Genomic DNA, 72,089 nt, shown 5'->3' with positions numbered 1-72,089 from the left:
GCAACCAATTATTAGACTACCACCTCCATTTCCACGGAGGCTGAAGAAGAAAGCTCAGGATAGTAAGTTCTTGAAATTCATATCTATGCTTCGTCAACTTTCAGTAAATATATCTTTGGTGGAAGCTTCAGAGTAGATGCCCGGTTATGCCAGACTAGGCTAAGTTCACATAAGACTTGGTCAGTTTCGAGCCGGCAGATAATTTGCATCATTGTAGCGCTATTGCTACAAGATCTTTGGTTCAGAAGAAAGAAGACACAGGGACGTTCACTATTCACTGCACAATTGATGCATTTCATTTTGCAAGGGCGTTGTGTGATATGTGGGCAGTATAAACCTCATGTCACTTTCCATATACAAGTAGTTGGACTTGGAAGCCCCCAAACGGACCACTATGAGGTTATTAATGCCATACCAGTCAATCAAGAGGCTTATGGGTATTCTCTACGATGTCTTGGTAAAAGTGGAAAATTTCATCTTTCGTGCCGATTTTGTTATTCTAGATTCGGAAAAGGGTCTAAAATACCCTTGAACTATTGGAAATGGTACAAAACTATCCTTCATCCATCTATTGGATCCCAAATACCCTTGGCATACACCTATTGGCTCCAAAATGCCCCTAACATCCATCTTTGGGTCCAATATTGACCATTTTTATAACAAATTATCATTTAAATAATTTTTTAAATACGTGGCGGTCATCTATTGGATACAATTTAATTACTTAAATTAATTTATAAACTCACCCATTATTAATTATATCCAACTCAAATTAACCACACCCGACCCAAATAAATTAATTACACCCGCCCCAAATTACATTTACCCCACCAATTAAAATAAATACACCCTTCATTCCCAACACTTCACTTCATCTTCAAACCTTCTTTCCCAATATATTCGTCTACAATCTCGAAAAATACTACCTAAATACACATGTATCACCAAAGCACTCATGATTTTTTATGGTAATACGTGAGTGTATTTAGGTAGCGTTTTTCGAGATTGTAAGTGAATATATTGGGGAAGTAAGGTTGGAAGAAAAAGTGAAATGTTGGAAATGAAGGGTGTATTTGGGGCGGGTGTAGTTAATATGGGTTGGGTATAGTTAATATGGGTCGGGTATAGTTAACTTGAGTCGAGTGTAGTCAATTTGGATTAGGTATAATTAGTAATGGGTGAGTTTGTATATTAATTTAAGTAATTAAATTGTAACCAATAGATGGTCGCCACGTATTTAAAAAATTATTTAAATGATAATCCACTATAAAAGTGGTCAATATTGGACCCAAACGTGGATGGAAGGGTATTTGGGAGCCAATAGGTGGATGTCAGGGGTATTTGAGAGCCAATAGGTGGATGGAGGATAGTTTTGTACCATTTCCAATAATTTGAGGGTATTTTAGGCCCTTTTCCGTTCTAGATTTTGAGATGGACTTTGAGGTTCCTATAATTTTGGGGAGGCCATGTTTGGCCATAAGTAGAGCACTAGTGGACATGGAGAGTGGTGAGCTCAAGTTCAGGTTGAACAAGGAAGAGGTAAAATTCAATATGTGCCAGTCGATGAAGCAGCCACGAGATATGAGTGTTGTATATGTGATTGATGTAGCTGAAGAAGAAATGATTGAGGTGTATGTTGAGGAGAGGCTCATTGTTGAGACCTTAGTTGTAGTAATTATGAATTTTGATGGCGAGTGTATCGAAGGTATAGTGTATCGAAGGTATGAGGAGACAAAAAATGCCTTGCAGGGTATGGGATCATATCCTTATGCCCCAAAGATGTTGAACATAGACTTGAAGAATAGCCCAACTCCTCCGATTAAACCATTTATTGAGGAGCCACCAATGTTGGAGTTGAAGAGTTGCTCGGCCATCTCAGGTATGTGTTTTTAGGTGAAAGAAATACTTTATCAATTATTGTGGCTACATATTAAAGTGTGGATCATATTCAACCATTGTGATAGTGTTGAGAAGGTTTAAGAGGGAAATTGGTTGGACCATTGCTGATATAATCGGTATATCTTTTGAAATCTACACACACAAAATTCATTTGGAGAATGATTGTAACTCGAGCAAAGAGCACAAGAGGTGGTTGAACCCACCTATACAAGAGGTGGTGAAAAAGGAGATCATAAAGTGGCTAGATGCAGGTGTGGTGTACCCAATGTCCGATAGTGGTTGGGTTAGTCCAGTGGACTTTGAGAAGCTGAACAAATGGACCTTGAAAGACCATTTCTCAATGCCTTTCATGGATCAAATACTAGACAGATTGGTAGGTAGAGGTTGGTACAGCTTCTTAGATGGTTGATTTGGCTATACCAATCTCTATTATGCTAGAGGACCAAGAGAAGACTACTTATAAATCTCCTTATGACACTTTTGTGTTCAAGCACATGTTGTTTAGATGGTGGAAAATACACTGGAGGAATTCATGGACGATTTTTCTGTAGTGGGAGATTCCTTTGATGAATGTTTGTTAAATCTTAGCAGGGCACTATAGATATGTAAAGAAACTAATTTTGTCCTATATTGGGAAAAGTAACACTTCATGGTGAATGAGGGCATTGTGCTAGGCCACGAAATTGTTGAAAAGGGGATTGGAGGTGGATAAAGTCAAGATTGAGGCTATTGAAAAATTGCCTCCGGTTCAGAATTTTTTTGGGGCATACGGGGGTTCTACAAGTGATTTATCATCAACTTTTCAAAGATTACACACCCTTTATGCAAACCATTGGAGAAAGAGACGAAGTTCGCTTTTGATGAGGCTTGCCTGGAAGCTTTTGATTGTCTGAAGGAGAAGTTGATTTCGGCTCCAATTTTCATTGCTCATCATTGCTCCAGATTGGTCTGAATTGTTTGAGGTAATGTGTGATGCTAGTGATGTAGTGTTAGGTGTTGTGCTGGGGGGAAAGCACAACAAAGTCCTTCACCACATTCTATTATGTAAGCAAGGCGTTGAATGGGGCACAGAAAGCTTTGAGGTAAAAAAAAATCTTTAAAATGTGGGCTATGGGGTTAGGTATTTTTTAGGGATATGATAAGTTATTCATCTTTTAAGGTTTGAATTTTAAATTAATTATTTAGGCATTTCAATAATATACATTTTCATATAAATACAATGTTAAAAATAAAGTAAAAAAAGTGACCGAAGATAGAGTTAAGATATTCTTTTTTATTTGTGTATGCGTGTAAAATTGTGTTTATGCGTATTTCTTAGTTAGTTCTATAATAAGGGACGGGGCGTGCATAGATTAATTTTACTTCTTAAAAAAAATCTTGCATTTTTGTGTTTCTTTTGTTATTCTTTTCTAAAGATTAAGAAAATACAAAAAAAAAAAAAAAGTAGTAGTTATTGTTCTTAATAATTGTGTATTATTCAAAAATAATTGTAATAATTTATCTTATAATTTAGGGATAATGCAGAAGTACCCTCTGAACTAGGGGTGTACAAAATTGAACCGAAAATCGAACCAAACCGCAAACCGAGTCAAATCGGAAAAAGAACTCGACTAGTGGTTTGGTTTGACTTGGTTTGGTATTGAAAAATAAAACCTGACTATATTTGGGTTGGTTTGGTTTTTACTAAAAAAAACCAACCAGACATTATATATATAATTTTAAAATTTTATTTTATACATAAAAATATTTACTTTGATATAATTTTTAAATATTTCTTATATGTTTTCATAGTTTATATCTTTTAATATATTATTTCAAGTTTGAAACTTAGAATTCTGAATGGTTTAATAAAGATTATAGTCAACAAATGTTGGTAATTATAATAAAGCTTAAATCAAAATGAAATTAATACTAATGCAAAAAGAAAATCAATTCAACACTAAGAATGACAATAATATTGAATATTTGTTCTTTAGTTTTACATTAGTTTAGACAATTAAAATACATAATTTAATTTTAATTTCTTTTAATATTTAGTTATCTAACTAATACTTATTAAATTTATTTTAGCATGATTTAGTACTTTTAAATTATGATCATTTTCATTATGACTTGTTAATTTGCAATATTTGTTTTACGCGATTTCATTATTATTATTTTTTTGTTGGATATTTTAGTGTCATTAATCATATCATATTTTGTGTTATTTTCTTAAGAAATACCTTAGATAGTTGTATTTTGGTAGGACTAAAGAAATATTTGAAGTACAAGTAAATTATATGTTTGTATGAATACTTTACCTGTCATGACCCAGACCATCGTGATTGGCACCCACACTAACCCTCCGATGGGAGAACCACTACTACAACCCAAACCAAGCAACTAAACCAAACGCTAAGCATTTAAGGATACAAAATAAGTTAAATTCTAAAGAACGAAATAGGGAGTTCCCATAAACTCCAAATAAAAGTCTATCAACTAAACAAATGCGGAAGTAATACCTAGAACCTGAAAGTCAATGTACCAAAACATCTAACAATGAACCAAAGTCTAAACAAAAAGGGTCACAACCCCAAACTAACGCACTAATAACTAACTAGAAAGTCTAAGTCCGAAGTGTGGACATAGACGAAAGAGAACCCATGGTAGCCTGGAAGAATTGGCTCACCTTTGAATTCGAATGATCACTAATCTTCTAAGCGAGGTCTGTCAATAGCCGCCGGAAGATGCCCTGTACTCAACAAAAATAAGAGCAAGTGCAGTATCAGTACACAACCACAATGTATTGGTATGACCATGCGGCTATCCCACTAAGTGTAACATAAGCAAGTCAATACAACATTATAAACACATGCACATATCGAACATATACAATATTATCAACATTTACGAACAACGAACAACTTCACATTTCTCAAAATACACAATTATGACAAGTCATTGGTCCTTTCATGGAACCCAAACCCAAACAGTTAGCATACCAGAACGTGGTACCCGATCCAATGATTATGCCGGAACATGGTAACTGATCCCATAATTATGCCGGAACGTGGCAACCGATCCAAGTTATTTATGTCGGAACGTAGCAACCGATTCATTCAACACACCACAATCACAATCACAAGCATATCCTCAAGATTATACATTTAAGTCATGATTTCATGGTAACCATCATTCATCTATCTCATTTACAACAGGTGTGATCAATAATCCAGCATTCATACACATACATGTATCATAATGAAGTAAGAACAAACATACATCACACAATCATAGAATCAATACCATCACCTACCTCGAAACAAGCTTGAAATCCAAAGAAACTTGAGCCTTACCTTTCCGGATTCGTTCCGGTTGTTCTTGGTCTACAAATAATCAATATAATACGAGAATCAATAAACAATCACTAATTACCCAGATTACTAACAATTCTAACAACCCTAGATCATACCAATGATCCCAAGTATCCAAACTAGGGCTTTTCCCACCATGGTTTCCAATTCAAACCCCCCCCCCATCGATAATTATCCATTCTACTACGTTCTACGGATCGAAAAATGGATTCGGGGAGTGAAAATGTTACTTTAGCCTCAAGAATGGTGGAAAACTGGCAAGAGTCGTCTAGGGTTCGTTCCTTAGCTCTAAAAATCATAAAGTGCAAAATAAAGTCGTTTAGGGGTTTATTTACAACTTTAAGTCTCGTCTGGCCTGCCACGGCGGCCCTCACCCCGCTATAGCGACCCCGCCAGAGCGACAAAACCCAGCGCCAAAGCGACTTGCACTAAACAGTGAGCTATTTTAATAATTCCAAGACCCTCATTTACTTTTTATAAATTTTTTGGGATCTCTTTTCTGTGACAAATTGAAATCATTTAAAATTTTCATAAATGATTTATCCTCAATCCATTGATATATTTCATCGAGGTTCTTAGCATTGAAATTTAGATATTGACTTTCTATTAAAGAAGAAATTAAGATAACATAAGAAGAAATTGAGACAACAAAGAAATGTGCAATTAACTATGAACTTTGCTTCACACAGAAAATTTATGTATATAGTGTACTGCAGGGATTTTCGTTTCTCTTTTCTTGTTTTCGTTCTTTAATAAATTTCTTTTGTGTTTTAATTCGAGAGAGAATTTAATAATTAGTGTTCACATAATGAGTGAACAGTGACGAATGCACACATTGTAGATTATTTTTCTAATAAATTAGTAGATCAAGTTGTGGGAGAGACAATAATAATAAACAAATATGACAAAAAGGCACATGATTGGGTAAGATATTTCTTTTTTATTTTTTATTCTTTTACCCTCAAAAGAATGAGTTTCTTCCTAATTTAACTAAAACAACTAGCATCAATGTAGTCCATTAAATTATTAGTTTTGATTTTAAGTTCATTATTTCAAAAATAAATTTTCACTTTAACTTTTAATATGATATTAATTATATTTTAATAGATATGTTAGTACAAACGAACGAAGAAAGTAAAGTATTGGTGGAAATAGATTTCAATCATATGGAAAACTAGAATGAATATAGCATGAACATATATTTTCTTCTTCCTTCTTTATTGCCTATGAAGTGTTCCATATGTTTTTTCTTTTTTTATATTTATATTGAGTATGAAATTTTTAAGTATGAATTTCCTCTTATTTTGTGTTCATTTAATCTAAGAAAATGTTATGTCATAAGATACACTACTTGCTAGCTATATAAAAATAGATATAGTGATTGATCATAAAATGATCTTAAATCAAATTAAAGATTCTATAAATAATACTTTAAATTTTATTCATCTATTATTTTATTTTTTGAAAAAGTTTAATGTTTTATATCACGATACAATTTCTATAAGATAAAAGATTCTTTCATTAGACAACATATGTATGCGGCAAAAAAAAAAAGAGAACACTACAATTCCGCAACAATAAAGTAGAAACTTAAAGAAATGAAATATTTTTCACCATAGATGATGTTGTTCATATATTAACATTAAATTATGCTACTGATGTATATATATCTAAAACAAAGAATTGGTCAAGCTAAATATTTGACATGCACTCAAACCTCTATTAAACCATCATTCGTTATTACAACATTTCACTATAATGATATAATTATCTTTACAACTAATTTTTGATGTTATATTTTTTGTCTTTATAACATTCTACTTATAACATTGATGACATTCACTATAAAAGTACATTTTTTGTAAAATTATCTCTCTATGATAGCATTACTCAAATATTCATTGAGTATTAATATTTTTTAAATATATACTATGTATAAAGATAAACTATTGAAATATTTGTGATAGCCGTTATTAGTGTCATGCACATACTAAATTTTATGTTTGAATATTTAAGAGAAAAATTGTACTTAAATGGTATTCGTCATTTATGGTCATTACCTCATGAAGAAAGGCTATTGGTGACTTTTTTTATGTTGACTTTTTATTTGTTGGTTAAATTTGTTTATAAAATTGAGCGAAGTAAAAAAACTACTACTAATTAAATGTCACTTTCTCTCGATAGTTAAACTTTGAATGTATTTTAAAATGTTTCAATGATATCAGGTCATTTAAATCTCAAAAAACAAGTAACTCTATGACAATTTGTATTAATCATATAAAAGCATTGTCTTATGTTCTTTCAATTAAAATTATTTACTAAAAACCTTTAATTTAGTAATAATAATTCTATTTCACAACATCGTATACTATATGATACGATACACGCGTGCAACGCACATGCCGTGAAACTAGTATCAATAATTATGTGTACTAACTAATTATAAAGTTACCAATTAATAAGGAACACGTGTCCAATTTTTTCACTCATCACTTGCGTTCAAGCAGAGGCGAACTCACACCTATAAATGGGGTGCACGTGCACCCGAAAACTTTGAAAAAACTCATATGTATATATGTCTTGAGAAACTGATAGAAACTATGGTATAATTAACAGTGCACCTATGAGGAACATATAAGTGTCCTAGTGTTGTTGGTACAAGCCAGAGCCTAGAAGAATCACCCTAGAGACGGTGTTTGAATCCAGCTAATGTCCTTTTTTACTGTTTTTATTTTAAGTTTAGCTTAGAGCTCATATTTGAGCTAAGGTAATATTGGTGCACTCGAAACCTTCAAATCCTGGGTTTTGTCTCTACCTTCAAGAGAGTGCACACTTTCTATACCACATTAGCTTTTACGATGTATTTATTCCATTTTTAAATAGTTTAGGAGTGTAATAGGGCCTTAGTTAAGTTAAGGTGTATCGTTGGAATTTCGGTCATAGTTCAGGGGTACTTAAGCATTATTCCTATAATTTAATTTAATTTTTTTTTTGAAATTGTCTTATTTTTAAAATTATTTTAGAATGAATTGAAACGTGCAATAAAATAAAAGAAAAAAAGTTCTATATTTGATTAGAAATCTGTATATTATTAAATTTTAAGTGATATCAAATCTAAATATCATTAGCAAAAACAACTCTATATGTTTCTCTTCCTTCAGAATCCACGTTCGTTAGGTATTTAACTATTGATCTTTTAAAATCTAAAGTAGAAGCAGACATACACACTATAAATTTAAATATGTTCAAAGAATAAATAAAAAGTTTTTTTTCATTATATTTCGTCATAAGATCTAACAATATTTTTTCTGTTCATAATTATTAATCAGAATAATAAATCCTAACCAAGAAAGTTTTTCTCCTTTATTTAAAAAAAATAAATTTAAAATATAAATATCCTCAAAGTATTGATATTTTCAATTTCTCTTGATATATTCTCTTTCCTAATATGATATTATAAATTCTCTCTTATTTAATACTTTATCTATAATTTAAACAAGGAAAAGGGGTTAAAAAAAAAAAAAACCTTAAAAAAATGGCTCAAAAATGCCCTTCTTCCATCTAAAGATTAAAAATGTCCTTCCACCAATGAACCACCTATTTGAATAAAAAAAAATGTCCTTCTGTGTAAATTTATGTCTAAAGTTACCACCCTTTTTAATAGAAGCTGATGTGGCATAAATTATTTTTTAATTAAATATGTGGCATTATTTTTATTAATCCACATCTTATTGTTTAAACTTAACCCATCGATAGCCCCTTAAAGTTGGCACAATGTTTCACTTAGACACCTCAACTGAACGATATTCATTTTAAACACTTTATGTAGAATTCTGTTATGTCATTTTGACACGTTTTACTTACATGGCATAATGAGTGTGATACACTCATTGACTAGGGCGTCACGCGTGAATGGTCCTTTAGTTAATTTTTAATTATTTTTTTCTTCTTCTTTTCCATTTTTCAGCCACCATTTTGCACATGTTAAATTTTATCCACTGTGAATGAAGGTTTCAGCAAAATAACGGAGTAAATTTCTTTAAACTAAGCTAAAAAAATATCTTTATACTAACAAAAATCTCCCATTCTCTATCAATCTAGTTATTAGGAAAAAAAGAAGAGAAAAAGTAATCGTAAACAGTGGTACAAAAACACAACTTTCGTATTTGGAGAAGACAGTCGCGCGCGCGCGGGGGGGGGGGTGGGGGGAGTCCAAAAGGAATATATATTTATATAAAGCTGGATATAAAAAATCTGATGTGGCACCTCTCTATGTTCAGCATTTTTATTTGTCTTTTATCTCTTTTTTTTTGGATTTGTTTTCTATTTTTAAATTGATATTTTTTTTAAACTGAAAGTATTTAAGAATCTTACCCAATTAATAACCTCTACTTAAAAACATCCCATAAATTATTATACATTTAAGTAAATGGAATATGAAATAACAAAAAAAACTTTTCATTTCTTATAACTGTTTATACAATTTGCCTATAAATTAAAAAAAATATTGAGCATCCATAGCCAACAATGAACTCCATGATTTCACTTCTTGTTCTTCTTCCGTTTCTTCACATTTATCAATTCATACAAAAACAAAAAATTTAAGAAAAAAATTGATGTGTACACTTTTGTTAGAAGTGAATGTCAACATTTGATATTACATATATGTTGGCATATATAATTCTATTCCATCCAAAAAGAAAGAGGAAGAGGAAGAGAAAGAGAGAATATATTGGTGTAGGAAGAAAGACTACACAACAAATGATTCTTCTCAAAATAAAAGACTTTTTCAAAGAATGTTACACTATAATTCCTCCTACATGCTGAGAAAATTTTACTTGATTGAGAAATTTATAGGAAAGGTGATAAATGTTCAAATGCCAAGAAGAATTATTTAGAAGAATTATCTATTTATGGAATTCAAATTAAATTAGGATAAAAATAAGATAGAATTATTTAAAGAAAAAATCAATCTATTTATGGAATTCATATCAAATTAGAAAGAGAATAAAAAAATATATAATTTGAAAATGAGCCAAAATTAGTGCTTACATTATTTATTTTAACTTATTATTCTACTAATTTCATTTTTTTTTACACAAATACTTTCCTCATTAATTTTTTATTTATGTGTCTTTAATTAAAGTTTATATCTTTATCATTAAATCTCTTTATATTTATATTTAGAAGAATTATCTATTTATGAAATTCAAATTAAATTAGGAGAAGAATAAGATAGAATAATTTAAAGAAAAATCAATTTCTTTATGGAATTCATATCAAATTAGAAGGAGAATAAAAAAAAATATTTTATAATTTGAAAAGGAGCCAAAATTAGTGCTTACATTATTTATTTTAACTTATTTATTCTACTAATTTCATTTTTTTATCACAAATACTTTCCTTATTTATTTTTATTTATGTGTCTTTAATTAAAATTCTTTAACATTAAATCTCTTTATATTTATATTTTAATATATAGATGAGACATCACCAGATACAAATTTGTTTAGTAATTAATATTCAATGACACAATTGATTTTTATCAAATGTCCAAAAAATATTTTGTTAATGGGATCATTTCATTATTTATGACTATTAAAATAATTAAAATCTTAAATTTATTCATATTATAATAAAATGAAAGCAAAGAACTATCGTAAAATATTTCCAATCATATATATATATACCACTTGACGGTGCAACAATTTTCAAACTATGAATAAGATATTTGTTATTTGTCTTTTTAAAAAAAATAAAAAATGGCCTTTTTTCTAATTTTAGAAGACTAAAAATTTTTCTTTACAATTTTATATTTGAAATAATTATATTTAATTCCTTTCATTATTAATGTTACGGAATTCAAATTAAATTAGGAGAAGAATAAGATAGAATTATTTAAAGAAAAAATCAATATATTTATGGAATTCATATCAAAATAGAAGGAGAATAAAAGAAATATTTTATAATTTGAAAAGGAGCCAAAATTAGTGCTTACATTATTTATTTTAACTTATTTATTCTACTAATTTCGTTTTTTTATCACATATACTTTCCTCATTTATTTTTTTATTTATGTGTCTTTAATTAAAATTTATATATTTAACATTAAATCTCTTTATATTTATATTTAGAAGAATTATCTATTTATGCGATTCAAATTAAATTAAGAGAAGAATAAGATAGAATTATTTAAAGAAAAAATCAATCTATTTATGGAATTCATATAAAATTAGAAGGAGAATAAAAAAAATATTTTATAATTTGAAAAGGAGCCAAAATTAGTGCTTACATTATTTATTTTAGCTTATTTCTTCTACTAATTTCGTTTTTTTTTTATCACAAATACTTTCCTCATTTATTTTTTATTTATGTGTCTTTAATTAAAGTTTATATCTTTAATATTAAATCTCTTTATATTTTAATATATAGATGAGACATCGCCGGATACAAATTTGTTTAGTAATTAATATTCAATGACACAATTGATTTTTATCAAATGTCCAAAAACAAATTTTGTTAATGAGATCATTTCATTATTTATGACTATTAAAATCTTAAATTTATTCGTATTATAATAAAATGAAAGCAAAGAACTATCGTAAAGTATTTCCAATCATATATATAAAAAAAGAAATATATATATAGATACCACTTGACGATGTAACAATTTTCAAACTATAAATAAGATATTTGTTATTTGTCCTATTTTTTATATAAAAAATGGCCTTTTTCTAATTTTAGAAGACTAAAAATTTTACTTTACAATTTTATATTTGAAATAATTATATTTAATTCCTTTAATTATTAATGTTATTAATCTCTTTTTCTACATTTCTTAATTTCATCATTAATATTATTTATAACATTTCCTTAAATCACTCGTTTTCCTTTGTTTGTTCTTTTTATTTTCCTTTATTTATGCAACTCGAGGAATTAACTATTATAACTTTAATAGCATTGCATTTTATTTTTTACAAAATTTGATTTGTCGTTTTTTTTGAATTTTTACCTCATTTCTTCTTCTAAAGATCTATATTTATATATAATATTAAAGTTGGACAATAAAAAAAATGAAATGACATGTCTCATTGGAAAGTATCACCATTTATTTATTTCTCATAATTTTGAACTTTTTTCTTATTTTTTATCAAACAAATTATAAAAATTATGAAAAATAAATATAATTTTCTTCATTATTATCATTCATTTCTTTTTCTTAAAATGCCTCTCTTGATCTTTTCTTCTATCTTTTCTTATGCTTTAAATCAAATTATCTTAGCATACTCAACTATTAAATTCCTCATATAATTATGAGTTCTTTAAAAAGGAAAAAATCATGTAATAATAGAGAATATTAAGATTGATTGGGTATAACTAAATCTTTTTCTCAAATTTTTATTTAGAATTTTAATAAAATTTCCTCACTTCATTTCTCTAAACCTAAGTTATTATACAATTGAATATGTTAAATTACATTTAAAATAATTATTTTATATTTTGTCCTTTAATCTATATATCTATATAAAGGAGAATGTTAGACATGCTGATGTAGCTATTTAACTTCTTTTTTTTGTGGATTTTTTGCCATTAAATGCTATTATTTTCCTCAGTATTTCTCATCTTTTTTCTTTAGTATTTTAATTTCTTCCCTAATGATATTTGTATCATTTCTTTAAATCACATTTTCCCCCTTTTTAGTTCCGTTTTACTTTTTTTTTTTAATTTTTTTTTATCCAATTCAAGAAACTTATATTTTTATATAATATAAAGTTTTTTTTATTAAAAAAATTACGATTTTGTTCCCTAAATCTCACCATTTATGACATTTATAACATTTTCTTTAGTCACTTCTCTTCCTTTCCTTATTCTTTTTTCACTTTTTTTATTTATTCAATTCAAAAAATTTATATCTTTATTTAGTATAAAGGTATTTCTTTTATCTTTTTTATTTATTTATTTTCCTTCTTTATTTACTTTTAAAGTTTCACCTCCATAACTTATATCTATTAAACTTCTATTCTTAATAATATAATTAATTTCATGACTTTTAAGTTTTCATATTCATAACCCCAACTATTAAATTATAAAATTTAAGATACTTAATGATATTTCTCCATTTTTGTCATTATAAATTCACAAGTTTTTTGTTTCATGAAATTTCTACTCAAGATTATTTTTTATATTTCATTCATTGTTCTTTGTAGTACATGATGAAGAAGACTCCTGAATGTTGATTAATTTGACAAAAAAGATGTCGGTCAAAAGCTCAAAAAAGTTACTGAAAAAAAGAGCTAAAAAAAGTGGGCACTTATTTTGTATTCTTATTTTTATCTATTTTCTTTTGATAAGATTCTAAGGAAGATGTGTGTGTGTTTGTGTTTTCTCCATGTAACTTCTTTAATTTGAATTTGTATAATTTTTCATTATTGCAAGTCTATATTTTTGTTTAGATGCAAATCAGATATTGTAACTTTGTGTGTAATAATATTAACTTCTAACCAATGTTCAACAATATTATTGTACAAAAAACTATTTATGTTTTTTTTAAAGATTCCTCTATTGTGTCCATATAAAATCATAATTTCTTATTTCATGAAACTCCTACTCACGATTATCCTTTTTATTTCATATTGGAAGTCGTGTTTTCCATGTTTTGTTATTATAGTATAGGTAGACTCAATAAAGAGGACTCTTAGATGTTGTGCATTAATTCATCAATATTATTTATTTTCTTATGATTAAGATCCTGATGAAGGTATGTGCATTGTGTTCTTTCTATGTAATTTCTTAAGCTTGGAATGTAAAAGCATTTTGTTTGTACTTTGTTAGGCAAAAATTTATTACTGTAACTTTATCTTATGCTAATTATTATCAAGGTTCAAACACTATTATTGATAGATTAGAAAATTTGAATATATATCAAATATTGAAATAAAAAAAATTATGATATTTTTTACAATACAAGGAACCATTTATACTTCTTATGATTAAGATTTTAAGAAAGATGTGTTTTTGTTACTATAAAAAGTTACTATTAAGTAGGATAGAAGAAGGAAAAGAGAAAAGGCAGAAAAAATTAATAAAATATAAAACAAATACTACAATAAAGGATAAGAGGCAAAATTAAAAATATGAATATTATTTAGATAATGATGAAAAATAAGATGAAAGACAATAATAATGAATTAATAAAATCGACACCTCTCTTTGGCCAAAAATATTGTTAGTATTATTATAATAATAAAAAGCTAATTACAATTTTTGCATTCATTTTATTCTTTATCGTAAAAATCTAAATGTCTATAAATAAAGACATTGTAAGACTTTTAGAAATGATCACATTAGAGTTCAAAAATTTGTGCATTAATTTCACATTTTTTTCTTCTTTTTCTTAATAATTAAGATCATAAGAATGATGTTGCATTATTTATTTATTTACATTCTCTTCATAATTTTTTTTTTATATATTTTCTACGATTTTTTGATTATCCTAAAGTTTATAATTTTTCTTTGTCCAAAGTAACAACTTATAACTTTGTTGGAAGTCACATAATTATTGACCAAACATTTCTCTTTATGAAATCACTTATACGTCTAGATATATGTATATGTGTATTATAAATATTTCTTCTATCCATACTACATTTTCATAAAATTATTGACATCTTCATCTTTTTAACCGCGTGAAGCGCGGATAAGTTCCCTAATATGAGTATATTTGGAGATCTGGGGCTATTTGGAGAAGACGATGGAGGGGTGGGGTGGGGGTGTTTCTTTTATTGATTTAAATTTTATTCTATTTTGTAATTATCTGGGTCATGTGTCATTAATTTATTGGTCAATTTTTATTTGTCATTAATTTACTGGTCAATTTTTCTTTTTTCTCAAAATTAATTATTTAAAAATCACTTTTGACACAAATGACAAATGTCATCGTTTAATTCGTCACTTTACATGTCATTCGCGAGTGTAACACACACACATTATATATTTTTGCTGATATTAAAATAAGTGTCACAACGAGATCCTACATGAGATGTCTAAATGAACATCGTCTGATTAAGATGTCTAAGTGAAACATTGTGTCAACTTTAGGGGGCCATTGATGGGTTAGGCCTATTGTTTATATGTCTTTTAAATTGTTAATTATTGTGATTTATAATATGTTTTATGTAATTTTCAAATAATGATATGGTATTCCCTCTAACACAAGTTCTTGATTGATTTATCATGATGAGGTTTATAAGATATTGAAGAGAACAAAAAATGTGGGACTAGCTTCAATTGAGCAAACAAGTATTATGGTTTAAGCTGGGCATCTCAGCCAAAAACATCAAAAGAGGCAACAGAGATAAGAAATAGATATACTAAAAGCAGACTGTAAGAGGATTGCAACAATATAACTAGTCCTAACTATGGAATTCATTTTAAAAGTTCAGCCTCGCATATTTTCCTGAAAGCCAAAGTAATCTCACGCAAATCAGTGATTCATGAAGATTTGGAAACGAAGGCAAGAATTTGAGAAAAGAGCTTCCTCATCATCCTAGTACAGTTAATCATCTTCTGCTGTAGTGGACATGGCAATGCTCATGACCAGACTTGCATCTAAGCCGTCTTCATTTTGTGCTTTCAATCAAACACTCAATGCTTATTAAATTCTCAGGCTGCAAAATTGAACAGTGATTGATGACTGCTTTTGTCAACCACCTAGGCTTGATTTGTTACTTTTTTCCTGACTATTCTTTTTCTCCGAGCCGGTGCTGGTGTTTCCCCCTCAGAAGCTGAGTCAGTCTGCCCCTGTTTGATCCCAAGAAGCCCAAGCCCGGAAACTATGGCATTCTTGGATAAGAACCATTTTGAAGAAGGCTGATCAAGACCCTCAGTGGGTCTACTGTAAGCCTTCAAGACATCATCTGAATGGGCCAGAGGATCCACCTCCACACCGAGCCATGCTAGTCTTGATGTCTCTCCTACTTGAACATTCAAGACCCTGCATACATTTGACTGATTATTAAGCAGAAAAAATCAAATCCAATGAGCACCAAAATTAACCCTCTTAATTCTAAAGCATTGCATCCTTCTAACCTTCAGTACTTAGGATGACAGAAAATACTTTTCTATAACCAATGCTAATCTAGTTTAACACACTAAGATGGTTCAGACTGCATTTAAGCACTATCGGAAGAATCAACAAACACAATAAACGTGAATCAAAAAGGGCATTGCACTTCTACAGCAACTGCTTATTGTAGGTCCTAAAGCATTAATTCTTTTCCAGAAAACCAAAGAAGCAAATTTAGACTAGCTGTTCCTGCATGGAGCACACTCCTATTTTTTCCACTCAAAATTATATCATGTCCTTTTTCCTTTTATCATTATTCATTTGTGTTAAGGCTGCAAAAAGAATCCTATTCTTTCTAAAAAGAACTTGCATATGCTACCGCCATTTAAAAAACTAGTAAGCTTACATGTACTACTAAATGTGAACTGTAGTTGATGAATGAAGTTCGCACTTGCTGAAAAAAGAAGAAAAAAGAACTTGCATATGCTACCACCATTCATTTACTGACAGTATACCTCAGGGCAGTGCTGAAGAAGAGAGCCACTCCAATAACATCAAAGTGGTTAACTACAGCTCTGTCAAATCCACACAAGAGCTGATAACGCAGGTTTGCATAAAGACCAAGGAAGGCACCATAACCAAGTGCATTACTGCTCACAGATGGTATTGTCACCGACAACCTAGCAAAGAGTAGTAGCAAAAGAGATTTAGACAAGAACATAAGGTGTTAATCAGTGTATTTTTACCTTTATATAAAATTAAATGGGAAAATGAATTGCCAAGTATGCCAACCAATATCTACCTTCCCTCCTTTTTAGTGACAACAAGATTCGATACAGCCCCTTGGAAAGCTCCTGTAGTGAGACCAACCAAACAGTGCTCTGCAGCCTTACAGAAAAAGGACTGAATCCTCTTCTGCAAGTTGAATTCTCTTAGTGGATAGCTCTTTTCAAAGACATTGTTTGGAAGCTTCTGTAATGTGTTTTGCAAATCAAACTGGAATGTGTTTCCATATGAACGACAAGGAGCAAGTGACCAAACAACAATAGCATTGCAAGCCGTTACAGTAAGCACATTAAGAAGGGCAAGATCCCATTCCTGCTTTATCCTAGACAAAAAAAAGTGTTTATTTAATATCCTGCATGCACTTTTTAATGAGTTTTATTTCCTTGAACTGATAAGTATACCTCTCCTTACGGTTTTTGATCTCCCACCAAACTGAGCAACCAATTGTACTGGCTTGCTCTAGAAGCAGCTTGTATAAAAATGCCGGATCTGCAATCATCCTGTGTTACATATTCATAGAAAATCAGGCAATTAGAAGCATCAATCTAAATCTGCATAATAACTTTTTGAATGGCTAAGACATTTATTTTTATTTTTTTTGAAACTGGTAACTTTTTCTATATATGTTAGAATCTGAATCTTACAAGAGTTGTAGCAGCCCCATATTTACAAAGTGTTAGAATAGGAATAGGTTTATACAATCCTATTAGAATAGGAATAGGTTTATACAATCGTATCAGAATAGGAATAGGAATAGAAATAGAAATAGAAATAGGAATACTAAATAGTATCCTACTTGGTATAGGATTGTATTCTAGAGTCTATAAATAGGGTCTCAATGTAATAATGTAAACAACAACAACAATTCAATAATATTCTTTTTCAATATTTCTCACATGGTATCAGAGCCTCTACGAACTTGGTAGAGAATTAAAGAGCTTCCGCTGCCGGAGGGTGGCACCCATATATGTTGCCCGTCTGGCCAATGATTATGTTAACAAAAGTAAGACTAATGATGCATGCATGAACCCCATATTCAAGGGAAGAAACTTAAACAAGAAAGTCACCGCAAAATTAGAAAGATCTCACCAAGCCCCTCTCATCGGTCCTCGTATTAATTACATTTGTAACAAGCTAGGTACATGAATTGTATGCACTAGCTTGAGGGGGAGTGTTAGAATAGGAATAGGTTTATACAATCCTATTAGAATAGGAATAGGTTTATACAATCGTATTAGAATAGGAATAGGAATAGAAATAGAAATAGAAATAGAAATAGGAATACTAAATAGTATCCTACTTGGTATAGGATTGTATTCTAGAGTCTATAAATAGGGTCTCAATGTAATAATGTAAACAACAACAACAATTCAATAATATTCTTTTTCAATATTTCTCACACAAAGTACTACCTACATCTATGATTCTATGATCCTATGTCTATAATGAGTCTAAAACATCAATGATAGAGACAGGATCATTTAAAAGTAACTGATTACACCAAAAACACAGTAGCAAGATGCAATTAAGCTTAATCTGTTGCATACTGTTCTCTATGCTCTCAAAACACCTAGCATTCCTCTCCTTCCATATTGTCCACCAAATGCTTGCTGGGACTATCCTCCACCTGCCTCTAATGGCTAAGACATTTATAGAAAGAAAAGATTTATTCACTACCAGCATATCAAAAACATGGAGGTGCCAAAGAACTCCCTTGAATGTACCAAAATTAAGGGTGAGAAGGGTGAGGTTTTTGGATGTTCAGACTTGCTTCTGCTATAACCCAAACAGCTTGGCATATAAAGCTAAAGCTTGTCTCAAGCAATTATTTTCCTGAGATCTTTTCCAAGCTCACTTTCTGCATGGAGAATCTTAGCAGCTCAATTGGTTGGCCACCTGAACTTTCACTTTGTTGGTGAGGATTCGATTCCCATCTTGTTATCCCCTCTCACATTTCCGCTTCCCCGACCCCCGTTTTTAAAAAAAAATTATAAAAAAAAGAGCTCAGTTCTTGCGCAGATGTCTATTCTTCTCCCTTTTCTTTCCCTTTCACACAATAAATAGCAAATGGTTGAACCAAATTTGGCATCATTAATTCCCCATAAATTCAACAACAATAATCAAGGAGAAGAAAATTGTTCAGTTATTAGAAGTTTTTTGAAACAGAAGCAATCCTGGTGGAGAAGAGTGGGACTCCCACTGCTCAGTGTAAGTGTTGAGATTGCAAATGGCAGAACTTCATTAAAATGGATTCACTCCTGCCATGTTCACAGATAACAACAACAACAATATACCCAGTGCAATCCCACAGGTGGGATACGCAAACCTTTTCCCTACCTCGTAGAGATAGAGAGTGGTTTTGAAAGACCCTCAGCTGAAGTAACGCATATCAAAGCAATATGGAAAAGAACACACAGAAGTAGAGAAGACGACTAAAGTTAGACATATAACAATGCAACTACATAACTATATTGTCTCTATTTATTTTGGTTCTTAAAAAAACATTGTGTGCGCTCACTTCAATGAAGCGAGCGATTCACTTAAAGCGTGAAGCAGGGATTTGTATCTTTTTTCCGCTAAATGCTTCTGTGAACCCTGCTACCACCAAACCTATCCCACAGGAAAGTGAGACAACGCTCACTACCTACTAACTTTCTATCCTAATCCGCAACCTCCATATTCTCTTATCTAAGGTCATGTCCTCAGTTTGTTAAAGATGTGACATGTCTATCTAATCACCTCTACCCAATACCTCGTTGGCCAACCTCTACCTCTCCTTAAACCCACCAGTGCCAACCTCTCACAATGAGGCTCCTCACAGGGCATCTGGGCATCTTCTCTTCACATGCCTGAACCATCTCAGTCTCGCTTCCCTCATCTTGTCCACCACAAAGACTATTCCCACCTCGTCTCGGGTATCTTCATTCCTAGTCTTATCTCTTTTAGAAATGTCCACATATCCACCCAACATCCTCATTTCCACTTCTTATCCCCTGAACATGAGTTCTTAATTGACTAACACTCTGCCTCATACAACGTAGTCAGCTTAATCACCACTCAGTAGAACTTATCTTTAGGTTTTAGTGGTACATTCTTGTCCCAGAGGACTCCGGAGGCAAGTTTCTGTTTTGTCCATTCCCACCAATACAATGTGCGACATCATCATCAAACTACCCTTTTCCTTGAATTAAAGACCCAAGATGGGGAATGGCCAATGTGCCAATCCCCACTTCCATGCCAACCTCACACGGTACTTCACCAAAATTGCACTTCAAGTAATCAGTTTTGGTCCTGGTCCTGCTCAACTTAAATTTTTTAGACTCCAGGGTTTTTCTCCAAACCTCCAGCCTAGCACTAAATCTGGTGCGAGTCTCGTCAATTGGTACTATGTAGCTTGCAAATAACATACATCATGGCACCTCACCTTTATTATAACACGTCAGTTCATCCATCACCGAGGAATATAAAAACGAATTAAGTGTTGACCCCTACTGCAGCTCCATCACGATTGGCAAGTGCTCCGATCTGCCTTACCCAAGTCTCTTCAACCAATATGTTGGCTTCCTCATCTTTAATGCATTTCACTTGGTCCAAGTCTAGAGCCTTCCTCTCTCTCGCCTTGGCTAGCCTATACAACTTCTTATCCCCGCCTTTGTCCTCTAGTCCTATATACAAACGTTTGAAAGTTGTCATTTTTGCCACAGTCCCGAATAGTTAGAGATGCCGCAAGCAAATGATTGGGACATTCTTGTTTTAATATGCGAAGATGGGAGCATGGAAACTAAAGAAACCAAGAGAAATTGATTAGAGGGCATGTGGCTGCACACTGCACGCTGCTCTTGAGATGTGAAAATAAAAAGGCAAAAGAGGCTAAATATATTTTTGTTTGAAAATAAATGAACCAACTCCTCCAAAAAGCAAAAAAGAAAAAGAGCCAACTGAGGTTTTTCAAGCTCAACTCATCTAAAAATTGAGCATAAACTGAGTTTGAGCTTGAACTTGGGTTGAGTCATAAATAGACGAGTTGCCCATGTTCTGTTAACAAATGCCTCAGCAGATTAGCATCCTGGCTCAAATCTTTCAAGCTTTTGGAAGAAAAGGACAAGATCCCCCTTCCCTCCCCCCTCCTTCAATGAAACCCCAAACACAAACTTCTTTGCAACCTCACAGTAAAACTTTATAGGCTACAACCCTAAGATTTCTAAATACATTTAGCAGTGGACAACAGTCTCAGTGTAGCACAAAATAAAGAAGGCAACGGTCAGAATATCATCTTCAGAAAAAACCTTAACGACTGGGATATGGGCAGAGTTACTGACTTTTTTGTTCTTCTTTCCTCAGTTCCAGATTTAAACAGTGAAAATTTAATTTTGGAGGGGCAGCAGAGAGATGGTTCCAATTCAGTGAAGTTGTGTTACTGCATGCCAGTAAAAGAAGCCAGCCAAGAAACTTATGGGTCATGGAACAAGGTTTGGAACTCTAAAGGCACCAGTGGAAGTAATGTGCTTTACATGACTAGATCAGAGAAGCTTTATCTAACTCAAGACAACTTGCAAAAGAGGAGCATACAACTAGTCAGCAAATGCTTTCTATGTGGAGGAGAATCAGAATCAAACAAACATTTTTTTGCATAGTCCTTTCACTTCTCAGATTTGGCATCAATGTTTTGAACCTGAAATGAGTGATGCCTAATTCACCTGCTGATCTGTTACTATGCCGACACAAAAAGGGCTTATCTAAGAAACTGAAGAAGACTTGGACTCCATATGTGCATGCATTTGGTGGTGCATTTTGAAGGAAGGAAATCGAAGACATTTTGAAGGAAACAACAGCTCTGTACTGATAATCAAAATCCGAATGTATACTTCTCATTTCTTTTTTGGTGTAAAGTGGAGCATAGATGATGCCGAACCCCTATTGCACTTCATCATATTTTTGTTTTTCTGGGGTTTCAATCGTCTTTTCCCCTTCCCCCTTCCTTATGGATGTAATTACAACACTTCTTAGTGCTAGTTTTTACATCAATAAGGCTTACCATTTAAAAAAAAGCTACACAGAGAGAATAAGGCTTTGATTAGCGAAGTAATTTCTCCAAAACCAGCTATCATACAAACATTAAATAGTAGAAAGGCTTTTCTCCAGAACTTTTGCCCTGTCTAAGTGTTCTGAGTAATGTGGTAGTGTAGTGTTGTATTTACCTGCCAATGAATGCCCTTGATAATCCTTGAGGAAGTGACCGGGAAATAAATCTAGCTGTTGTCGGTCTGGCATTAATGGCAAGAAATTTCACCATTTGTGCAGAGCTAACTAAACCCTGGATTAGAAGTACGACTAAAGTTAGACATATAACAATGCAACTACATAACTACATTAAATAAAGTAACTTGCCATTTCATAGGCTTGTCGAAGCCCAGCTGGTAAATCCATCATTGTCTTCTGCCACTCATTTAGCACGGCATCAACAAATTTCCGATCAAACAACTGAAAATATTATTGAGAAATTATGAGAGATATAATAATGCTGTAAATTTATTCCATGAGTTAACAGAAACCATTTTCATCTTCAGAAGCCTCTTACCTCTTGTAGTATCATTCTTCTCCTAAATAATCCACCCTCATCTCCCTCATCACCATCATCAAAGTCATCAAAGTAATCATCATCATCACCATCATCGTCACCTCCATCACCACCACCATGATTTAAATTCTTTCCCATATTTCCACCTCCTCCTCCGGTTGAAAGCTATGATTTTGCACGACATTAGCCAATTTTTTCAACACCCAAAGAGTTGCCAGATTGTACCACTAAGTCTACCACAAAAGTTGATCAGGAAATAAACAGAGAACAAGGTTCTCAAACATAGGTGGAATATTTTCTCATCATATAAAGCAAGCACATACCAAATTCACACAATCTTGGCCAGTTGAAGCACATTACTTTTTTTTTCTATAGCTGTGGTGTCCGGCCAGCTTTCGCACACCTCGATTAATTCCAGAACCTACCACCAGCAACAGGTACCAAGTAACTCTTTCCACTAAGGCTAGGACAAATGAAAAGAAATAACCTACTCTTTTTTCGTCTCCTAGGATTTGAATCTGAGACCTCCGGATTCTTAACACACTTCATTGATCAGTAGGTCACACCTTGGGTGCGAAGCACATTAACTTTTTGACAAGTTCATTTTGACAAAGGAGATGCATTAGAACCAAACTACATAAGACACATCTAAGATGCTTTAATCAACGTCAGATTCAAGTATATTGGACGCATATTTTCACTTGTAGTTAATTATATCTGATCAGTCTTTTTTAACTCTTAGCTCCTTATTCTTTTGCAGAAAGCACATATAGAAACAAAAATTTTAACTTTCCCGGAAGCCACCTCTAATTTATAAGTAAGCAAGCAACACCAGGAAACTCACACTGCAAGACTCTTCATTCCTAAAGAAAAAGTAGCAATGAAACAAACACATTTTGCTCAGTTACATAATTTATTATATAGCGAAAGCAACGTGTTTACACCTCAATTCTTTTTTAGCAACACATCTGAAGGAAAACCACAAACAAATACCAAGATGAAACTAGATAAGAATACAACAACAGTTTCAGTTCCGTTCGCATGGCCCAGCTTCACGACAATCAGATTTTGATATATGATCATCTGTGAAGAGAACTAGACATACCTTAAAAGGGCTTATGGTGCTCCAATGATAATAAGAGATGAAAAATGATGTTCCTACAGATAAAATAATGTTCCTACAGACAATCTCACAGTTTTGACTAAAACTCTACTCAAACAAAACCTCTAACTCTACTTTGATTACTACATGGGGGCTTTCTCAACACCGGACACCATCAATGCTGTTTTTCAGCTTCAGTGATTAGCAGTGTTTTTTAAAATGAAAGCACAAAAAGCGACAAAGTCTGTGGGACTTGAAGCCAAAAGCGAGAAGTGAAAGCACACTCTTAGAAGTTAAGCGCACAATTTACGAAATAAGAACAAGTACTAAATACAAATAAATTTAGTTCTATAATAGTCCAATTGCAATTAAAATAACTAATTTCAACATCCAATAAACAACAACGTTGTTACTAAAATCAACTCCCCAACGTTGAGACTCACAGGACAGATCACTTCATGTTGGGATCTCTTTGTGAGATTATTTGAAGCACCCTTCTCTGAAGTTCGTGGCTTCACCCGTAAAGCAATAGACCCTTGCTTTGCATCACTTCATCGCTTTAAACCACAAAACGATGACTTTTAATGACACTAGTGATTAGTAAAAGTTAGGTACCAAACACAATACATGAGCGGAAACCTCTGAAGCTGATATCCTTACAAGTTACAACAGATTAGAAAGTAGAAATTGATGTCAAATATTTGATGTTGGACTATCTTAACTACATCACCATGTATATTTTATCCAACTTTGGGATAAACTCCAGCTAGATATCAAATATAAATAGCATACCACAAAACACAGCAGCACTACATCTCAATCCCAAGCTATATGGGTCAGCATAAGATTTATCATCAATATCCATTTCATTATTTTCAGGGCCGTTCATTCCAAAATTATTGACAACTTACAATATAGTGGAGAAATGGAAGTTTCTAGGAATATACAACTATAACGAGACCACAATTTCAGTAGACAAATTTCACTGAAGAAAAGCAAAAAAAATAAAAGAAAAGAATTAGTATGAACGAAGGATAAAGCTGGTAAAGTCAATTATTTGTTCACCTTTTCCCCTTCAAAATACTGAGGAAAAAAAATGAATTCGTAGAAAAAGTAGTGATGCACAAACCTCGGGGCTAGACTGGGTATGTTTCTGGGTCATATCAAGTTTCGATTTCTCCAACGTAACTGCACCAAAAGCACCATATTTTCCCCCTTTCATTACAGGGGCGAACATATTCGTAGCGGAGGAAGAGGACGATGATGGAGAATCAACCGACGGTGAAGCTTGAAAGCACCGCTCCAAACCGGCAATGGCATCGCCGTCGATCACCGGGGAAGTCGATGCCCTAATTACGTTAATTTTACGGAGCTTCCGGCCGACCCCTAGAACTGGTCGCCGGATAACTATGGCCGGCAATAAGGGTTTAGTGGAAGTAGGGAGCAGTTGGGTATTTATGGGCATGATTTGAGCGGTTTGAAAGACAGAGTAAGACATTTGTGGTATTGTTTGTCAAAGTTTTGTGTTATTGAGTGTTGGGATATAGAGAGAGAGAGAAAATTTCCCTCTGCTCCAAAGAGAGGGCAGGAAAAATGAAGGAGCTGAGGTTTTGATAGAATGGTGGAGAGAGACAAACCCAATCCAGAGAGTGAGTCCACTCGGGTCAACTCGCCCAACTTCCTTTCTCTTCCCTACCGGGACGTTTGATCGATTTATTTTATTATTTTAATAAATGAAAAGGGTTTGATATAACTCTCAATTTTGTTATTAAGAACTGATATATCATCGTTATTAAAGTGGTTCATATATACTTCTATTGTTATATAAATGACTCACATATACTCGTTTCTTCTAATAGAAGTGAAAATTAATTTTAATTTAATTTTTTAATTATCTTTTTGAAAAAAATATAATCCATATAAGTATATTTGATCCTCCTCACACGTAATTTTTTTTAATTTTTTGTTTCAACAACTAATTTAAATTTATTATTTTGATGGTCAAATTTTTTTATGTTTAACTAATTTTCTTGTAAAATTTATTATAGATGCCCCATTTTTTTATTTTATTCTTACAAATACAAAAACTAAATTATAAAATAGCGACAAAAAAATAGTTTTAAATTTTTATACTAAAGAATGAAAGAAAATAAAGAATAAGAAACTTGACTAATGGTAATAAAAGAAGTCAAAAATTAATTTTTGAATGAAAAATATTAAAATATACCTTGAACTTTTCTAGAAGAATCATATATATACCCCTACATGATTTTTTAAACAATTTAAAGTAAAAATAATAATTCTAAAACTAATTTTTTCACTTCCATCAGATGAAGGGTATATGTGAGCTCATTTTTTAACTGTAATGATATATGTGAGTCATTTGTATAACGGTAAGGGTATATATGAATCACTTTCTTAATGAGTTGTATATTAGTTTGTCACGCCCCGAGCCTACACCCTGGGTGTAGCCAGCACTCGAGAACCATTGATGGGCCAAAGCAAACCCTTGGTCTGGCTTACTTACTCAGCGGAAGACTTTACTCAAAATAAATACTTTAAAACAAGTAAATTGAACTGCTCAAAATATAACTTAGAATGTATTATAATAACATTCACTGCCAAAGTGGCAACTCAAGTCTCAACTTAACTGAAAAGGAAAAGTAAAGACTCATGAACTAACATCACTAACTCTGTCTATGAAGCCTCTAAACTACTGAGATGGACGTCGGGACAAGACCCACGACATCTTAATGAACTAAAATACTGAAAGCAATAAAAAGGATCCACTGGAAAGTTAGGAGGCTCACCAACTGAGTGCTCAACTGGATCAACGAGGCGCTGAATGCTGATCCTGGTTACCTGCGTCTGCATCATAATAAGATGCAGGCTAACTGACATCAGTACATTGAATGTACGAGTATTCGAGTTGGAATGCTAAACATAACTTAAGCTTAAAAAGAATCTGAAAGAAACACTTACCTTGACTTTACTCAACTCCTGAATAACTTAACTCAATATAAAGCAATAAAACACATGCAATATATAGAAAGCTTTTAAAACAGTAGAAAACAACTTAGTTCGTTAAAGAAAATGCAATAACAAACTCAATTGTACTCATAAAATAAAGTAATATAGTTTCTGTGGGAGTTTCTCTAACCGATAACCACTACTATTACCCTAAGTGGTGATACAACGTCTTCCCACGCTGCCAGAACTGTCCTATACTTTATGAACTTCTCTTAACAAGACTCTTGACTTTTCTTGACTTGACTCTTAACTTCTCTTGACTTGACTCTTGACTTCTCTTGACTTGACTCTTAACTTCTCTTGACTTGACTGCTTAACTTTCTTTGAATTGAATTATGAATTCAAGGATTGTGATTTGTGATAGGAAAGATCTCATGATGTTTATGAATGATTTTAGATAGCTAAACATGAGAAATGATCAAGAAATCACTGCCTGGAAATTAGTCTGCGACGCAGAGGTGTATTTAAATTTTTGTCGCAAAAATAATTTTTGAGGCAGAACGGTCCGTGACCGCTCTGCGACGCGAAGAGACTTTTTTGCGAAATTTTGGGACAGGTCCGCGACACGGACAAGGGCACCAGATTTGTCCGACTTTTTCCTTCTTTGTTTTCCAATCCCAATTCACCTAAACTCGACTATTATTCTCAATTTTTCTTTAGATTCAGATACCCAACATATGTACCCATGAACCTAACTCATAACAACCCTAAAACTCGACGTAAAGATCTTAGAAATTTCTCAATTCAGCCCAATTCAAGAACGAAAAACAAATTCATAAACACCATTCAAGATTCATCAACTTTCAACTTTCTAGAACGAACTTCGCTGAAATAAACGTGATTGGAGCGAGGGTGAATGAGCCCAACACTATGAAATACTCACATACCTCGTAGGGGTCACCCCTTGACGAAATCCACGATAAAACTTGAACGATCTTGACGAATCTTGCTTTTTCTCCTCTTCTTTTCTCTTCTCTCAAAACTCTAACTCTTTTTGGAAAAGCGTAAACTGACCAAGTTCAGTTTAGACCCCAATTAAACTCCTAAAAATGAATTAAAATAATTGAAAAAAGAAAAGACTAAAATACCTTTCCAAAATCTGGATTAGACTTTCCTTATTTGAACAACCCAACTTCCAATAGGAATATCTCACTCATACAAACTCAGAATAGCGCCAACTTGGCGGCATTGGAAAGATTATTCCAAGATCTTTCCTACGATATCTGGAAACACACCTAACTCATTCTGAGCTAGGAGTTATATTTGTTTGAAGTTGATCATAAATCAAACTTAACATACTTACAAATTTTCCAGATTTTTATATTCTTTCCAAAAATGACTATTTCCACTTTTTAACTTCTTTCTAGTTACGGGGTGTTACAATATCTCCCCTTTGGGAACATTCGTCCTCGAATGAGCTTACTCTTAGTAGGCTAAGGGTGTAACATCTAACATTCAGTTCAAACACCCAACAAGCAATGCAAATACAATATGCAATCTCATAAGTTAAAGAGTACTAAGAAAAGAATTAGTACCTTGATCTAAAATTTCTCCGATTTCAAAGGGATGTGGATATCTCTTCTTCATATCTTTCTCAGCTTCCCAAGTAGCTTGCTCAACAAACTGGTTCCTCCAAAGAACTTTGACTGATGCTACTTCCTTAGTCCTCAACTTGCGAACTTGACGATCTAGAATTTGAACCGAAATCTCCTCATAAGATAAGTTATCCTTGATACCAATATCTTCAGTTGGTATGATAAGTGAAGAATCTCCCTTGCACTTCTTCAACATGGAAATGTGAAAAATCGAATGAACCGCAGCCAACTCTTGTGGCAGCTCCAACTCATAAGCTACATTATCTACCCTGTTCGATATTTTGTAAGGGCCAATATACCGGGGACTAAGTTTCCCCTTCTTACCAAATCTCATAACACCTTTCATGGGTGGAACTTTAAGATATACTCAATCATCTATTTCAAACTCTAATTCCCTTCTCCTAACATCAGTGTAGGATTTCTGACGACTCTGGGGTGTTTTCAATCTCTTGAATAACTTTCACTTTCTCCATAGCTTGACAAACTAAGTCTGTTCCTATTAACCCAGCTTCACCAACTTCAAACCATCCAATAGGAGATCTGCATCTTCTCCCATAAAGAGCCTCATATGGAGCCATTTGGATGCTTAGCATGGTAACTATTATTGTAAGCAAACTCAATGAGAGATAGGTGATCATCCCAATTACCCTTGAAATCAATCACACAATCTAGATTGATACCTCAAAACACTATTTCCCCCTTGTTCAAAAGCCATCACTTTTTGCTTATGAACACTTGCCTTTAATTCAAGCAATAAAGGATCTTAGTCTTGCTTATCTTTTACTTCTGACACTAATGATGATTTAGATCCATTCATCACCACTATTTTTCCTTCTATGGAATCCATTAGTCGAACTCCTAGCCTTGCAAGTCTATGCACCTCTTTTGCTAACTCTTTCTTACCTTTCTCAAAATGGGCGTACTATTCATAGACAACCTGTTCAAGGCATCAACAACAACATTAGCCTTTCCTGGGTGATAAAGAATACTTATGTCATAATCGTTGAGTAATTCTAACCACCTCCTCTGTCTGAGATTAAGCTCTTTCTGACTAAACACATAATAAAGACTCTTATGATCGGTGAACACATCCACATAAACAACATAAAGATAATGGCGCCATATTTTCAAAGCAAATACTATGTCAGCCAACTGTAGATCATGGGTTGGGTAATTCTTCTCATGAACTTTCAAATGTCTGGAGGCATAAGCTATAACTTTGCCATTTTGCATTAACACACAACCCAAACCAACTCTAGACACATCACAATATATGACAAAACCTTGAGTACCTTCTGGTAAGGTCAACACTGGGGCAATAGCCAACCTCTTCTTCAATTCCTGAAAGTTTTTCTCACAAGCTTAAGACCATTGAAACTTCATTGTTTTATGAGTTAACTTGGTCAAAAGGGGATGAAATAGATGATAACCCCTATACGAACCTTCTATAATAGCTAGTCAAACCCAAGAAACTCCTAATATCAGTTGGAGATATGGGTCTAGGCCAATTCTGCACTGCCTCTATTTTTTGAGTATCAATTTTAATTCTCTCTCCAGACACGATGTGGCCTACGAATGCCACAGACTCAAGCCAAAACTCACACTTAGAGAACTTGGCATATAACTCTCTATCCTTTAAAGTTTGAAGAACTATTCTGAGATGACTAGCATGATCTTCTTCATTCCTCGAATAGATTAGTGTGTCATTAATGAAGACGATAACAAACATATCTAAATAAGGCTTGAATACTCTATTCATAAGGTCCTTGAACGTTGCAGGTGCATTGGTTAAACCAAATGACATGACTAGAAACTCATAGTGACCTTAACGGGTCCTGAAGGCTGTCTTTGGAATATCACATTCCCTTACTCTTAACTGATGGTAGCCAGATCTGAGGTCTATCTTAGAGAAACAAGTAACACCCTGAAGCTAATAAAAAATATCATCAATTCTCGGCAGAGGATACTTATTCTTGATGGTAACCTTGTTCAACTGGCTGTAATCTATACACATCTTAAGGGAAACATCTTTGTTTCTCACAAACAAGACCGAAACACCCCAAGGTGAGACACTTGGTCGAATAAAGCCCTTTCAGAGAGATATTTCAACTGCTCTTTCAACTCTTTTAACTCTGTTGGAGCCATTCTATATGGCGGAATAAATATCAGACGAGTATCTGGAAGAATATCTATATCGAAGTCTATTTCTCTCTCAGGAGGGACTCTGGGAAGATCATCAGGAAAGACTTCTGGAAACCTTTTACTACTGGAACTAACTGAATATGAGGTATCTCAACACTAGAGTCATTAACTCGGACTAAGTGATAGACACACCCCTTGAAAACTAACTTTCTTGCCTTAAGGTACGAAATAAAACGACCTTTAGGCACTGCTAAAGTGCTTTTCCACTCTAATACTGGCTTCTTTGGAAACTGGAACTTGACAACTCGAGTTCTACAATCAATTAAGGCATAACAAACATGAAGCCAGTCCATACCAAGAATGACATCAAAATATATCATGTCTAACTCAACTAAGTTAGCCATGGTACTCTTGTGATTGATGGAAATTGTACAATCACGATAAACTCTCTTTGCTAGAATAGACTCACCAACAGGTGTAGAAACACTGAAGGGATCACTAAGTTGCTCAGGAAGAACATTAAAATTCATCGCAACATACGAAATTACAAAGGATAAACTCGCTCCTGGATCTAGCAAAGCATAACCATTAAAGTTAATAACTTGGATCATACCAGTGACAACATCTGGCGAATCCTCTTGCTCTTGGCGACTAGTGATCGCATAAAGGCGGTTTGCTCCTCCGCCAGTACCGAAAGTAGCTCCTCTAGGTGCAACCCTGTCTGGTGGAGCAACTGAAGAAGATTTGGGCTCTATCGCCCCCATTACCATTACCTTGCTAGTTCTTTGGATATTCTCGCATGAAATGACCATTCTGGCCACACTTGAAACATCCAGTAGAGCCATCACGACACATCCCTGAGTGGTTCTTACCACACTTAACACATGCAAGAATCTTAGTACTCCCTTGTGCCATACTACCTTGCGACTGCACAAGTCTAGCTCTGAAATTCTGGAATTCTAACTATTGTACTCACATTTGTTTCTTGGTGCATGTGCACCAATAGATGATGGAGCAGGTCCATTTTGCTTATGTTGGAAAAAAGACCAGTTCGCATTTCTCTTTTGCTGCCCGATTCATTCTCTGATGTCCTAACTCTCTTATTCTTAAACTCTTCACTATCCCTCAGCTTGTCCTCCTCAACTTGTTGCACATGGATCATCAGCCTTGCTATGCCCATGTCACCTATTAGCATGGTTGCCTTACTTTCCTTATCTGATAGATGAGGCAAGCCAACAACGAATAAACTCATCCTGCTCCTCATGTCGGCAACCATCTCTTTGCTTCTCTTAGCTCACGGGGAAAGAAATGCCCCATGAAAGCACTCTCAAAATAGTCCAACTCACAATCGATTATGCGCAAGTTTGAGTTAGAAAGAAACTTTTATAGAGATGAACTCTATCGCACAAAATCAGTATGAAAGAAGTGAGATAGTTCCTAAATGTTGCAACCTCCTAATTATAGATGTGGCGCGTTTCGCACCGATAACCAGGACTCTACAAACACGACTCATAGACTCCCTAGGACTCTTGAACTCTGTGCTTTGATACCAAGTTTTGTCACACCCCGAGCCTACATCTTGGGAGTGGCCGACACTTGAGAACCATTGCTAGCCCCAAGCGAACTCTTGACCTGACTTACTTACTCATCGAAAGACTTTACTCAAGATAAATACTTTAAAACAAGTAAACTGAACTACTCAAAATATAACTTAGAATGTATTATAATAACATTCACTGCCAAAGTGGCAACTCAAGTCTCAACTTAGCTTAAAATCTCTCTTGGAAATCTCAGTTTCTTTTCTTGCTCAAATGTGAAAACATTTTAATTCTTGGGAATACTTAGTTCCCGAATAATCTTTGACGAATGAACTTTACTCTTACTATTTACTGAAAACTAGCTCAAAGGCTCTTTTGGAAATCTCAGTTTCCTTTCTTGTTTAAATGTTAAAACATTTACTCTTTGGGAATACATAGTCCCGATATACTCTTTTGAAGAAATGCACTTCAAACTTTACTCTTTACTCAACTCAAAACTCAAGTCTTAAACAAAGTTAAAACATTTGTAAAAGACTTTTGGAAAACTTTATGAACTTCTCTTAACTTGACTCTTGACTTCTCTTGACTTGACTCTTAACTTCTCTTGACTTGACTCTTAACTTCTCTTGACTTGAATTATGGATTCAAGGATTGTGATTTGTGATAGGAAAGATCTCATGATGTTTACGAATGATTTTAGATAGCTAAATATGAGAAATGATCAAGAAATCACAACCTGGAAATTAGTCCGCGACGCAGAGGTGTATTTAAATTTTGGTCATGAAAATAATTTTTAACGTAGAACGGCCCGTGACCACTCCACGACGCGAAGAGACTTTTTTGCGAAATTTTGGGACAAGTCTGCGACGCGGACAAGGGCACCAAATTTGCTCGACTTTTTCCTTCTTCGTTTTCCAATCCCAATTCACCTAAACTCGACTATTCTTCTCAATTTTTCTTTAAATTCAGATACCCAACATATGTACCCATGAACCTAACTCAAAACAACTGTAAAACTCGACGTAAAGATCTCAGAAACTTCTCAATTCAGCCCAATTCAAGAACGAAAAACAAATTCAAGAACACCATTCAAGATTTATCAACTTTCAACTTTCTAGAACGAACTTCGCTGAAATAAACGTGATTGGCGCAACGGTGAACGAACCCAACGCTATGAAAGACTCACATACCTCGTAGGGATCACCCCTTGACGAAACCCACGATCAAACTTGAAACGATGTTGACAAATCTTGCTTCTTCTCCTCTTTTCTCCTCTTCTTTTCTCTTATCTCAAAACCCTAACTCTTTTTGGAAAAGCGTAAACTGACCAAGTTCAGTTTAGACCCCAATTAAACTCCTAAAAATGAATTAAAATAATTGGGAAAGGAAATGACTAAAATACCCTTCCAAAATTCGGATTAGTCTTTTCTTATTGGAACAACCCAACTTCCAATGGGCATATCTCACTCATACGAACTCAGAATAGCGCCAATTTGGCGGCATTGGAAAGATTATTCCAAGATCTTTCCTACTATATCTGGAAACACACCTAACTCATCCTGAGCTAGGAGTTATGATCGTTTGAAGTTGACCAAAAATCCAACTTAACATACTTAACAAATTTTCCAGATTTTTATATATTCTTTCTAAAAATGACTCTTTCCACTTTTTAACTTCTTTCTAGTTAGAGGGTGTTACATAGCTCTAAATTGCAAGTTAAGGGGTATATCATGCTCTTTTCCCTTTAATAAATTATACTGCCTTTTTAAAAGTATTTTATATTGTATAACTAAAATTAGATTTTTAAAAACTATCTCAATCATATTGGTTTCTCTTCCATATCGGTATGGTTCGGTTTGATAAATTTTAGATTTGTTTTACTTTAAAATATCACCTCAAAATATACTATTATTAAAATATTTTTTTCACCAGTGTGTTTTTGAAAAAAAATACTTTAATTCTTCACCAAGAAGTCAAAAATGTAAAACATTGTAGTCGTATTGTTTGATCTTAAACATTTAATATGAGTGCTTGCATATATTTTGTCATATTGTTTGATGGAATATCTATTATAGTATTTTTTTTTTCATTTTTAACCTAATTAATTAAAGACTAATTAAAGAGTAAAGACTCAAAGTCGTTCAATCATCAAAGGTCCAGGATGGTTATGTTTATATTTGAACAAATGTTATAAAATATATTTATATATTAAATATAACATATTGTTAATGTATAAAACATATTTACATACACGTAAGGTAATTCGGTTTGGTTCGAGAATTTTTTGGGTTTTCTTATAAATTAAAAAGACCATCCCAATTGTTCGGGACGGTTATACACTTAAATAAAAGTCCACATTTTTATTGAAAAAAATATATAAATTGGTTCGGTATGATTAGGTTTGGTCGATTTTTCATACTCTTTTGACACCCCTACGTTTAGGTATCTCTAACCTTATTCTCTATTTTATGAATTTTTAGAAAACTAATTTCAATCTAATTCTCTATTTTTACCATATTTTAATTTTAATTTTACCTTAAAGGATACTTAAAGCATTACCATAATTATTTTATTTTACTTTTCATGAAAGAAAAATATAATTCTCGTTCATATTTGATTATTCTTGTTATATATAGTGATGGATGTCATGTGTGGGCCCACCTTTGAGACGGTACAAATATCACCTCTCCAATTTATGTTTTGCCTATAAAAAGGCATCTCACACAACAATAAAAATATACTCATAAGAATTACTAATCTTATTATTAACTAGTAAACTGAATCGCACTTCGCGCGGTATATTAACAAAATTTAAGAATGATCTTTAATAAATTAAATTGAAACAAATGAGAAAATTTATTTTGCTTAAATCTGAAACTTTTTTTTACATATTAACAAGTGATATTAAAAAATAAAATGAATCATCAAAATAAGTTGAAACATCATAAAATAATTAGAAAAAAAGATAATTATTTTTTTGAATTAGATTATTTTACCCCGTAAAAAAAAAAATACAGGACTATGATTCTATTTAAAGATACTGACTTCTTTTTGAGAACATGTTATACATTTTGAATTTGGTTAAGACTAATTATTTCAAGTGACGAGTTCAATGAAATAGTCCGATTATTCTTACACATGACCAATATCAAATTAATCTTCTTCTAATTAGCTTTTTAGAAAAAAAATAAAAAATTAAGATACAATGTTAATTTCAATTTCTTGACATGTAGTTAATTTAAAATTTTCACTTTTAAAATAAAACAGGAGATAAATTATATAGTTGAACATGATAACCTTCTTTATATTTCTGACATTTGGATAATATTCTCTTTATTATCCACATATAAATTTTGTTAAACTTAATTTTGACTCTTAATTGTATATAATCATAATTAGAACATTGGCGCACCTAAATGACAGTGCTACAATGCACACTTCTATATGGTAAAAATAAATAAAATTGCTATAATTTTTTTCTTTTTTAGCTAAACTTATAAATTTATAAAGATGAATAATGCATACATGAAATACATTATCCCATTCTATTAAAAAATTATGTGTTTTTGGAATAATTTTTTATTTTATTTGAAAATTAATATATATGATAATGAAAATTCCAAATACAGCTATCCAACTTGATGTTGTATTTTCCATTCCACTTGCCTTTTTTGAAATTGTATGTACTTAAGTACCTTAAAGCATGAATATTATTCCAAATATTCTTTGCAAAAAGTATAACTAAACACATCTCAATCTTCTTTTTAAATTTTAAACGTGTTTGGAGAATACAAAAAGTGTTTAACTGATTTTTTTTCCAAAAAAAGGTCAAAAGCTATATATATATATATATATATAATTATAGGATTAATTTTTGAAATTGTATTGTAGTTATAACAAATAAGTATAAATGATGGACTAAGATGAGTGTCACATCACTTAATTATTATTATTATTATTATTATTGTTATTATTATTATTATTATAATAGTATATAAATATTATTCAAAAATTTCAAAATATAGAGGCAAATCAAGTTCTGTAAAAATATTTTTTCATTTCTTATTAAGTTTTAATAACCTATTTCTAGGAACAAATAATAAAAAGGGAAAAAACAAAAAATAAATAAAAAGAAGTGATTTAAGAAAATAATATGAATAAGGGAAGCAAGTAAAAAAATATAATAGCATTGATGATGATAGGAATTAAATAAGGTCATTTTAGATTTTATAAATATATATTAAATTTTGTTTTGCGATTACAAATTTATAATAATATATTTTCAGCAATAAATAAATAAAATAAGAGAAAAAAACAAAGAAAATAAAAGAAGTTATTTAAGGAAATAATATAAATAGCATTAATGATGAGATTAAGGGAAGAAAGTAAAAGAAATTAATAGCACTAATGATGGTAGGAATTATATATGGTAATTTTTGATATTTTATAAAATTTTAAGGTAAATTGTTTTGTCTTTTAAAATTAGGGAAATGTCATTAAAATAAAATAAATATCAGGGAATAATTTTTTTTAAGAGTAACTTCATCTTTAAGCAATGATTTTGATAAAAAAAAAGTATAGAAAATTCAAAATAATTGACATAAATAAATAAATATCAATGATTGACTTAGTAGGGTGTCATCATATGTTTTATTTGAGGTATTATTTTATGACATATAAATATACATCTATAGCAAAAGAAATGGTCTGAAAAATGACAAATCAAATTCTGTAAATATATATATACAATTCTTATAGAGTTACAATAACTAATTTCTTGAAAAATAAATAAATATTAAATTTTATTTTGCAATTCTTATTAAGTTATAACAACATATTTCTATGAATAAATAAAATAATAAAAAAAACAAAGAAAGGAAAAGAAGTGATTTAAGGAAATAACATTAATGATTAAATTAAGGGAAGGAAGTAAAAAGAGTTAATAGCACTAATAATGGTAGGAATTATATATGGTCATTTTTTATATTTTATAAAATTTAAGGTAAATTTTTCAGTCTTTTAAAATTTGGAAATTCGTATAAAGTTATAATAACTAATTTCATGAAATAAATTAATAATAATAAAAAGAAATGATTTAAGAAAATGATATAAATTATTAATTATAAAATTAAGACAAGAAAGTAAAAGAGTTTTATATCATTGATGATGAAATGAATTAAATATGATTGTCTTTTATATATATATATATATAAATCAAACAAACAAAAAAGGCAAATCAAATTCTGTAAATTTTATTTTGCAATTTTTGTTTAGTTATAATAACTTATTTCTAGGAATAAATAAATAAAATAAACAAAGAAAGGAAAAAAAGTGATTTAAGGAAAGAGAAAAGACATAAAGACACAATTAAAGTTGTCCCGTATTTGCATAAAGACACCTTAACTTTCAAAGTGTCCTATCACCCCACAAAACTATTTAATATCGTTGTAAATGGGCCATTTTGACCCATTCCCTCGTCTGGGTTGTTACCATGCACATGAGGCGCGTAATTCAGTGTTTTCACTACCATGGACCAGTTTAAAAGCGCCACATGTCATTTTCTTTCTTTATTATTAATTATTTATTCAATTTATGTCATCTTCCCCAATTTTAAACCCAAAATAGCCATTGGTAGCCCTAATTTTTTGATTTCATGGTTTTTTCCATAGCAAGATCAACGTTGGTTCTCTCTGTTTGACGACTTCATCATCTTTCCCAAGAAAATATGGTAGGAATTCGTTTTATCTTTTAATTTCCAGTATAAAACGTTAATTTAAAGTTTTTTATGGTTTAGTTTCTTCTGAATTTTGTGATTAGGTTTTGATTGAAAATGTCAAATGCAATGTTGAATCGTATTTGTAATGATGAGAATGATTCGATGTTGCGAGTGAAATTGCGATGCAAACATGGTGACTTACTATCAATGCAAACTTCATGGTCGGAGCATAATCCAGCTCGAAGATTTTGGTCTTGTCCACGCTATCGTGTATGTTTCCTAATTCTTTTATGGAGATCTTTTGTTTATGTTTTTTTTTAATTTGTTTTTTGCGTATTTTAGGAGGATGCGTGCAACTTCTTTAGATGGAGGGATCATGAAGATGTTGATATACGATCCAAGTACGTAATTCCGAGATTAACAAAGAGAATTAAGGAGTTGGAAGAAGTATTGGCATCTTACGAAAGTCGTGTTGAAAGTAACCAAGTCGTGACGAAGGAGAAAAAGAAGAGCAAATGTTGTAACTTAAAGCTAATTGTCTTGATTATTATTGTGTGTTTTCTATTTTTAAGTCTAACCAAGAATGTGAAGGATGGAAGTTGTAGGTGTGTGCAACCAAAATTGCCATAGACATCTTTAGTTACTTTCAAGTTTTTGAAGTCGTAGGTGTGTGTAACTAGAAGCTAAGCTAATTGTCTTGATCTTGCTAGTTGTAGGTGTGTGTAACTTGAAGGATGGAAGTTGTTGAATGCTCAAGTTATTGTTGATCTTTGTTGTTGAAATAGTTATGATTTGAACAAGTTGTTAATGTATTTGGTTCTCTTGTCTATATTATTGTGGTAATCATTTGAGAAACTTCAAAAATATGTTCAACTACAAATAAAAAGGCAACAACAAAACTGATCAAAAAGAGGACTTCATTTCAACACAATCATTCAAGTTTTGTTTGGTTACACGCAAAATTGAGTTTGATTTCAACCAAAAACAGCACCAAAATATACATAATTAAATTTTGTTTTTCAAAATGAACAAGACAACATCAAAATGCCCTACTTCCATGGCACAGAAGTCTTCCTACTTGAAGTTGTTTGGCTTTGGCTATTAGCAGTAGTAGCAACTGCAGACCTAGTTTGGATAACCTTTTCAGCCCTCATTCTATCTAGGTTGCTACTGGTAATAGTTGTCTTCCCCTTCCATTTGAATCCACGTACTGGTGTGTAGCCAATATCACCAGTAACAACATCAACCCTCTTTGTCACTCTTGTACTAGTATTGATGACTCTTCTACTTGGCAATCCATGCTGCTTCGTCAGATAAATACACATTCAAATATAAGATATTTAGGCTTGCATTGACAATTGTAAACTTACATTGAGAGTTGTAAATCCAGCTTCAACTTGGTATATGCCAACACCTACCATTCTTGGCCTTTTAAAAGATCTTGTTTGTCCTTCACTAGTGTCCTCATGTTCTACTGGTCTCTTCCCTCTTTCTAGGCCTCTTCCACTGCAGGTTGCTTCAGAACTAGTTTGACTATGTTGAGTCATTCCTCTTCCTCTACCTAGTCCTTCATTCACATTTCTTTCTTGAGGTATTCCTTTTCCTCTACCTGTTCCTGATCCTCTATCTGTACCAGTACCTCTACCTCTACCTCTCCCTCTACCATTTATAGTCTGTACTTTGAAACCAAAATATTAAAGCATATCTATGTTGTCTAAAAATGATATAATAATTAGATATATTACCTTTGTGTTTGTAGCAGTTCCATGTGATTGAGTTGGAACACCTATAGAACTTGAAACTCTTCATATGCCTCTTCCTCTACCACTTTCATTATTTGTGGTGGCCTGTGAAGAGGCTCTAGGTGGTTGAGTTGAACTACTAGCCCTTGCTCTGCCTCCTGTATATTGTGGTGGCCTGTAGCCTGTATATTAATATATCAATACATGTACATATAACTTACATTTGAAAGTAACAAATAAAAGTACCTGTGCCTGAGAAGATGGTTCAGTTGATTGACTTGGACCAACTTGGTTTCTTGTAGGACATCCTCTTTTATTGTGTCCTTGTGTACCGCATTTGCTACAAGTCATAGCAGCACCTCTTTTGCTAAGCTTTCCAGTTTTTCTGCTTTCATCTGCCTCCTTTCTTCTAACCTTACCTGGTCTTCCAAGCAACTTCTTGATCTTTGGTGGCTTTACAATTGAATTATTTGATGTTTGCCACATTTTCATGTTATTCATTGGCTGAAAAAATGGGCATATTTGCTGAGGTACGTTTCCTTGCTATAACAACTAGCCACATAATGGATTGGTTCCAACTCCTTGTAATGAAAGGCAACAACACTATGAGGACAAGGAATGCCCCTGAGATGCCAGAATCTGCAACTACAACTCCTACTAACAATGTCCACAGTATGTGTAAATCCATGATGTTTACTCTCAAAACCTCTTTCTCCATTCCAAGTCAAGTTACATTGCATAGACTTTTCAATATTTTATTGCAAAATCTTCAAAGACATAGGGGATATATCAGTGATCCAAGTGTTTGAGAACTCTCTCAAATCACCAATTCTTTTCATCATCTTCACCCTTATCTCCTCAAGCATTGTGATTATTATTTTATACCTTGCAGGCAGTATCCAAGCATTAAAGCTTTCTGCCATATTGTTGTCCACAACATCACATTTGCTATAGTCTTGAAAATACTTCTTGCACCATGTAGTTGTACCATAAAAGATCATCCAAACATTCTTGTCCTAATTTCTTCATTTCCTGTATATTATCCTTCATCTCAGCTTCAAATGTGCATTTAGCAATCCTCCAAAACACTCTTCTTCTTTCAACTCCTTTCCAGTTTTTACACCAATTTGCAAGAACATGTCTTGCACATTTTCTGTGTTCAACCAGTGACAATACATTTTCAACAGCAATTTCTAGTCCCTAACAAACCAACATAACAGAAAAAGAATAATTAAAATGCAAAACTCAACAACAATAAAATAGTAAGATCAGTAAGATAATTACCTTTTGCATATCAGTAATGATGGATAGTTGATGCCCTTCTCCAAGGTCAAGATCATTCTTCACTAGTTCAAGAAACCATGTCTAGGTAAACTGATTCTCAACCTCAACAACTGCCCAAGCAATAGGCAACATTTGGTTATTTCCATCTCTACAAACTGCCACTAACAACTGGCCTTTACACACACCTTTGAGAAAACATCCATAAAAACCAATCAACCTCCTAGCACCTCCAAAAAACGCTTTCTTTAAAGCATTGAAGCAAACATAAAATCCTTCAAAAAATTTCTGCCCAGTTTCATCTTCTTCTCTAACCTTCACTACACAAGAACTACCTGGATTACTCCTTAAAATTTCATCTTTATAATAAAAAATCTTACCATACTCCACAATGTGATCACCCATGATGTCTTGTAACACTCTAGTCCTAGCTCTTCTCACTGTTGTCCTACCAACATTAATATCCAACTCCTTTCTAATAATGTCCTTCAACAACACAATGCTGATGTTTGGCTGTTGAGTTATTGTTTCTTTGTATTTGGTGTCCAAAAACTTTGAATTGCAAAGATAGTTATGAGTTGATGTCAAACATTTATGGACAGGGTTGCATGTTTTAACAATGACATCTCCACGAGTTTTATCCTTACTTGCACTATCTTCCCTTAGAGCATGTTTAACATGAATAGGGACACCTTCCCTCATTCTTTTAACAACATCAACCTCCATAACAACACTCCAAGGGACCTCCCATGTCTCCTCTAAAAGTTGAACCATAGTGTTAGAATCTGTTTCCACTATAAGGGGTAATAGATTTCTGTCAATACATAACATAATGCCTTCTTTTATTGCTACAACTATTGCTACAAGGCTAGTGGAATTTGGTATTCTTCTCCCTTTCACCACCACTATGTCTCCAAAGCAATTTCTCACATAAAATGTAGCCGAACTAGGGCCAGGATTACCCTTAGAAGCACCATCAGTATTGCATTTATACCATTCATCAGGAGGATGCATCCACCTCACAATTTTGTGTCTAAACCTAGGCTGCCAATTTTCCAGTACATTCACAATAGCAGGCCAAGTCCTTGGTAAGTTTTGAAAAAATGGGAATTTGCTAATTGTGAATTTATGAATAGTATTATTGATCTCATGAATAACCTTTTCATAAGGATAAAGACCCCATGTAGAATAGTGTTTCTTCTTTTCCAAAGAAACCACAAAATTAAAATAGGGACTGCATCCAAAATTGCCTTAAGCTTCACATTGCCAGGAGCATCTCTCCACTTCTGTATTGATTGCTTTATTTGGATCCAAGGACCATGAAGTCCAACAACATTTGTAAAATAGGTCCATACTCTTCTCGCTATATCACATGTTAAGAAGAGATGTTGTAAAGTTTCAGGAGCAGAAACTGTACAACATAAACAATCTGTGCTCACATTGCTATCCCACTTGGAAATGTAAGTAGCCACTGGAATTTTATTACCCCATATTTTCCAAGTTAAAAAACCAAACTTAAATGGCAGCCATTTCACCCAAATGCTTGTATTGAGGATTTTCTTCTTGCTTCTCTCTTAATAATTCCCAAGCTGAATGCCCCCAAGGCCTAGTTCAAGTGGCAAAAGGTGAAGGATTTGTGGCTTAGGTTGCACGTTCAAACCTCACACCATGCAAAGCAAAACTTGGTATTTAAGTGGAGAAGGGTAGAGGGGCGGGCCCATTATCCACCGAGTTTAGAAGGCTATGATTGGTCCAAAGGGCTGGTCACAGACGGATTTCTCGATCATAAAAAAAATAAAAAAATTCCCAAGCTGAATTAACATTAAACTTTCTAGTTCTATTGAGTAGCCACCAAGGTCTGTCAGACAAAGTACTAGGCATAACATTGCTTAATTGTTGTTGTACATGATTAACAATTCTCTCCGGCAGTACTTGCTGGATTCTGTCTAGGTCCCATCCCTCTTCATTCATTAGCTCATTTATAGATTCCATTTCTGGTCGAATAATACAATCTCCTTCATGACATAAAGTCCCCAATTTGGTCCAGTTTTCTTACCAAATGTTTGTGGTGCCTCCTCTTGGTTCCCACCACATGTTCTTCTCTAAAATATCTCTATTTTCAAGCATCGTCTTCCACACCTGAGATCCGTCTTTTCATTGCACTAGTATAGGTATTTTTTTTTTGCAATATTTATTCCACATGAAATTTTCCCATACTGAATTGCATGTTCTTAATTTCCACCACAACTTTGCGAACATTGCTTTGGAGACATCAACTAAAGATCTGAAACCTAGTCCACCTTCACCTCTAGGTAGACATACATTCTGTCAAGCAGTCCAATGTTTACTTCTTCCTGTTTCCTTATTGTTCAAAAAAAAATTTGCAAAAATCTTGTGCAATTCAGTAATTACACATTTAGGAGGGACAATTGCAGAGAGAGTGTAGATAGGAATACTCTTCAATACACTATTAATTAAAGTTGCCTTACCACCAAAAGATAACATCTTTCCTTTCCATGTTTGGAGCTTGTTCTTCACCTTTTTAATAAGATCATTGTAGTCACTCTTTTTATTCTTAGCATGGGTGTTAAGACACCCTAAATAAGTGATTGGAAATTGGCCTCTTAATATACATGTATATCTATCAACTAAATCTTTTAGTTGTGCACTAACATTCTGATGCATGTACCAAACACTTTTCCCTTTGTTGATTAATTGCCCTGACTGAGATTCTTATCTGCCCAACACCTTCATTATTATTTGAAGAGACTTTTCATGTGCAGCTGCAAAAATAATTGTGTCATCTGCATAAGCAAGATGGCTAAGATTTGGAGTCCATTTAGGCATACCATAACCTACATATTGGCTATCATCAAATAGAGAGTTCAAAGCCCTAGATAGAACTTCAGCACTAAGAATAAATAAAGCAGGAGACATTTATTTGTCTCCTTGTTTTACTCCACTAGTAGAGTGAAAGAAACCCTGTGCCTGCCCATTAACCAATACTGAGTACCAATTATTAGCTATATTCCTCCAAATGATATCAATAAAAACCTTTGAAAAGCCCATTTTTCTTAGGACTTTCATAAAAAAGAACCAAGATACCCTGTCATAAGCATTTGCCATGTCAAGCTTAATTATGATATTGGATGGTTTTCCCTTTTTACTGATATCTGATGCAATCTCCTGAGTGAGCACAATATTCTCAATAATGTTCCTTTCTTTAATAAAGCCTGATTGGTTGGCAAAGATCAACCTTGGAAGAACCTTCTCCAATCTGTCATGCACTACCCTGGAAATAACTTTATTGATGAAATTACTCAAGCTTATAGGCCTTAGATCAGATAAAGAAAGAGGGTCATTCTTCTTAGGCAGCAACATAATGTTAGTATGAGTAATAGATTTTGGCAGTGTATGCCTTTCAAAAATAAGCCGAGACCAACTTCCATACATCATCACCAACTATATCCTAGCAATGCTGGTAAAAAAGGCATGTAAAACCATCTGGGCCACTTGCACTGTCCCCACTAAGATTAAAAAACAACATTTTAAACCTCTTCCTTTGTAGGCTTAATGCCAAGAGCTGCATTATCCTCGTCTGTTAGAGTCCATGGAATGTGTCTCATTAGGGAAAAATCAATACTATCCCTTTATTGAGTAAATTGCTTCTGATAATACTTCACAGCTTCATCACATATTTGTCCTTTATCTTCCAGAAGCCCACCTTGCTCATTCTGGATACATTAGTCTTTTTATTCTTCCCTTCACTAGACTGTGAAAGAATCTAGTATTTCTATCTCCTTTCTCAAACCAAGTTAATCCTGCTTTTTGTTTCTAGTACTCCTCTTCATAGTGTAGATATTTCTTAAACTCTGCTTGTGCCTTTTGCATAATTTCTCTATTCACATTAGATGGGTCATCATCAAACAAACTATCCTTGATTTTGACAATGTACTCTATAATAATTAATTGCTTAAAAATATCACCAAATACCTCTCTACTCCAAGATTTGAGGACAACTTTCAACTTTTTCAACTTTGTCTTGAATGCAAAGAATGGATTTTCTGAGTGAGACCCTGACCAACTCTGAGCAACCACCTGCTTGAAAGATTCATGATCTACCCATAAGTTCAGAAATCTAAAGGGTTTGTTGATATTTTCCATATTTATTTCACAAGTTAGTAGCTTATGAGCATGATCAGATCCAGTTCTTGAAAGATGCTTAACTTCCAATTGACTAAACCAATTTTGCAGCTCTTCATTTACTAGAACTGTAACGACTCGGAAAATGATAGAATGAACTTGAGCCTTGATGTTTGGGTTAGTGGGAGCTTGGGTTGATGTTTATGCTGTTTTAGAACATAAATGGAGCTAGGTAGCATCCTATGGTGCAAGCAAGGGCCTAGGCTAGCGAGTTAGGGTGAAAGAAGCCTTGTCCTTGGAAGGACTGTTTAGTGATATGGCTGCTAGATCGCCTAAGGGGTTGGCGAGTCACCCTTATGCCCTATGGTCGCCTAGTGGACTGCCCATTTGACCAGCCTTTGAGTGATCCCACTGGAATAGACAGGCAAAGGGCAGATTTTTAAAGTTACAACTTTTAGGGTCAACTTCAAATGATGATATATTTTAGCTCAAACTGAATTATGTGGACCATTACCTCTCTAATTAAAGGTATCTGAGTCCTCTTTTCAATGCCACTGAGTTTGCCCTTTTCCGATCTCGGAGTAAAAAGTTATGCCCAAAATAGTGAAGCACTGTCAAAAAGGACGAGCTTAGACGGGTTTAGTGAAAACTTTTAAGTTTAACTTTGTGGGTCCTTAATTCTTTTCCTAAGTTGAGTCCCTATTATTCTTTACCTTTCCTAGCAATTATAAAACCCTTTTAGACCAAAATTCTTCCATTTAAGTCACTCCAATTAGAATTAAAAAGAAACCCACCTCCTCTCAAATATTTCTCTCTCTACAATCCTCCATTTAAGAAGGTCAAGAACTTGAAGCTAGGGCTTGGATTGAAGGTGGTTCCTTCATCAATTTTCTTGGGGAATCTTAACAAAGGTGTGGTGACCCTTGATCCTTGATTATCTTTCCTTCAAGGAGTCCATTAAAAAGGGTTTCAAAAGTCTTCAAAGAACAAAACTTCTATTTTCTATTCTAGGTATGGGCTCATGAGTAAAATGTTTTCAAAGTCATTATATTGGTGAATTGAAGTTCTATTTATGATTTTAAGATGATTTTATATGAAACTTCTTCAAGAACCCATGTTTTCATTAAAAGCCTAGAATTTGCTTATGAAGTGGGTTTAATGCCTATGATTTAATGTTGATGAAATTGTGTTTAGATCGGATTGTATTGTTGATTTATATGGTTTTCTATATCTATTTATGATGAATTGTTGGTATATGGATGAATTGAGGATTGTGGCCTTATGGGCAAGTTATGGGTGAGTCACCTTGTGGTCATAGAATTGTTGGGAATTGAGTAATGGTGATTATGGCTTTGGAGGATGGTACATTGACTTAATCTCATATTATTAGTAGAATTGTTCTTGATGTTGATCCACTTGAAAGGTGGAGGTGTTTATAGATTGGATTGTATTGTTGATTTATATGGTTTTCTATACCTATTTATGATGAATTGTTGGTATATGGATGAATTGAGGATTGTGGCCTTATGGGAAAGTTATGGGTGAATCACGTTGTGGTGATAGAATTGTTGGGAATTGAGTAATGGTGATTATGGCTTTGGAGGATGGTAAGTTGACTTAATCTCATATTATTAGTAGAATTGTTCTTGATGATGATCCACTTGAAAGGTGGAGGTGTTTACTTATTTTGTACATTGTGACCATGGCCTTGAAGGCATAGTATGAGAAATTTAAGTGTTACATGACATTTTATGAATGGACATTCAATGGAGCTAATGTGATCATGTTATGAACATAAATGTGTTATTATGGAAAGGCTTTTTCTCAATTTGACACTCATGAATGTTGATGATAGAATATGAAGGATTCTCCAATGTATTGCATATCTCGAATTGGTAGAGCTTGTGCATCCTTTTCTTGTTTAAATGATTATATTGTTGGTTGTTGAATCCTCGAATCGGTAGGCTAGTAGCACCCTTCCACTCATGATAATAATGAACCTTGGAATCAGTAGGCTAATGGCACCCTTCCATTAATGATAGTAATGAACCTTGGAATCGGTAGGCCTATGACACCTTTCCATGAAGGTTAATGATGAGACTTGAACCGGTAGGCCCATGGCTCCCTTTCAAGAGGATTTAATGAGCTTTCCTAAATGAACCTTGAAACGGTAGGCTTAAAGCACCCTTTCACGTGTTAATGAAAGTAATTTGGAGTTGGTAGGCCAATGGCACCTCTCATATGTGATAATGTCAAGGTAACAAACTATTCTATGGGAATGTAGGCTAAGCACCGAGTGGATTTGGTTAGATGAAAACTCCCCCAATAGTTAGGCATGAGTTTCAATGATCGTCTACCTTATCCCATAAACTATGTGCCCGCATAGGTAGCTAGTGGATCCATTAAGCTATATGTACCGGTCTTCCTTAGGCAAGTAGACCACCTCTTTACGGTGTGGGGACTTATGCCACCGAATTCCATGACAAGCTCTCATGGTCTATGTCGGTTAAATGCTTACTTCCCATCATGTGAGATTTCATTATTGTTTCTTGATAGGTTCTACAAAGTGTAGGTAGTAGTATGGGATGCTACCTATACATTGCACGAGTAGGCTTGGAGAGGGTCATAGTGAGTTTCTCTAAATCCTAATGTCTGTGACATAAATGTGCCCTAAATGAGGTTATTAAAGAATGTTGGCTCTCAAATGCTTAATATGAGATGCATGCTATACTTGAGTTATATTATGAGTTATTTTCCCTTGTCATGTGTTAATTAATGATATACCTCTTACGTATGAATATTGTGCAAAGGTGAAAGAAAGGAATGATAAGTTACTTTAAGTGACCTAACTATGGTGCCTTAGTATGGATGGTGGTATGGGACGCCATCCATACATTGCACGAGGTATAGCATAAGGGTTGCTTGAGGTGAAGGTCTAAGGTAAAGGTTTTCATGTTGATATTGTTTAAAGGTGATATTATGACTTACTTGATGTTTATGCTTGTCTTGTATGTCTTCTATGCAACAGTTCATGATACTTCAAAAAGTGGCATAATGCATGGTTTCTAGCCAAAATGTCCCTTTTAAAACATGTTTTGCATGGTCATCATACTTAGTACATTTTGTGTACCAACCTATATTCTTTATGTTTTTACTACAAGTGTAGGTTCTGGCAAGTGATCCCTCCTAGCTAGTTTGAAGTGTTGGATTGCTTTCCTCCAAGACTTGGTACGTCCTCATGGATTCGAGGACAAGACTTTTAAGTTCTTTTGTTCATGTAATAGACACTTTTAGTTATTGTTTCGATTGTAAAGGGTTGTGTCCCTACTTATGTTTTGTGATTGTGTCTAAGATGGCCATGTGAGACTTAGACTTCCGCTGTGTGTTTTTAAAGTTGTTTTAATGAAGTTTGAATGAGTGGATGTAAATAAGTTTTTCATTTCGCACTATTATCATTATTGAATGCAATGAATGACTATGTGGTTTGTTTAAGACCTCTTCGGGGTCGAGTACGCCTTGTTACGACTTGGGGGTGCTCCTGGGTCGTGACAAGAACTCTGTCTAGTATTTCAAAGATGCAATCTTCTGCAGCTCCATTCCACCAAGTAGACGGGTTGCCTCTGTAGCTTACTTCTGTAAGATCACAAGATCCAATGCAATTTACAAAGTCTTCAGTATCAGTTGGTTGCACGGGAACCCCACCAATCTTCTCATCCTCATTCAGAACCACGTTGAAATCTCCACTAATTATCCATGGTAAATAGAAGAGTTGTATAATTGATATAACTCCTCCCACAGATTTACTCTCTGCATACTATCACATTTGACATAGACTATAGTAGCATAAAATGCTTTGTTCAGATTAAAATCATGAATCTTTAGAGTAAGTTGTTGGGAAGAATAATTTATAATATCCACTTGATATCCCTCCTTGACAAACAACCAAATTTTGCCATTACAATTAGCTTTGGCAAAAGGCATTCCTAGTCTTCTCCTATACTTATTGATGTGTCTAACATTTTGAAAAGGTTCCATTAAAGCAATAAAAATGAATTTATGTGCTTTGTTCAACATTTGAACTCTGTGAAATGATTTTAAAGTCTTGATAGACCTAATATTCCAGAAGAAGGTCTTCATCATTGAGATGTATTCCTTTGCAACCCTATTTTTGGCAATGTTCTAGTAGGTTGAGAACCTACTGTATTACCACAATTCTTCCCATTTCTACTTGATTTGTTAATTTTTTTTATGATTCTTTCTATCACTTGAACTGTCTTCTCCTTCACTATTCATACTCCTGTCTTCTTTGTTTTCATATATACTTTGTTGTGTTTGTTTCTGCGGAGTATCCTCAGTTGTAGAATGAGACACAATATCATGTAAGACCCTGTGAGGTGAAGACCCATTCACTGTCACATGCTCCTAATTTGTCATTTGTATTATGGTTGGAATCTCCACTACTGCCAAATATTTATCGTCTTGATTTACTTTCCCTTGTACCTTACTTTTCCCTGTGCCTACCTACTATTATGGTAGAAAATCTTCTAGATGTTGTTGCTCCCTATTCTTCTCATTGGAACCACTGTGATGTTTATATGAGGAGCTTTGTCCATCTGCATGTGCTTGTTTTTTATCGGAACATAATTGGTGTTGATGTTGTTCTTGCTTGTCTCGTTGACTGTATTGCTGATTCTGCATTGTAACCTCTCTTTTTTCCTCCATGATGACCTTTGTTGACACTACAATATCACTACATTGCCCTTGAGATTCTGTTTCGACCATGTTTCCTTCAAATTATGGCTGATGTTCTAGCGTTTTGATGTTATCATTCTTGACCTTTTCATCATTGATGTCTACTTGTTGCTCCTCCTTATTGATCTCTTTTTTTTTTTTCTACAGTTTGCTTATCACTGTTTGGAATTACCCCTTGCACATTTGTAGCAATGTCATTGTTGTTTGAAGATTCGCCTGATTCATTTGCTGCTAAAGAGCCATATTTGTTTGTAATTTCCAATTGTTGTTTTTCCTTCTGCACACTTGTATGATTGTACTTATTATTCCTAATCACTTCCCACTCCCCTGGATCTCCAATATTTTCCCACTAGAGAGTATTTTTGCTTTTCCCTTCTGAAGTCTCTCGATCTTAGGGTAAAAAGGTTCCTCCACTTCATGTCCTTTTGCCAATTCGTTTGAATAATTATAATTCCATAGATCAGGATGCAAGATTCTGCAATTATTTTTGTCATTGCCTTGTAACTCACACTCTTGAGCAATACTTAGGAATGTAGTCATACTTGATAGTGATCTTATCGGTTTTTAACTCTCCAGTCACCTCATCAAGTACATTCACGACCACTGCTTTAGAAAGATTAGCTGCTAGATCCACCAACATTCTAACCTTAGCGCAACTAGGCCTAGATTGATTGATGGTTGCTTGGTCTAGTTGTAACGGCTTACCAACAACTGTAGCTAGAGAGAAAAGACTATCTTTGCCAAAAGAGGTTGGAAGGAGATTAGGAAACGAGATCCATGCCTTAGTCTTTGTAGTTTCCTCATCAATCTTAAAATTTACATCATAAAGTAGGGTTCACATTATGTATGAATACCCTTCTTTACACGTAATGTAGAAAGCTCCTTTAAATATGAGATTGCTGTAATCCTCATTTAAATATAGTCTAATAAGGATATGTCTATTCCGAAACAATCCTATTTTGCACTTGCTTTTGATATTGCATTGTTTCAGAATCGCCTCTCTTAGATCATACATTCAGGCCATCCGTGTGTAGTTTTTCCAACAACTGCATACTGCAAGTCTTCTTTAATATTCATTTGTTCCACTTCTGATGCTGTCCATTGTATGTGAGGGATGCCATCTATGTAACTAAAACTGATTTTGTTGGTGCCTCTAATGACTCCTCCAATCTTGTGATTGTAACAAATCTAAAGAAGTAATATCTTTACTGGTTACCTGCAAAGTTTGTGAATCATTCCCACTTAGGAATGGAAACTCGGAAGGTTTAGTTAATAAAGGAGGGCCAACCACTTTCAATGGTGGACCTCCATCGGTGCTGGCCATCAGGTAGGTCATGAGAGGTTTCTCTAACTCATCTTGAGGTAACTTATCATAATTAAGCTAAGTGTTCAAGGGTTTTATCTCAAGTTTTGAAGTTAAGTAAGTGACAAAATAAAAGTTGGTGAAAGTTATCATAAGTTCCTTTTTAAAGATTTCTTTGAAATTTGGGTCAAATGTATTGGATGTTTTCTCCCAAAATATATAAAGAGTTAGAAGGCCTATTAGCCATTAAATCGAAGGTCTACGAATCTAGTTTGCAACGCATAAAACTCCGTATCAAACGGACATCCGAGTAAAAAGTTATGAGGGTTTTACTAGGGACTGCCAGGGCAGAATCCGGGTTGGGTAAAGAAATATGGTATGTCGGCTATTTAACGTTTTTAGCCATGGAAACAGTTCATTTCAGTTCCAAAACCAGAGAGAAAGCTTAGGAGAGGGTTTCTATGGAGTCCTAGCATAATGAAGGTTAGTTTTGATGATTTCTACCATTAAACATTGCCCCCGTGCCTAGAAACGTAATCCCTACACGTGACAATCGTTTTTCCCTCTTATTTGCTGCGTTTGGAGCTGGTTTTTGAAGATATAAATTTGCAATTATTGGTGTTTCTTCAAGGTTTTAACTTGGTTAACTAAGGTAATCATCTCAGGACTCTTTTATGATTGTTTTTATGAATTTCTACTGGCGTTTCGACAAGTTAGGGCAATATGGCAAATCTGCCGATATAAGATTAATTATAAACTATTTATAGGTGCGTACCAGCTGTGTATATATAGTGTTTGCGAAGCTTAGGACATAAGGAACAACTTACCTGAAGGAACTACGGTCTTTCGAGCGTTCATTTGAAAGGTATGTTAAGGTTATTCCCTTCGTTCGACATGTTTCCTTAGATGTAGTTAACGTTGGTAATCTTGTAGATGTAATTGTGAATGGTTGGCTGATTGGGTGGTTATAACCCCTCATTTTAGGGACTCACGATCTGTTAAGAAAGACCCTAAGTTAAGAACGACTTGGAGATTAATCATATATATATTTTTTATAGCTAAATTGCTCGCCTTCAGCCTAGTTAATTGTTTGTTGTTGCCCTTAGGGCTATTATGGTTAGCTGTTGAGCTATGAACTGCCTATGGGGGCTATGATGTTGTCTAATAGGACTATATTGTGCCTAGAAGGGCTATGAGTTGCCTACAGGGCTATATTGACGCCTAAGAAGGCTATCTGCTTCCTACAGGGCCATGTTGTTGCCTAAGAGGGCTATGAGTTGTCTATAAGCTACGTTGATGCCTAAGAGAGCTATGTGCTGCCTACGAGGCTATATTGATGCCTAAAAGGGCTATGTGATTGCCTACGGGGCTAGGGGACTACTGGTAGGGGTATATAGGCTGATTGACACCTTCCGAGCTTATGGGGGCCTGAGTAGGTGGTTTTGTGTGTTGTTTGTACCTGCCGAGCTTATGGGGGCTTGGTTAGGTTGTTGTTTTATTATGTTTGATAAGTTTAGATTTAGGAGCAGGTCAGTACACTTATCTTATCCTTGATTTATTTATCAGATTATTCCAGTATATCAGGATACATCATCATAGACTATTGCCTTTCATACTCTGTACATTATTTTGTACTGACGCCCCATTGCCTGGGGGCACTGCATTCATGCATGCAGGTCCTGACAGACAACTGAGTAGACCTCCTCAGCAGCAGGATTGACTTTTATCCGGTTGGCTAGGCCCTTTTCTTCGGAGCTGCCAGAGTTGGGAGGTTTGTTACCTTTTGTTGCATATATCTTTATGGGTAGGCTGGGGCCCTGTCCCGCTAATCTTTACTACTCTTAGAGGCTTGCAGACTAGTGTGTCGGGTGTATAGCTACGTTATGGCCATACTGGCCTATGTGGTTGGTTTGTTGAAGCTTGTGAGCTGTTTGATGTATTATATTGATATATACCTGTTTTTAGTTTTGGTATAGATTTCATGGTGGCCTCGACGGCCCAATCAGGACTTCTGTGCTAGTTGGCTATTTATTTATATGATCTCCTGGGAGTAGCTGTTTCTTTTATAGATCAATTGGCAGGGGCCTTGCCGGCCGATGACTTAGTTTTAAGCCGAAATATACTTGTTTGATTTCTTGATTGCGTGTGGCTGCCATGTGCTAGTAGCAAATGGTTCAGCAGGGTCGGTTCGGGCTTGAGTTTTGGCATTAGGAGCCTGTTGCGCCCCTTGAGTTTGGGGTGTGACAGAAATAAATTAAATTTGACTTGTTTTCTTCTAAAATTAGAATAACTGCCAAAAAAAAAATCAAAAAGTAATTATAATTTCAGACTTTAGTATTTATAAAATAAAATTTAACTAAATACACATTAAAAAAATTTAAAACAAAATAAAAGAAGAGAAGAATTAATATAATAGAATAATAAACTTGAAAGAAATAGTATCAACACTAATTTCATCTCCTTTCAAATCACAAAAAAAAATTTCTACTTATTCTCCTCCTAATTTTTATATGAATTCCATAAATACATAATAATTATGTTGAAAGAAATAATATCAATACTAATTCCGCCTCCTTTCAAATCACAAAAAAAGATTTTCTACTTATTATGCTCCTAGTTTTGATATGAATTTCATAAATAGATAGATTCTTTCTCCAAATAATTCTTCTTAACCCTTGTAACACTAATCACTCTTCCTATAAATTTCTCAACCAAATTATTTTTTTCCTCCAAAGATATATCTCCACGTAGGAGAAATTAACATTCTTTCAAAAAGTCTTTTATTTTGAGAAAAACTTTTGTTACATGAAAAATCTCTTTATACTAACATCTTCAGAAGTATCATGATGTACTCTCTCTTTCTCTTTGTTGAAGAAATCACAAAACCTAGAAATTTGATATCCGTATATTCTTCTTCATCATCACAAGAAAAAGAAGAAGACAAGAAGGAGGGGAAGTTCATTTTCGTTGGTTACAAATATTCAAATATGTTTATTTTATAGGCTAAATAAATATAAATAGTAATGAAAATGAAAAGTTTTTAGCCTTTTCATCTTCCATTTACTTAAATGTATATTAGTGTGAGGGAAGTTTTAAGAACATGATTAATTGGGTAATTCATTTAAATGCTTTCAATATTTTTAAAATACAAATAAAAAATAGTAAACAAAGATAAAATTTCAAAAAAGAAGATAAAAGATAAATATTAATTCTGGCAATAGAGAGGTGCCATGTCAAATTGCCTATATTCAGCTTTATATATATATTATATATATATATATATATATATATATATATATGTGTGTGTGTGTGTTTTCTTCTTTCTTTCTCTTTCCACTTGATTTTAGTTTTGTCTTTATTTATAACACGTTATCAATAAGATTGATATCTAAATTCATTCTATCAAGATTGAAATACAAAAACTCAGAAAGACAAAGCTTGGAAAAAGTCTGAAAAGTGAAAGTTTAATTCTTTAATTTCTTGATATTACTCTTCCTTGTTTTTTGATTCTTGAAAACTTTTTTATCCACATATTCATAGTTATTGGATAATAATTCTATTGGTTGTCTTTATTCTTTTGTGATTGAATCAGAAGAATCAGGTAAGTTTTTTCTTCACTTATAATCATTTCTTACTTGATAGAATGATATGTACTGGCTGAGGTGATCAAAATAATTTCCTTCCCTCTATGTTAGCAAAAGTGGATTAATTTTGTGCTCTTTCTTTTCCTTTTAATTTTGATTATTCATTTTTCATTTTATTTCAAGAGCAAACATGTCACGCCCCCAACTAGAAAGGGGCGGGCATCAAGGATATATACAAACACCTGCTAATTATCTGTACTAAACTCATGCAAAAGCTGTAGACTCATAAGCAGTGGAACCTATATCAAGACACATACTAAAATATAGATAACAAAAGGGCCCACTGAGCTACTTTACAACGGAAACAAAACTAAGTCTAAGAAGCCTCTAAAGAGTATGCATCTGAGAATCTGATAACATGCAGGGATAGGGCCCGACATACCCATTATGACATATGTACATGCAAAGCAAAATATAGGCTCTAAATATCTTATAGCTCCAGGTAGAGGCAGAGCTTATAACCAACTGCTAAACTGGAAGTCTCTGGTCTACTGGAAATGCTTGTTGTCCTGAGTACCTGAGCCTGTAGTGATAGAAATGAAGCGCCACAATAATAGGGACTTCAGTACATATAAACATGTACTGGTATGTAAAGTAGACTGAATAACAAGTAGACATGTAAGAATGCTAAAATGAATCAAATATCAAGATAGGCATATTTGAGCATATGCATGCTGACATGATCCAAAACTGGAATTGTGACCAATCTCAAGGGTCCTCTCTAACATTTCATGGTTTATTCATTTATATATATATATATATATATATTTCCTATAATTTGCCTAAGTGATATATTTACTTCATCATATAACTTTTTTTCTCTTTGTAAAACTATCTGTCAGAGAATCACATGATGGCCTACTGTCGGCGATTAGTGAACCCTGTATGGCATTCATATCCTATTGTCACGACCACTCGTGAAATCTTATAGTCTGGGTAATGAGGTTTATCAAGATACGCCCCAGGGCTCCTGTATGGTCTACCCTCATGCCTGTATCAGACATGTGAATCCATGATGGGAATTCCAGCTGACTCTATCTGAATTCTGTGCACAAAGTAGCGTCGCACGTAGTAGTCCTAAAAATACCCACCCCACCCTGCAGAGTAGACTATAATCTCAATTGCATCTAAAGACTTATAGTAATAATTAGTTCATAAATCACATAGCTCGTGATACAAACAATTCGAGAAGGAAGACCCCAAGCCAACCCAAGCAAGAAAGAGGAACTAAAGTCAATCAATGCTTAATACATCCAATTTCGGACATCGCGGTCCTTCCATCTGCCTCTACATAGACTTTAAGTTAACAAAGGAATAATTTCTTTCCTAGATCTCGTATTCCATCTGCCATAGATGATTTCTTTCTCTTTACTACGCAAGCAAGCCAGGAGTGAGGAAAGCAAAAGTGGGACAAGAACAAACAATAGCAAAAATAGGCTACCAAGCATTCCGAGTATTCCTCCTATTAAAGGAATATGTGAGTGAAGACAATATCGTATTTTTAAAGCTGAAGTCTTTTTCTTCATCAAGAGTGAGAGATCCATCTAAGAACAATAAAAGAGGGATATATCATCGAATCAGATCTTAGATATGTCTTGGTCGACAACTTCTTTTACTTTGTAGCTACGACTCTTATCCTTTCTAAGTGGTTCATAAGTCTTTCTTTGTTTAGACTTCTAAAGACTGCTTGCACCCCTTGTTCCTACTTTAGCATGTGAGGGATTGCTTTCTTCCCTAGATTCCTTCCTTCTTTAAGAGAAGTTCTCATTCGAGGATTTGAGAGGATTATCATCCGAGTTTTAATTAGTGAAAGAACGAGTACAAGAGGTCTCACCCGGAGGACCAGTAAACTCTTTACCTACGCGACAGTCAAATGAACATTATACTGAGTCATTGGAAATCCAAATAAGGGAATTGGAGACTTCCCCAATCTGAGAGAAGAGGAGTGACCTAACCACTTAGGAAGAATCGAAACTATATTTTGATTACTTTCTTTAACTTGAGAATCATATATCTTGTAACCTATACACTTACGAATAGTATGTGGCCAACTGCTTCCTTTAAATTTATGCAACATGTACACCCTCTAACTTCTAAGAGTTTCAACTGAAGATACATATAGTTATGTGAAATATTGATACGCTCAAATTACACCTCCCTAAAGAAGCATAATCGATCGTTATCAAGTAAAGAACCCAACTTGTAGGTTAGGGTAGATCCCACGAGGAAAATGGTCTAGACTTAACTTTAACCAACAATTATATTCGTTTGGTCAAATTACTTCCAGAAACAAGTAATTAAAGGGGGGGGGGGGGATTTTGTGAAACAAATTGTAAGAATTTAGTAATGAATCAGTAAACAAAAGTCAATTTTGGTTGTTATCAAGATGAGAAAATCAACTAGGGTATATGTGTTCCCCACAAGCTCGTAACGCAGTAATCCTAGTAATAGCAATCCTTTCCTAGTGTACTACATGCAAAGTGATAAGTTAGGTATCTCTAAATCCTTGGTCCGACATCTAGAGAATTTCACCCCGCACCTTGGTCCGGCTACGTGTGTATAATTTACTAACCCTTATCTTTACCTCATATTAGACATCACATCGATGTTTGGCTTTGTTATTACTTCACACCAATTGACACTAGCCTATTAGATAGTATCACACTAAATCTATGTTGATAATTCTTTTCTTGTTAATTACCTCCTTGGTCCAGTAAGTAGCAACAAGGCGAGTTCTAACGCGTGCACTCGCTAAAAAGACTTTTAAACGAAAGAATTATCAATGCATGCAACAACACTATTCAAGAATTGCTTATTTACTATTCATACTTTGTTAATCGCTCAAGGTTCCCACAACCCTAGTTGTGGAATTTAGTTACCCATAATCATAAGAACACAATTCATTGTTTTAGATGAAAGAATTATGAACTTAAGTAATAAGAATAATAAACCCAGAAATTCAACTTGAATTGCAGCACCAAAATCTTCAAAACGAACTTAGGAAATCAAGAATTGCTAGGGTTGCAAAATTAATCTCCCCAGTCAAGAACTAGAACAAAAGTAATAAAGTCTAACCCCCAAAAATGAGGTTTACATGCCCTATTTATAGAAAACAAGTCCTAAATTAAAAGGGAAACAAAATAAGGAAAGTTTGTTCAGGCACGCGTCTTCATTCCACGAGACTGACTCACGGACCGTCAATGGATCTATGGTCCGTGAGTCCCTTCCGTCAGCCAGGACTTAGAAAATATTTTCAGCTTCCAAAAATCAGCTTCTCTGAAGCAAACGACGGAGTTGCAGTACGAATCCCTCTCCGTAGCTCCATACTTAGAATCTTCAAAAATCAGGTACTGGAACCTCCGCAGTATCAATCTACGAATCAACAGTACGGTCCGTAGGTCAATCTACGGACTGTCAATGGCCACCGTGGTTCCACACTTGGTCAGATTTCCTTGATTTGCCTTCCATGCCTTGCCTGCTGATCTACGACCACCATCTACGGAGCGTCAATGGACCTACGGTCCGTAGATCACCTCCGTAGATGCCTTTTTCTGCATTTCTTTCAGCTGTCTCTCTGCTTCCACGCCTGAACATCTTTCCTGCAAAATATGATAAAAAAACATAAAAACCAATATAAAAAGCCCCTAGACACACACAACTTGTAAGTGAAATGTATTAGAAATACCGTAAACTCACAGTATATCAACACCCTCAACTTAAATTCGTTGTTTGTCCTCAAGCGACGCACTAAGACTCTAAACGACACTTGTATAGAAGCAAGCATTTCAAGCACAAGCAATCACATGGCTCTCTTTCCCACTCACTTTTCGGGTGCAAAATTTGTTCTCTTAGACTCGATAAGCTAGTTCATCCGGATCAAACCATGACAACGATCCACCAACCAACACACAACATACAGTGTTTCACTATCACCAAAGTACCAACTTTCTGACAATGTAACTAGTCCCCTTACTTCTAACGAAATCCCTTTTCTTTCACACAATTACTATGAATTTGAGTACAAGGATTCATTCAACACTCATACTCAGAAATAACTTCAAGTACAGTTAGTGCTCAGTACCATAGGCTTGCCCTTATTTTCACTGCTTAGACTCTAAACTAGACTCTATGATCACTATAAGACTTTCTTGGCTTGTAACGTAGGCTCAGGGTCAAGTGTGGTACATTTTGGGTACTTCTTAGTGACTTTCTGCTCTCCTTGACATTACACTAGGCTTCAACCTCTTTTTGCCCTATTTTTGCCATCCTACCGTTGTACCTTCTTTCCCTTGATTTTCTTCAACCATGGATGTGACTTTAGACTTTGTAGCTCTTTATTATTATTATTATTTTACTTTTTTCTTGCGTTTTATTCTTTTCTTTAGCTTTCAACAAGTCACATCCTTTCCTCTCTTTTTCAACATCAAACTCTTTTCATACCCATTGTTCTTTTAGTTTCCTCTTTCATAGCCACCCTCAACTTATGGATTTTCCATTGGTTGAGGTGCATAATACCCGATGTCGGGTCAAGGACAAGATTGAAGTTACTTTTTACATTAGCCACCCTCAACTTAGGCTTTTGGCCTAAGTCGATGTGCACATTTCCAAGGAGGGACCGGGGCCAACATAGTCGATTATGGGAAGGTGAGTTCGGGGTTTAGAAAGAAATGGTCTAATTTTAGGCTCAAAGAATTTGGATCAAAGGGAACATTTATTTCATTTGGTTGGATCCTTCTTTTAGGCAATTTGTGGACTTATCAGAACAAGGGCCTTGATCACTTCCTAGCCTCTAGAATGAATTGTCTTAGCAGGACTAATCGGGCAAGTTCTAGTTTTGCACAAAAACTGTTTGAACAATTAACTATTCTCACACACTCTTGGCACGTAGTTTCATTATCAGATGATCAGATTACCCAGTTTAAATTTCAGCTTAAGTCATGCCTTCACATTGATTCATTATCATGTCATACTCAGAGCCAACACATTGAACTTATCTTAGCCTACAAATTTTAGCACACATCACAAAGTTTGGACGGGTATCACTTTTCATAAGCCATGATGCTTCAGTCAGTTTCATGCTTCTACACATATGATTCTAATACATGCCGGTTCAACATAAATTAAACAGTCTCTTGGGGAAAAAGAACCAGACAAGGAAACCCCAAAGAGAGGATTTATGAGTTGGGTTACTCTGACTTCCCCCTATCACTCACAATCCATTTACCCCACCCCCTACAAAAATAGATGCAATTGTCCCCAATGCATACAAAAATAGTAAAAGATAATGGATTGGGTGAAGTAAACCTGTGGCGCATTGCGCTGAATAATTATCAACAAACGGGTGGGTTCGGTTTCCCGAAGCCCGCTGGAACCATACTTGGGTCACCCTCAGTAGTGCCCACATCATCCATCATAACACCCTCAGTAGTGCTCGCGGTCACTTTAACCGCACCATCAGTGGTGCTCACAACGTCCCCCACGACAGGCGGGACCTCTACAACTGGGGCAGAACTCGATGCCCCTGCAATACTCCCATGCACCCTCTGTCTCTTTTGGGCTTTTTCCTCAGTGCGACTAGAATGGTGCCTCTTACCTTTGGTATGTGTAAGCTCCGGCCCCTCCTCGACGGTCCCGCTGAATAAAGCATCCAACACCATATCATCAGCCAACGCAGTAGGTGCAGCTTGAGGCTCAACTGTAGGGGTGGAAAGAATGGCATCAACGTCGGCCTAGAGACTGGCTAACTTGGACTGAAAAGAGGATAGATCTATGGTCGGGGCTGGTCGCTCGAGGAATCTCAATTCAAAGCCATCGAGACGCTTATTCACGGCCTAGATCTTCCGATCCATCATGCCCTCCATCCTTCGCTCCATTCTGGCCTTGGACTCGGCTATCGACTTTTGCATCCAAAGCTGGATGTGATGCAGTAGTGTGGCCATCTGAGCCTCTAATTTCTGTACTCTGGCCAACGGGACAACAACAGCTCCTAATGGTGGTGTGGACCGGGATGAGCTAGGAGCCCTACTAGCAGCCTGGGAAGAGGAGGCCATGATAGTATCGGTGTGATCTGGTATAATGGGGTCAATGCCCTGTGCCTGCCCCACCGTGTCTGCAAGATCTGCGCCCAAGGGAGGTACCTCAACCTGGGGCTCTCTGCGAGATGCCGCCACATTTTCTTCATCTCAAATGAGGCCTATATCCAAAGTCCCTGTAGGGTGGATCAACTTATCACAATGCCAGATCGGCACTCCAGAGTCCTTGCATAATTGGAAAATCAAACATGGAGAGGGGTAAGTAGTGGAGGTCTTGAATGCCCTATTTTGAATCTTTACCAGCAGCATGCGGGCAAAGTCAATCTCCAATCCTGCTACTATGACCGCTCTGTCCTATGTGAGTTGGTTGTCAGCTTTTGTAGGCGACACCCTGTTATGCACCAACAACCAGAAGAACTTGGCCACAAAATTTAATGTGGCCTTTCGGATACCCAACCGTGGTGTGGTGACCCACTCTGTATGCTCGCCATCTGCAGCAATGTACTTAGCCAACCATAGTATAACAGCCTCTCGCTGCTCAACATTTCTCTGGAAAGCGCCGCTCTGCACGATGTCTCATTTATAATCAAACTCCGTTGTGTTTAGTGACCAAAAGTGACCTGTGGTAGGACCATAGAGAAAGCGGCTGATGGTGGCATGTGATATGTCCACCGGACAACCTCGGACCATAGTGGAAGTGAGAGGGCCCTGGGCAATAGGCTTTGACTCTTTGGAGATTGAACCACGGAGAGTGGCGGCATAGGAGGTGTAGAACTCCCGTACAATCTCCTCACTATAAGTCCTTGGGTCTCGAGCCATCCAGTCACACTTGTGAAGGTTAAAATGCCGGTGGATGTCGGGGACAGTGTGCAAGCTCCCTGTGAGGACTCTGCGCTCCTTTGTAATAAGTCGGGCCATCTTCTCTTTGTCATTTTTCATCTTGGCATCCCGATAGATTTGCTATTGCCCTCAACACACCATCTGTTTGGATCACCGGCCACTGGAGTAGGGTCTTCATTCTTTGATATGGGTAACTTTGAGCTAGTGGCCTCATCAGATGAGGCTACTTGTTCATTCTGGCTGGACCCTGTGGCTGACTTGGCATTGGACCCCGAAGCATGGCCAGACTCGGACCCTGAAGCATGGCTAGACTCAGAGCCCGAAGCATGGGCAGACTCGGAGCCAGACGTAGACCCAGTAGCTGAACTGGAAGCCGCCCCAATTGGTGACCCGATCAGTGTGTGCTCCTCATCAGACTGGAGACAGTGACTACGTCGGGAATCACCTTCCGGGGGGTGCCTCTGGTGGCTCGGGGTGCAGTGGGAGAAGTCTTTGTGTTGGGAGGAACGTATGCTGGATCTTTTTCTGTGTCCGTGTCCTCATCGATTAACCTGAAGCTAGGAGCAACATATTTTGACTTGCCCTGTTTTGAGTAGGTGACTAGCTTCTTGGGTGCCATCGTACCTGTGGAAGCGACATTAGTGCCAAAACTAACTATAAACATTCTCGAAAAAAGTGTAGAACTAAAAATGAATAGTAATAAAGACCCAAAAAAGTTTTAGACAGTGGCTACAGTGGTCATCCACGGAGGGGACCTACAGTCCGTAGATTGATCTACAGTCCGTGGAACCCTTCCGTGGATTAGAAGACCAACAATATTGGTTGCAGATGGAAACCACAGATGTACAAAACGGTCTGTAGATTGATCTATGGACCGTAGTACACATCTGTGGTTTCACACTTGGTGAAATTTTCAAGTGCATCCACCCACGAACCTAATCTACGGTCCGTAGGTTGATCTACGGTCCGTAGACGGGGTATCGTGGATGTGACCTGTGCCAGGTTTCAACCATTCTTTATTTTCAAACCCACATTGTAGACCATTTTCAACAATATCCTAGTCTAACCATGCATTTCAACATTTAATCATGCTAGTTTGTCATTCTCAGGATTCCGATTAATCATTTTAACCAGTGTTTAAGACAAACTTTGGAAACCTAAGTCGAAACTTACATTTAGACTTATAATCACATACAACAAGGCAACAAAATCACTATATATCGTTCCAAGGGTATTATAACTTCCAATTTTATCATGCAATTTCATCTAACAATTACCCAAAGTCAAGACCCAATCCCTGACTTTCTATAATCTATCAATGAATCAAAATTCAAAGTGAAGAGAAAGTCTATTACCTTACAACAACGGGAATGGGGTGATTGTGTGATGACAGATGCTTTCAAGGCCAAAAACCACCTCTTCGTTACTAACCCAAACACCGTACCCTTTTGTGGAATATGGAATAAGTAGTATTCGAAATGGAGAGGAATCATGGGAATTATGGGGGAATGGAAGGGATGTTTTTATGGGGGAGTTATGAAGTGATTTAGGGTAGTGACTTAAGGAGTTTGGGAAGTTATGAAACAGTTTGGGGGTAAATGGAGGGAAGTGGAATGATTTAAAATTGGGAGATTTTTAAATAATGGGGTCCGGGTCGGGTCAAACAGAATTAGGGTTTTGGACCCACGAGACCCCGTTTACGATCCGTGGGTTGATCTACGGTCCGTAGATTGGGACCGTAGATCACTCTTACACTTGGAAAAGTTTAGGGACTTACCTGGGATCTACGGACACCATCCACGGTCTGTAGATGGATCAACGGACCGTCGGTGGGGTTCGAGACCTCTGTACTAGATCATTTTCTGCAGAATTTTCATAGCGTACCTGCACATGTAGCAACCATTAGGCTATTCTTTTTACATTTTCTGGACACTTTTTAGACACGGACCCTATGCTAATTCTAGCCAACACTAAAAAAAAACTAAAACACCTATCTAAATTAATATAGAGAATCATCTAAACACAAAAACTGCTAGATGGAAAACAAAGAACCTATCGTTGGCTAGATTGTACATCTTGGGTTGCCTCCCAAGCAACGCTTGATTTAACGTCCCTGCACGACGCAAGCCTCTTGATTACTCAGACTTCATCAAGATGATAGGCCTCCACAACCTCTTGCACACTTTTTGCGTTTCCCAAATAGATCTTGATCCTTTGCCCGTTAACCATGAACCTTGTTCCGTCACTGTTCTTAAGCTCAACCACTCCATGGGGAAGCACTTTTTTGAGCAAAAATGGCCCGGTCCATTTGGATTTGAGTTTGCCCGAAAACAAGCGCAACTTAGAGTTGAATAAAAGCACAAGATCACCCACAACAAATTCTCATTTTTCAATTCTTTGATCATGATACCTCTTCATCTTCTCTTTGTACAAGGCTGAACTTTCATAAGCTTTTAGGCGAAACTCGTCAAGCAGATTCAAGTCATTTATTCTTTGATTAGATGCGGCACCCCAATCCAAATTTAGCTTCTTCATCTCCCACAAAGCCTTATGCTCTAGCTCTATCGATAAATGACAAGATTTCCCATATACTAGTTGGTAAGGAGACATACCTATGGGAGTCTTGTATGAAGTGCGATAGGCCCACAGAGCATCATCAAACTTCCTTGACCAATCCGTTCTATTAGCATTCACAGTCTTCGCCAAAATTTGTTTGATCTCTCTGTTGGACACTTCAACTTGCCCACTAGTCTGCGGATGGTAAGGAGTGGCCACATTATGGCGGACACCATATTTCTCAAGTAGCGCCTTGAACAACTTATTACAAAAGTGGGAACCTCCATCGCTGATAATCGCCCTCGATGTACCAAATCTGGAGAAGATATTCTTTTTCAAGAATGCGGTGACACTTTTACCTTCATTATTGGGGAGCGCAACTACTTCGATCCACTTCGATACATAATCAACCGCAACAGGAATATACTTCATCCCATGTGAACTCACAAATGGGTCCATAAAATCAATGCCCCATACATCAAACAACTCTATCACCAATATAGGATTCATAGGAAGCTCTTGCCTTTTTGAAATCCCTCCTACTCTTTGGCAACGATCACAAGACTTGGCGAAATCATGAGCATCTTGGTGGATAGTAGGCCAGTAGTACTCACACTGCAAAATCTTTTGTGCAGTTCGAATACCACTATGATGCCCACCAACAGACGATGAATGACATGCTTCAAGTACACTCAACATCTCAATCTCGGGCACACAACGATGAATAATCCCATCAGCACAACTACGATACAAGTAAAGCTCTTCCCAAAATAATTTCTTCACATCATGCATAAACTTTTTCCTTTGGTGAAAAGACAAATTCGGGGGCACAATATCGCCAAATAATTAGCAAAGTCTGCGAACCAAGGAATCAGATCATGAGAAGCATCCAATACATGTTCATCTGGAAAAGCATCATTAATTTCAGCCCCATCAACAAGCTGTAATATAGCCTCTTCCTCCAATCTGGACAAGTGATCGACAACTTGATTTTCAGTCCCCATTCTATCCTTTACCACAAAATCAAACTCTTGCATCAACAATACCCATCTAATCAGCCTTGGTTTTGCATCATTCTTCACTATCAAATACCTCAATGCAGAATGGTCAGTATGCACTATGACCTTAGTACCAAGCATGTAGGATCAAAATTTTTCGAATGCGAAAACCACTGCAAGAAGCTCTTGTTCAGTCACATTATAATTCTTCTGGGCCATATTTAGAGGTTTGTTAGCATAGTAAATAGGATGGAGAATTTTCTCTCGCCTCTGTCCTAATACTACACCAAGCGCCACTCCACTCGCATCACACATTACCTCAAACGGTTGTCCCTAATCCGGTGAAATAATAATAGGTGCAGTAACCAACTTCTCCATCAACTCTCCAAATGCTCTCAGACAAGCATCATCAAAATCAAACTTATACTCCTTTTCGAGTAGTTTACACAATGGATGTGTAATTTTAGAGAAATATTTGATGAACCTCCTATAGAAATCTGCATGCCCAAGAAAACTTCGAACTCCGTTTACAGAGATAGGTGGTGGAAGCTTTTCAATTACTTCTACCTTTGCTCTATCAACCTCAATGCCCTTCTCAGAAATCCGATGACCTAGAACTATCCCTTCTTTCACTATAAAGTGGCACTTCTCCCAATTCAGCACCAGATTGCAATCTTCGTACCTTTTTAGTACCTCAGCCAAATGATTCAGACATCGATCAAAAGAGTCACCTACCACAGAGAAATCATCCATAAATACCTCAATAGTGTCCTCCACCATATCAGAGAATATTGACATCATACAACACTGGAAGGTCGCTGGAGCATTGCATAACCCAAAGTGCATCCGTTTGAAGGCGAAAGTCCCATAAGGGCAACTGAAGGTGGTCTTCTCTTGGTCCTCCGGAGCTATAAAAATTTGATTGTAGCTCGAATAACCATCAACAAAACAATACCAACCCTTACCAGCAAGTTTATCCAATATTTGATCCATGAATGGCATAGGGAAATGTTCCTTTTCTGTCCAAGCATTTAGCTTCCGTTAGTCCATGCAGACTTTCCATCCAGTCACGAGCCACATCGGAACAAGCTCGTTTCTCTCATTAGGCACCATAGTAATCCCACCTTTCTTGGGTACACATTGAACAGGGCATACCCAACTACTATCTGCAATGGGATAGATAACTCTATCATCCAACCACTTGATAATCACCTTTTTAACTACTTCTTGCATAGGTGAATTTAATCTTCTTTGGTGCTCAATACTAGGTTTGTGACCTGACATGAGTTGGATTTTGTGGGAACAAATACCAGGAGCAACCCCAATAATATCCGCAATAGTCCACCCAATAGCTCGCTTGAACCTCTTTAACACAGTCACCAAACACTCTACTTGTCTTGCATTTAGATCTGCCGCAATGATGACCGGCAAAGTGTTATCTCTGCCCAAGAATACATACCTCAAATGTGGTGGTAGAGCCTTAAGCTCCAATTTCGGTGCCTCCACAATAGATGGTCTCGCTGGTGGAGACTCACGATTCTTCATGTCTAATTCATACTTCTTTTGTTTTAACCGATATTTACACCTATCTAGTCCAGCTACAACTCATCGTACTCTTCAATACCATCACTATCGAAATTCATCATAACTGCTGCTAGTGCCTCAACACCAAGTCGCTCTTCAATTTGCACTTCGTTCCACTCTCAACTCTGTAAGTTATAGCAAATACCGTTTGGAGTTCACCACTCTGCTTCATGGACCTACAAATATTGAAAGTTGCTTCTTCATTGTTCAGTCTGAAATTCATCTGTCCCTTCTCCATATCAACTAATACACAGCCTGTGGCAAGGAATGGTCTCCCAAGAATGATGGGAACATCAAAATAGACCTCACAGTCAAGAATCACAAAATCCGCTAGAAAGATGAACGACTCCACTTTTACTAGCACATCATGGAGTACATAAATGGGCCTTTTCACGGTTCGATCGACCATAAGTAGCCGCATCGTAGTAGGTTTTGGATCCCCTAGACCCAACTTATTATAAATAGACAATGGCATGGGGTTGATTCTAGCACCAAGGTCACACAATGCCTTAGCAAAGTGTAACGACCCTATAGTACATGGGATCGTGAAAGCACCAGGGTCTTCCTTCTTCTGCACAAGAGATCTTGTAGCAATAGCGCTACAATGCTGCAATCTATCATCATCTTCAAAACTCACAGACCTTTTCTTTGTCACCATATCTTTTATAAACTTCGCATACCCAGGCATTTGCTCTAAAGCCTCTATCAAAGGAACATTGATGGAAAGCTGCTTCAACATCGTAATAAACCTGCGATATTTACCATCTTCAGTCTTCTTCACTAACCTTTGTGGGAAAGGTGTTGGAGGTCTAGGTATAGGGATCACTTTCTGAGATATCTTCGCTTCTTTCTCTGTCGCATTCTCAGACTCTTCCCTAACCTCTACCACATCATCTTCTTTTCTAATCTCAACATCCACCACAGACGACATAGGTGGATCTATGGTTTGCTTACCCCCTCGAGTAGTAACTGCCATACAATGACCATTATTCTTTGGATTCTGGATGGTGTTGCTAGGAAGAGTGCCAGGTTGACGTGGGTTCACTGTAGTAGACAACCGAGTCATCTGCTGCTCTAGATGCTTTATTGACACTGCATAGGCATCAACCATTTGACCAATACCAGACAAGTCGTTTCTCATCTCCTTCACATTCTCATCAGTTGCATCAAACCTTCTCATCATCTTATGCATCATATCTTCAATACGTGCCATATTGCCTCCAACTTCCCTAGTACCAGATTCCCAATTTTGAGGGGGAACATAGGGTCCAACCCGATCGTTTCTATTGCCATAGTTTTTCCAATTGTAATTGTTATCACGATTGAAGTTCCCATCCCAAAAATTTTGACCCTCTCAGTTGTAGTTTCCATAGTTCCGACCTTGGTTTCCTTGACCTTGGCGCCAATTTTCCGTGTTGGATCCTTGGGCGTTTGGTCGGAAACCTCCCGTCTGATCATTCACCACATAAGCATCCTCTTCATAGCAACACTCTTCAACTGGTGGTGGTGTTCTAGTCAAGTAATTCACAACATTTACCTTCTCCGTACCTCCGCTCACATGCTTCAATACCATCCCCAACTCGGTCCTCATCTGAGCCATCTCCTGACGAATCTCCTCTGCAGACTACATGAACGACAAATGTGTTTCTCCCAGTATTCGTCCTCCTAGTGCTCCATGCTTTATTGTTGGGAGAGATCTTCTCCAATTTTTCTGCAATCTGCGCATATGTGCACTTACCATAGGATTCTCCAGCAATAGTATCAAGCACTGCTTTATTGTTGTCATCCTGACCTCGATAGAAATATTCCTTCAGTGACTCATCATCAATACGGTGATTCAGAACACCTCTTACAAATGTAGTGAATCTGTCCCAAGAGCTACTCACAGACTCTCCAGGTAATGCTACACAATTATTGACCCTATTTTTGTGATTGAGCTTCTTGGACACTGGATAATATCTTGCTAAGAACACATCTTTCAGGTGTTCCCATGTATATATTGAGTTATAAGAAAGCTCAGTGAACCATACAACAACATCGCTTGTCAGTGATAGAGGGAACATTTGCAACCCGATGACACCCGTATCCAAGTTTGGTCTACCCACACAACTCTTGCAAACCACCCTTAGCTTGGCTATGTGAGCATGTGGGTCCTCTGACGGCGAACCTGAGAATAAGCCCCTCGCTGTAAGCATCTGCATCAAGCTACTGGTCACTACAAATGTGTACCCCGGAGGCAAATGGGGTAGGACAAGAGGTCCATCTGAGTCAACAATGTTTACATTGCCCCTATAGTTGTCATGTAGTCGTGGGCCTAGTGGGCCATGCACTGTCACTGCATCTCCCAATTAATTTTCAGCTAGAACTTGGTTGTCTCACCCAACCACTCTCGGGGGTTGCAACTCAACTTCATCACCTAGGTTGCCTCCGATAGGATTAACTTGAACTCCTTGATTGTTCATTCTTCGCAAAGTTCGGTTCAACTCTGGATCGTAAGGAGTAAGTGGTTCACCTTGTCTCCATATGCTTGGCATGACCTGGAGTCAGAACCTGAGAGAGACAAAAGCACAAATAAAAAGTAAAATTAGGAAATATTTGACTAAAGTTCCACGGCAGCGGCGCCAAAATTTGATACGCTCAAATTACACCTCCCTAATGAAGCATAAGCGATCGTTATCAAGTAAAGAACTCAACTTGTAGGTTGGGGTCGATCCCACGAGGAAAATGGTCTAGACTTAACTTTAACCAACAATTATATTCGTTTGGTCAAATTACTTCCAGAAATAAGTAATTAAAAGGGGGGGGGGGATTTTGTGAAACAAATTGTAAGAATTTAGTAATGAATCAGTAAACAAAAGTCAATTTTGGTTATTATCAAGATGAGAAAATTAACTAGGGATATGTGTTCCCCACAAGCTCGTAACGCAGTAATCCTAGTAATAACAATCCTTTCCTAGTGTACTACATGCAAAGTGATAAGTTAGGTATCTCTAAATCCTTGGTCCGACATCTAGAGAATTTCACCCCGTACCTTGGTCCGGCTACGTTTGTATAATTTACTAACCCTTACCTTTACCTTATATTAGACATCACATCGATGTTTGGATTAGTTATTACTTCGCACCAATCGTTATTAGCATATTAGATAGTATCACACTAAATCTATGTTGATAATTCTTTTCTTGTTGATTACCTCCTTGGTCCGGCAAGTAGTAACAAGGCGAGTTCTAACGCGTGCACTCGCTAAAAAGAATTCTAAATGAAAGAATTATCAATCCATGCAACATTACTATTCAAGAATTGCTTATTTACTATTCATACTTTGTTAATCGCTCATGGTTCCCACAATCCTAGTTGTGGAATTTAGTTACCCATAATCATATGAACACAATTCATTGTTTTAGATGAAAGAATTATGAACTTACGTAATAAGAATAATAAACCCAGAAATTCAACTTGAATTGCAACACCAAAATCTTCAAAACGAACTTAGGAAATCAAGAATTGCTAGGGTTGCAAAATTAATCTCCCCAGTCAAGAACTAGAACAAAAGTAATAAAGTCTAACCCCCAAAAACGAGGTTTACATGCCCTATTTATAGAAAACAAGTCCTAAATTAAAAGGGATACAAAATAAGGAAAGTTTGTTCAGGCACGCGTCTTCATTCCACGAGACTGACTCATGGACCGTTAATGGATCTACGGTCCGTGAGTCCCTTCCGTCAGCCAAGACTTAGAAAATATTTTCAGCTTCCAAAAATTAGCTTCTTTGAAGCAAACGAAGGAGCTACAGTACGGACGGTAGATCGATCTACGGTCCGTCAATCCCTCTCCATAGCTCCATACTTAGAATCTTCAAAAATCAGGTACTAGAACCCTCGCAGTATCAATCTACGGATCAGCAGTACGGTCAGTAGATCAATCTACGGACCATCAATGGCCACCGTGGTTCCACACTTGGGTCTGATTTCCCTGATTTGCCTTCCATGTCTTACCTGTTAATCTACGACCACCATCTACAGAGCGTCAATGGACCTACGGTCCGTAGATGCCCTTTTCTGCATTTCTTTCAGCTGTCTCTTTGCTTCCGTGCCTGAACATCTTTCCTGCAAAATATGATAAAAACACATAAAAACCAATAAAAAAAGGCCCTAGACACACACAACTTGTAAGTGAAATGTAATAGAAATACCGTAAACTCACGGTATATCAAATATATGGCTTCCTTGACCAGAAAAAAGTAATATAACTCTATAGGTTTAGGAATCTAACATGAGAGGGCTTATAAAATAGGATAAATTGCTGTCAAGTATCGTATAATCTCTAATGACGTTTATTGGAAAAACACGCAACTTTAGGTTGAGCCTTAATGACGAAAGAGGTTTTAGCTTTACATACCTTACTTTGGGACTTAAAATCTTACATCGTCAATATCCTTTGATGACAAACTTATCTATAGCATAACACCATAAAAGAATACTATTAAAAAACTAATCAAGAAGCGTAAAAAGGCCGAAAACACAATAATAGTTCACGAGCGACAATTTCAACAATTACTATAGATAAATGGTGTATCACCACACCCTTCTCTTTATCTACTTTCCAAGTAGGCTCATGACTTATTACATGTTCAGTATTACTCCTCAATCTGTTAACCATAAAGAACAATCCCCCTTAATCATCCACAATTAACATAAAAAGTCAAACTCATGGCCTCCGAACACCATCCCACGAGTTCTTTGTCAACATCGTCAAATTCCTTTATAAGCTCATAGTTTAAGTTGGTAGAGAACTAATGCCATCAATTAAAATAATAGGAGCTCATATAACAAACTATAACATATTCTTTCAATTTAGGTATTTCATCAAACATTTGGCGAGTGACAAACTTTCAAGAAATATAAGAGTCAAATTTTCTATACCTAGACTTCTGTTTTATCGTAACAAGCTTACTGCCCTAATACAATACCATTCACCAATCATTTGTTCAAAACGACAGCCAACACACCCTTCTACAAACTCCCTCCTCACCAAAAACATCAACTACCATGGGTAAAACATGGACTCATGGCTTCCTATCACCGTCCCGTGAGTCCTACCCGTATATTATACTTAAAGCATCCTTAGAATACTAATTATGGAGGTAGAAGAGGAGTCATACCTATATATCCAAGAGAAGCAGGCCCTGCTCTTTCTATTCTCCAAGAACAATACCTTTTCCTTCAAGAAATCATTTAGCTAATTATATCTATAGGTCTATGGAGAGGAAGACACTTGATTCTTGAAGAAACCAACTTACCTTAAGCTTTGAAGGATTGGAGATGAGAAAAACTTGAAGAAATAACTGAAACTAGTCCTTACACGTTCTTGATTATATGTGAAATGATATCCCAAACTTCAAATATCAAACA

At 35.2% G+C, this 72,089-nt stretch overlaps 1 protein-coding gene and 1 pseudogene across 1 annotated transcript; both read right to left on the bottom strand.

The window, feature by feature from the left end:
* Window positions 1-15,505: 15,505 nt before the first annotated feature.
* LOC125807190 (protein RETICULATA-RELATED 1, chloroplastic-like) lies at window positions 15,506-25,465 on the bottom strand. The gene is made up of 8 exons (XM_049486920.1): window positions 24,913-25,465; window positions 22,682-22,846; window positions 22,492-22,584; window positions 22,302-22,417; window positions 17,505-17,603; window positions 17,120-17,425; window positions 16,833-16,997; window positions 15,506-16,245 (listed from the first exon to the last, which is right to left on the bottom strand). The coding sequence occupies exons 1-8, from the start codon at window positions 25,279-25,281 to the stop codon at window positions 15,963-15,965; spliced, it is 1,596 nt and encodes a 531-aa protein (XP_049342877.1). The 5' UTR covers window positions 25,282-25,465; the 3' UTR covers window positions 15,506-15,962.
* Window positions 25,466-38,963: 13,498 nt separating this feature from the next.
* On the bottom strand, window positions 38,964-39,769 carry LOC125807197 (uncharacterized; annotated as a pseudogene).
* Window positions 39,770-72,089: the final 32,320 nt, after the last annotated feature.

This window comes from Solanum verrucosum, unplaced genomic scaffold (genome assembly GCF_900185275.1).
Source record: "Solanum verrucosum unplaced genomic scaffold, falcon-dt-bn FXZP01000250.1, whole genome shotgun sequence".
NCBI classification, from domain to species: Eukaryota; Viridiplantae; Streptophyta; class Magnoliopsida; order Solanales; family Solanaceae; genus Solanum; species Solanum verrucosum.
The sequence above is the reverse complement of the archived record's forward strand: the minus strand, read 5'-3'. Positions and strand labels throughout refer to the sequence as shown.

Coding starts and splice junctions, on each gene's coding strand:
- LOC125807190 (XM_049486920.1), bottom strand. CDS start 25,281: ATGTCTTACTCTGTCTTTCAAACCGCTCAAATCATGCCCATAAATACC. Junction 17,426..17,504: donor ATCAAAAACCGTAAGGAGAG/GTATACTTATCA, acceptor TTTTTTGTCTAG/GATAAAGCAGGAATGGGATC. Junction 16,998..17,119: donor GTCACTAAAAAGGAGGGAAG/GTAGATATTGGT, acceptor ACTCTTTGCTAG/GTTGTCGGTGACAATACCAT.